Source organism: Notolepis coatsorum (assembly GCF_963971535.1).
Source record: "Notolepis coatsorum genome assembly, chromosome: 3".
Classification (NCBI taxonomy): domain Eukaryota; kingdom Metazoa; phylum Chordata; class Actinopteri; order Aulopiformes; family Paralepididae; genus Notolepis; species Notolepis coatsorum.
The window spans coordinates 175,187-245,149 of NC_140167.1; the positions used below are offsets into that span (position 1 = coordinate 175,187).

The following is a 69,963-nucleotide window of genomic DNA, read 5'->3' on the forward strand; positions in this document are numbered from 1 at the left end:
TAACGTTAGCTTGCTGAGCCTACTAGTACATCGACATGATGCTAGTGGAGCTAGCTAACGTTAGCTTGCTGAGGCTACTAGTACATCGACATGATGCTAGTGGAGCCAGCTAACGTTAGCTTGCTGAGGCTACTAGTACATCGACATGATCCTAGTGGAGCCAGCTAACGTTAGCTTGCTGAGGCTACTAGTACATCGACATGCTGCTAGTGGAGCCAGCTAACGTTAGCTTGCTGAGGCTACTAGTACATCGACATGATGCTAGTGGAGCTAGCTAACGTTAGCTTGCTGAGGCTACTAGTACATCGACATGATGCTAGTGGAGCTAGCTAACGTTAGCTTGCTGAGGCTACTAGTACATCGACAGTTAACATTACATAAGGTTTTAGCACGATGTGGGCATTCCAGAATGGCGAGGATGCAAAGCATGTTAGACCATTGGACTCGTCGCAGAGTTTACATTACACATAGAAACTGAGCGACTCGCAAGAGAAGTTGTCATTTTTCATCTGACATTACAAAAAATAAAAATAAAATAGTTATGATCAGAGCTGAAGTTGAATAAAAGACGTATGACTGTTTAGACTGCATTACTCTGTCACAGTGACCTCCTGGTTGTTCCCCACTTAGGTTATCTAACTATCGCGCCGCCGCAACTAGAAACACTGGCCTGGCCTGCTTCTAAGTGCAGTGACCTGACTGAATTTTTTTTTTAATTAATTTAAAATAAATTAAACTTAATTTTTTCAAGTACCACTAGTGGTACGCATACCACAGTTTGAGAACCACTGATGTAGTGTATCTTGTAGACAAGGCCCAATGCAAGTTGCTGTACTCTGTCGGGGGGGGGGGGGAGGGTGAAGTTGGTTTGGTTTGCTTTCACACTGTAATTAGTCAAGTTTCAAGTTCAAGTTTCTTTAATAGTTGTCATACAGAAGTACAGAATACTTTTATACAAAATGCTTCTTACTGTTACGCTCCAGAGACTGTGCAAGACAAGATATGTATGAAATAAAATGGTATAGCATGTTAAAAATAGAAGTCAAAATAGAAGTCAGTGTTCAGTATAGACATATGTACAATGTTCGATGCAGAATAGAAGTAACTGAGTTACCATACAATACAATATACTATGCAATGTACTAGGGCTGGGCGATATGGCCTAAATATGATATCACGATATTTTCTGACCTTTCGGCGATACACGATACGCATCACGATGTTTTTCTTTTTTTCCCCAAACAATTCATTATGAGGCTTACCAAGACAGTATTTGAGTTTGCAAGCTAACATTAAAGACAAAATAAAATACCCATGCATTTAGCATTTTTATATTATATATTAGATTTAGATTATTGGATTATTAGATTATATATTGCATATATTTAGCAATGAGATATTATATGATTTAGATATGAAATATGATGAATTGAAAATGGGGGACCCTGATGTAAACAAGACGAAAGTCTTTCGCTGGTCTGCATCCCCTTAACAAGTGTATGTATTGAGCTGTACTGTACCCATTCTGCAATATGTTAATAAAGTTTTAAATCAATCAATAGGATTTTAGCATTTTTATGAAACTACTGTATATTTGTATGTCTCTAAATGTTTTGATGAATTGAAAATGGAGGACCCTTATGTAAAAAAGCCGAAAGTCTTTTTCTGGTCTTCATCCTCCAGTCAGTCCACTGTTGTTGTATTGAGCTGTACTGTATTGTACCCATTCTGCAATCGTTAATAACGTTCATTCATTCAATCATTCAGCCGGCAACAGAATAATTTTGATTGACAGTCGAGTCTGCCAATTACGTCACACCGCTTGTACCCGCCCTGCTGTTCTTAGCACCAATCGGCAAGCAGCGCTATTCTTTTTTTACTTCCTGAATGCCCTCCTTGATTTTAACGAGAGCTCAGCTCAACGACAACAACAACAGCTCACCGCAGCCGACGAGTGATTACTAGCGCACCGCAGCATGACAACGAGGCATAATGATTTTACTGCAACAAATGTTATAATAAAAGCCTTTCCATACATCTGTCTGATTGAAAACTTTATTAACAGACCGCAGAATGGGCACGCACAACTCGGCACGGACTGAGATATGAACAGTAACGCTTGCTATCTATGTCGTCATCGGACGTTGCTATGTTCGGGTAAATACGCTGATGTGTAACTATAACGTGTAACTATATAATGTTGATGCCACAAAACGAATGCCTTTGTTAATCATAAGTACTAACTAACTTTGATGCAGTAGTGTGTGTGTGGGAGCGGCGTTGTTCAAAAGTTTGAACGGGGTGGACCAGATTGACGCGACACAATCCTCTTGGGCAAAACATCACGATATCCACGATACGTTAAAAAAGTGTATCGTTAATGAACTGTACCCGATATTTATATAATATCGTCATATCGCCCAGCCCTACAATGTACTAATATACAATACTATATAGTGCAAAGCAGGAATGGGATGAGGTACAAGTGCACCAAACTTTCTGAACAATGTCATGCGATCGAAAAGGGCGCTCGTTTATTGGATATATGTTAGAATACCAAAAACAGGCTTTGGGGACGGCTCTACAGCGCACATACACACACACCACATTATTCTCAGGAGCAGCCCAGCACACACACATACACAACACACACCACATTATTATCAGGAGCAGCCCAGCGTACACACATACACCACATTATTATCATATATTGCTGACGCAGTTTTTAAACTTTGTTGTGACGTTGATCGATTGTTCGATTGAAGCTCATTGCCATCATTCTCTCGCTAAACAACTTGCACACCTTGTTGTTTTTGTGAGTGGCCACAGCAGCTGTGTAATTTGCTCGTCTGACCATATTTCAATCAGGGCTTTCACCTCCTCATTCGCTCACGTCTGTCCACGAGCCATTTTTAACTCATGCTTCCAATTAGCAGTGCGCACCGCTGTGTTTTTGTTTCCTTCTACCATCATGGGTGCACCGATATATCTGTCGGGTATCGGTATCGGCCGATAAGCTCAAATTTGCCGATGGCAGTGGCCGATAAATATCCGTCAATTTGTGTCGCGTCAAAACGTTGAAAAAAGTTTCAGTCAAGCGACCTGCACAACGCCGCCCCCACACACACACACACACGCTACTGCATTTCCCACAGGATTTTCAGAGACTATGGGGGGTGAACCTCCTCCGACCCTCTATAAATAAAGGCCAGCTCAGTGTTCTGTCTCTCTCTGCAATGAGCATGGCTATTTAGCTAGCTAGCGGCTAACGTTACTTTACCATGTAAATGAATGACTAGGATGCAAAGCACAAAACGGTCGCAATATCGAGCCCTTTAGGTTTTCCTAGTCAACAGGGCTGTACGCTAAGCTTTTTCACTAGGGGCACACTTGCCCCTAAATGAGAAATTTAGGGGCAAAGAATATTTTTTAGGGGCACATTTTTAAATAACTATTTTACCATTACAGTAGGGCTGGGCGATATGGCCTCTAAATGATATCGCGATATTTTTTGGCCATATCACGATACACTATATATATCGTGATATTTTTACATTTCCTCTAAAGCACTTACAAATGCTTGATTTAACCCTTTGATGCATACAGTCACGCAAATATGATGATTATAATAAGTCCCTGCAACATATGTTTGCATTATTAAACCATGAAGATGCTTTAAAAAATAATTTATAAGTACTGTGTTTTCTATCCACTTTAGCCAAACACATACACATATATATATATATATATACACACTACTGTGAGAAAATAATAATCACACACAAAGGGATAATGGCTTATAGCAGACTTAATGATTTTTGAATATTTCAGATAATGAAATTAAATGTTTATCATCAACTATCCAGTTAGTATTTATACTGTAACGTTTGGCTACTTTAAATCATTTAATGTAGAGAGAGAGCGAGAGAGAGGGGGCGAGAACGAACGAGAGAGCCCCCCCCCCTCAGGTTTTGTTCTAGGTTTGCGTTTTGATCGTGTAAGCTGCCGTATGTGATGACGTCGCACTCTAATGTAAACGGGAAGAGTTTAACACACGGAGATGGAAACTGGATGATATACAGAAACGAATAACCAATAAATATGAAGTTAACTTTAAACTTCTGTTGTCGAGCGTTGTCAACAGGGCTTGACATTGGCACCTGCCCACCCGCCAGATGTGGGTAGAATCCCCCTGGGGCGTGTACCTCTGTCATTCTACCCGCCCCAGTGGCGGGTGACTTTTTCTATGAAAGGTCTGTATGTATGTGTGTGTGTTTAGGTATTTTCCCCCGTGGCCATGTGCTTTCTAAAAAAAAAATCTCTGCCTTTGATTGGCTATAACACGTTCATTATGCAAAGACCAGCCCTGATCTGCCTCTGATTGGCTCTGATCATCACTCTGATATTAGCTGAATGACGAGCTAAACAAAAAAGCCATGTGGTACTGTGAAACCTGACACCGTGCCCACTTCCTCATTGAGCGACACCACAAGTTTGCTTTCGGAGCATAATAGTTTCAAGACATTGCGTCGGTCTGAGAGAAGAATCAAGCATCGGAAATACATTTAGACTGCAGTATTCTGTTGTGGATGGTTAAAACCTTTGTTTACATACTGGTGTACTGTGGATTAAAACATTCGTTTATGGACCAAGCTGGCGGGTGCAGCTGCCTACAAGTCTCTGTAAATATAAGCTAGCTAATGGCTAATGCATCCTTACACAGTGGTAAGTATTTTCATATCTTAACCAGCGTTGCAACTTGCAAGATGCTTATAATGAAACGTTCCAATTCATTCAACCTAGAACCTACAGTAAGCGCGCGCTCTCTCTCGCTCGCTCACTCGCTCTCACTCTCTCTCTCTCTCGCTATCTCTCAATTTCAATTAAATTCAAATGGGCTTTATTGACATGGGAAACATACATTTAGATTGCCAAAGCCAAACAAAACAAAAACAATCAAACAGAGAAAACAAAAGAAATCAGTACATTACAGAAGGAATTTCTTGTATGGTTGACAGTCTTTATGGTGGTTGTATTCTATTCTGTTGGATGTCCTTTTCTTGTCAAAGCAGCTCACAAATCTTGCTGCTGTGTTTGCACATTCTTGTATTTCTCCCAGTAGGTATGGGAGTTTTGAGTTATTGTCCATGTTTTCAAAGTCTCTTTGGGTGTTTGCAATTTGTGGGAAGTATATGTCTCTGATGTCTTGGTATAGTGGGCAGGTTGAAGTATATGTCTCTGATGTCTTGGTATGGTGGGCAGGTTAAAGTATATGTCTCTGATGTCTTGGTATAGTGGGCAGGTTGAAGTATATGTCTCTGATGTCTTGGTATAGTGGGCAGGTTGAAGTATATGTCTCTGATGTCTTGGTATAGTGGGCAGGTTAAAGTATGTCTCTGATGTCTTGGTATAGTGGGCAGGTTGAAGTATATGTCTCTGATGTCTTGGTATAGTGGGCAGGTTGAAGTATATGTCTCCGGTGTCTTGGTATAGTGGGCAGGTTGAAGTATATGTCTCTGATGTCTTGGTATAGTGGGCAGGTTGAAGTATATGTCTGATGTCTTGGTATAGTGGGCAGGTTGAAGTGTGTCTCTGATGTCTTGGTATAGTGGGCAGGTTGAAGTATATGTCTCTGATGTCTTGGTATAGTGGGCAGGTTGAAGTATATGTCTCTGATGTCTTGGTATAGTGGGCAGGTTGAAATATATGTCTCTGATGTCTTGGTATAGTGGGCAGTAGGGCTGGGCGATATGACTATATTATATAAATATCGGGTACAGTTCATTAACGATACACTTTTTTAACGTATCGTGGATATCGTGATGTTTTGCCCAAGAGGATTGTGTCGCGTCAATCTGGTCCACCCCGTTCAAACTTTTGAACAACGCCGCTCCCACACACACACTACTGCATCAAAGTTAGTTAGTACTTATGATTAACAAAGGCATTCGTTTTGTGGCATCAACATTATATAGTTACACGTTATAGTTACACATCAGCGTATTTACCCGAACATAGCAACGTCCGATGACGACATAGATAGCAAGCGTTACTGTTCATATCTCAGTCCGTGCCGAGTTGTGCGTGCCCATTCTGCGGTCTGTTAATAAAGTTTTCAATCAGACAGATGTATGGAAAGGCTTTTATTATAACATTTGTTGCAGTAAAATCATTATGCCTCGTTGTCATGCTGCGGTGCGCTAGTAATCACTCGTCGGCTGCGGTGAGCTGTTGTTGTTGTCGTTGAGCTGAGCTCTCGTTAAAATCAAGGAGGGCATTCAGGAAGTAAAAAAAGAATAGCGCTGCTTGCCGATTGGTGCTAAGAACAGCAGGGCGGGTACAAGCGGTGTGACGTAATTGGCAGACTCGACTGTCAATCAAAATTATTCTGTTGCCGGCTGAATGATTGAATGAATGAACGTTATTAACGATTGCAGAATGGGTACAATACAGTACAGCTCAATACAACAACAGTGGACTGACTGGAGGATGAAGACCAGAAAAAGACTTTCGGCTTTTTTACATAAGGGTCCTCCATTTTCAATTCATCAAAACATTTAGAGACATACAAATATACAGTAGTTTCATAAAAATGCTAAAATCCTATTGATTTAAAACTTTATTAACATATTGCAGAATGGGTACAGTACAGCTCAATACATACACTTGTTAAGGGGATGCAGACCAGCGAAAGACTTTCGTCTTGTTTACATCAGGGTCCCCCATTTTCAATTCATCATATTTCATATCTAAATCATATAATATCTCATTGCTAAATATATGCAATATATAATCTAATAATCCAATAATCTAAATCTAATATATAATATAAAAATGCTAAATGCATGGGTATTTTATTTTGTCTTTAATGTTAGCTTGCAAACTCAAATACTGTCTTGGTAAGCCTCATAATGAATTGTTTGGGGAAAAAAAGAAAAACATCGTGATGCGTATCGTGTATCGCCGAAAGGTCAGAAAATATCGTGATATCATATTTAGGCCATATCGCCCAGCCCTAGTGGGCAGGTTGAAGTATATGTCTCTGATGTCTTGGTATAGTGGGCAGGTTGAAGTATATGTCTCTGATGTCTTGGTATAGTGGGCAGGTTGAAGTATATGTCTCTGATGTCTTGGTATAGTGTGCAGGTTGTTAAGAAGTGTAGCTCGGTTTCCACCTCCTTTTTTTTTTTTTTTTTTAAACTTCATTTTTTAGCGTTTATCGCTTTTCTGGTCAAGCATGACCGACAGTTGTAGGGTGAAACGGGAGAGAGAGCAGGGGAAGACATTCGGCAAATGATGGCGCGTCCGGGAATCGAACTCGGAGTCAACCCGATCCGTGACGCAGCACGGTATTCCGCGACGCAGCGCGGTACATGGTGTGCTACTGGAGCACCCCTTTCCACCTCTTCTTGTGTGCAGTGGGTGCACAGTCTTCTCTTGGGAGCCAGGTCTGCCTATGGCGACCTCTCAATGGCTAGGCTGTGCTCGCTGAGTCTGTACCTAGTCAAGGATCTTCTTAGTTTCTTCTTAGTCTCTCTATCTCTATATATCTCTATCTCTATCTCTATCAGCGTTTCCGTTAGCCGGTAATTACCGGTATTTGACCGGCAAAATCTGTTGAAGTCCGACATATTTACTCTCTCCGGTCTTAATGTCCGGTGAAAATAATTCCCTGAGTCTAAGCACAATTTGATTATTTGAATTGTATTAAAATAGGCTAAAATTAAATAGCCTATGCGATGAACGAAACGATCATTACATTTGTTTCCTCGTTGCTTCTAATAATGACAACAACGTCGTCAGCGAGAGCTTAGTGCTGGGTGTGCGAACCTTTGTGAAGCTGCAGAGCCAGAGCACTATCAGCACAATGCAGTATTCCAGCAGTACTCCAATTCAGCCATTTTCAGCCAATGTTGGGTGGGGGGCGCTGCTGTGCGGTTCCCAGAAAAGAGCCAATAACACTGAATCAGCTGCTCTGCAGCGCCATACTCTTTGCAAATAAGTCGTTGCGAGGTGGAGAGAGTCGTCACGCAAACCACGATAATGTTGCCGTCTCTCTGCTTTCTCAGTTCTTCGCTTGATATAATTAATACAAATGTCCAATATAACGGAATTCGTTAGCTCATAAAAATGTGATTATAACAGACTGCTGTTTAGTGTCGGACCGACTGCCCACATACGCGGTCTATTTTATTTCAAGTCAGCAGCAGCACGGAGTATCGAGGGACTTATTTTATTTGGAATATATTAATGACTGTATACGTGAAGTTGAACATTATGATATGTGTGACGTGTCTGATACAACGAGGTGAAGCGATGTCGACTCGAGATTCATTTGGGGGTGCGTGTGACAGAGCTGCTGCAGCGGGAGCCTGCGGGGCGGGAGCTTGATGCTGGTAGCGTATCGCACTAACTTGAGAGGCGAGCGATAGTAATTTGATTCTGCAAATCAATTTCTCATTCTTCGCTTGATGTAATTAATACACATGTCCAATTATAACGGAATTCGTTAGCTCATAAAAATGTGATTATAATAGACTGCTGTTTAAAACTCTGACCGGAATATCTCGAATATGTCCGGTGATAGAAATCTTGCAGGACACCCAGACCGGCACGAATATGTTCTAACGGAAACGCTGATCTCTATCTCTATCTCTATCTCTATCTCTATCTCTATCTCTCCCTCTCCCTCTCCCTCTCCCTCTCCCTCTCCCTCTCCCTCTCCCACTCACTCACTCACTCACTCACTCACTCACTCACTCACTCACTCACTCACTCACTCACTCACACACACACTCACATATCACGGCGGTGAAAGAAAAAAATGGGTCTGGAGTAGGGATGCCCCGATCGATCGGCCACCGATCGTTATCGGCCGATAATCAGTATAAATATGCGATCGGTGATAATGCTTTATTTTCGCTGATCGTCAAAACCGATCGAAAAACGAGAGCTCACTCGCTGAGTTCTGTCTCAGACGCTCCGTCTCCTCCTCCTCCTCCCTTCCCAGTGTAAACAAGCTCGGGCAATAGTCTGCTCTAACCTAGTGCATGCGAGCTCTGTGAGCTAACGTTAGCTACCGTTACTGTTTAAACAGAATGACCCAGTCAACTATTCACTTTTAGTTTAATACATGAGGCATTGTTAACGGTATCTAGCCGGCTAGCTACTGATAGCTCCTGATATCAACAAATGCTCCAGTAATAGTCTAGTAGACGTGCATGATGGCTCACGTTAGCTCACTGTTCAAAACGAAACATTCCATTAAACTAAATAGTTCACTGAGGCATTGTCTTAACGTTATATAGCCGGCTAGCAGTAGCTACAGATGGCTCCTGATATCAATGTCTTATAACAGTGATTCGATGCGTATTCGAGCCCCGGCTTGCATCGCAGTCACTAACGGGGCTAGCTGAGGGAGTAGGGTATATCTGCAGAGCCTAGGGTATATCTGCAGAGCCGCAGATATACCCTGCTGAGGGCATGCTGAATGTGATTTGATCAAAGCAGAGTATACACACAGACAGTGGAGATAGCGAGCATTTTGACTTGTTGCGTGGTGGCAATGTCTCAGAGATAATACAACTACAAGTATAATATATATATTTTATAAAAAATATATATATATTTATATAAAATAATTTTATTTATTTTAAATCAAAAACGATCGATAGCGGCCGATATGGCTCAAGACGATCGGTGATCGGTATCGGTGGCAAAAAACATGATCGGGGCATCCCTAGTCTGGAGCCCATTTTCACATGATCATTTTAAGATCTCACAATGTTGGGTTATGATCGGCGTGTGTTGGGATTTTTGGCTGGTGAAAATGCTGAGTGGCTAGTGACTTTGGAAAACCACTAGCCACAGTGGCTAGTGAGCCAAAAGGTTAATGTCAAGCCCTGGTTGTCAATATAACCCACCCCCTTTCCTCACGAATGGAACTAGTGTTGTGGAGTCCGCTATGAGCATTTTCCAGGGTTAGCAGATAACGCTAGCTAGTTAGCTTAGCATAGTCCTAATGGATAACTTGGTTAGCAGCTAACGTTAGCCCATTGCTCGTGTCAATTAAATTGCATGTTATTAAAGGTCCGCGCTGGTCTGTCTAATAACCGCAACATTATGTCTCACTGACTGTACAGCCCTGGTTGTAGGCTAATGTTTTACCATTTTTTTTATCCAATTTGTATGGATTAATTTAGGAGTGAAATGCGAATGAAGGGTTGAAATCACTACTCGCAACCTTGCCCCCAAATATTATTTTCCACTCGCACGGGCCAAATTAAGGGGCAATTTGCGATCATCTCGTCGCAGTGTACAGCCCTGGTCAAGGAATCAAACAGTCTGCTATGGCTGCATGCGTGGCGCTAACGTTATTCTTTTTAAATGCACAACTGTCGGAAAAACATGGCATCGATAAGAGGAATCGATAGTCACGGAGGCATGCGATTCCAGGAATCTGACAATTAGGAACCGGTTCCCAATAGATTCCGATTCTTGATTCCCATCCCTATTCATATCTCTCACTTCCTTCCTTTGCTCAGAGAGCCCGTACTGAATTGTACCCATTCTGTAATCTGTTAATAAAGTTGTCCGAATGCCGAAAGGCAGAATATGATTAATATAAATATATATATATATAATGTATTTCTTTTTTGTTCAGCTACCTGATTATGGCAAAACTTTACTTAAATAATATTAATAATTAGGGATGCCCCGATCACGTTTTTTGCCACCGATACCGATCACCGATCGTCTTGAGCCATATCGACCGATACCGATCCGATATCGATAGTTTTTGATTAAAAATAAAAATATTTTATATAATTTTTTTTTAAATAAAATATATATATTATATAATCACACTTGTAGTTGTATTATCTGCAAGACATCGCCACCACGCAACAAGTCAAAATGCTCGCTATCTGCAAACGGCTCCACTGTTTGTGTGTACTTGAGTAGCCTCCAGCTACGGCCAGGATTCTCCGGAGCTGCAGCTGGACCCTATTGATCACATTCAACATGCCCTCAGCTCATATACGCATCAAATCAGTGTTATAAGTAGGGCTGACCTTCGAATTTCTTTTTTGTCAATCGAAGCTTCGGGGCCGAGCTTCGATTTTAATTCGAAGCTTCGAATTAAATTTTTTTTTTTTTTATCTTATGTTGTGGGACTTGTACAGCACTTGGGTAAACTTTGTTGTTTTTAAATGTGCTCTATAAATAAAGTGGATTGGATTAATGAATTAAGTAGCCCCTTTCGTGACTGTGACACAGCCAACACGGCTGTGATTTAATTCAAGGTGGATCGCTGTTGTCATTTGAACAACTTCAGATTTCATGGGAACTACCAATCCCCCAAATCAAGAATGTTTAAGATGAATGAAGTAAGATTTTGATTATTTGAAATATGGCCTGTGTAGACTAAACTATGCACAGAATTATGTCAGTCTACAAGGTCCGGCAATGTAGACCTTGTAGACTCCACTACAGACCAATTATCAGTGAATGTTCATGCATTTTTAAGAAGGGCTACTTCCACAAAAAAACAAAGAACTCACCAAAACATCTCAGTAGCACCTTATCTAAATGTTCTATTTCATATATGGAGATTCATATTTATTTATGTATTGCATGCATTTCTACATTTTATTTCCTATTTTGTTTATTCTACAAGGCATTTACATTCACATTTACATTTAGTCATTTAGCTGACGCTTTTATCCAAAGCGACTTACAAGTTCTGTACGACAGGTCATCAGGAAGGATACAACTCTATCAGCTGAGTAACAATATTCATCAAAGTGTTGCGTGTTACAGTGTAGGTTAGTTTATTAGGACAAGTGCATGACAGTAAGGTTAGTTAGGGTTAGATTCTTTTTATTTTATTTTCTTTAATTTTATTTCAGATAATGGTTGAAGAAGTGCGTCTTTAGTCGACGGCGAAATATTGGACGGGATTCGGCTGTCCTAACTGGGGTGGGTAGTTCATTCCACCATTGTGGGGCAAGGACTGAGAATAGGCGTGTAGGTGGTGTATATGTGTTTGAGGATGATATCCTTCAAACAGGCAATAGTGATGATATAATTTGGGCAGTGCTGAGCTGAGTTACTTTCCTCCAGTGTATTTGTCCCCCGGCCCCACCCAATGGCCCCATGCACACACACACACACACACACACACACACACACACACACACACCGAAGTAAAAAAAAAAAAAAAAACAGCCCTAGTTATAAGACATTGATATCAGGAGCTATCTGTAGCTACTGCTAGATAACGTTAAGACAACGCCTCAGTGAACTATTTAGTTTAATGGGACGTTTCGTTTTGAACAGTGAGCTAACGTGAGCTATCATGCACTACTAGACTTGCTGGAGCATTTGTTCATATCAGGAGCTATCAGTAGCTAGCCGGCTAGATATTGTTAACAATGCCTCTCATGTATTAAACTAAAAGTGAATAGTTGACTGGGTCATTCTGTTTAAACAGTAACGGTAGCTAACGTTAGCTCACGGAGGTCGTCTAGGTTAGAGCAGACTATTGCCCGAGCTTGTTTACATGGGAGGGGCTGGAGGAGGAGGAGCAGACACCGCAGCTCTCAGACAGAACTCAGCGAGTGAGAACTCCACTAATAATTGGATCATGTTTTTCTATCGGTTTTGACGATCGGCGAAAATAAAGCATTATCACCGATCACTTTATACTGATTATCGGCCGATAACGATCGGTGGCCGATCGATCGGGGCATCCCTATTAATAATCACTATTAGGGCCCGTGTCGACCGGGGACGTTTTATGAGTTGTCAGCTCCTTTCTGTCATTCATTTCTATGCTACAGACGCGACAGGCGCGCTCCTTTTCCCAGCACCGTGCCTCGCATTTTAGTGCTCTCGGCGGTAGCGTTTTTGGGCGGAGCGCTCCCAGCGCCTAAAGTTGAAAATAGTTCAACTTTTGGAGAGGAGCGCGCTCATCAAGGTAACTTTTTCCGACCGACCAATCAACATCGAGCAAGTGGGGGAGTCGCGAGACTCAGGAAAACGCTCTGAGCTTTTTTTTTTTTGCTTTTCAAAGCCGTCCGTCTTGAAAAAAACGTTCCCGGTGGACACAAAGCCTTATGGGTCCATAAAACATTTATTCAGCACTTTTGAATGCATACATTAATTCCAGACTGATTTTCTCTTTGCATACAACAAAATGTGCATTAAAGTCAAGTGCATTTTCTTTTCTCTGTAGGATAACTACAGCAAAGTGCATTCAGAACAAAGCCAAGGTGCTTTAAAACTGCATAAAGATCTGTATATCTGATGTTTTGAAAGCGCTCCTGTCCTTACCGAGCGGTGTAGAGGTGAGAAGGGTCTGACGGTGATCCGGGCTTGTTCAGTAGTGGTAGAAATCTGTTATCCAACTGATATTGGATTATCTGTGGTGACCATCCATGGCTGTTCTTTTATATTATTATTAGTGTTATTATTATTAGCTGCGGCAGCCTAATAATAACATATTATATATCGGGTGCTCAGGCAGATCAGCTCCAGCCATTTGGTGTGGTCCTTTACTTCCAACCTTTTCCCTCTGTCCCTTGATGTAGGCAATATCTTTCACAGGAATCTTTTTGTCTTTGCTGCAGCAACAGTTAATGTGGGCTTGCATCACACAACCCTCACAACCTGCCCCCTCACAACTAGTAATCTGGCACTCAGGGAGCGAAATTAACTTTTTGACTCACCGGCCAGTGGCGGGTAGATGGGAAGAGTCTACCCGCCAAGCATATTTCTTACCTGCCAATATATATTTTATATATAAAAAATTTTTTTAATATATATATATAATCATACTTGTAGTTGTATTATCTGCGAGACATCGCCACCACGCAATAAGTCAAAATGCTTGCTATCTGCAAACAGCTCCACTGTCTGTTTTGGCTGTGTTGCTCTTCTAGAAAAATAATCCTTTCAGGGTTGCCTATTGAAATACTGTACACTTTCCTACTGTACACTTTCCTGATTCATTGAAATGGGGGACCCTGATGTAAACAAGACGAAAGTCTTTCTCTGGTCTGCATCCCCTTAACAATTGTGTGTATTGAGCTGTACTGTATTGTACCCATTCTGCAATCTGTTAATAAAGTTTTCAATCAATCAATCAATCACACCTCCAGTACAGAAACATTGTTTGAGTTTGCGTGTCAGGTAGACCATTGATTGACAGTCGAGTCTGCCAATTACATCACATCGCTTGCACTCCGGTGCTGCAGCTGGACCCATTGCCCACCTCTGCTGTTGATAACGCTAGCCAAGTTATTATACACACAGATACACAGTGGGCCAGTGACTTTGGTGTAGGGGTGTAACAATGCATCGATCCTAAGGGGGAAATTCAACTGCATCGATTTGAAAATGTTAGAATAGATTATCGCAATTTTAATGTGTACACGTTATGTTATTGTCATGTCCGTTACAGCCAACACACCGACATACGCTACTGCATCAACGTTATGATTAACAAAGCAAGGCATTCGTTTTGTTGCATTAACGTTATATTACTATTGCTATCGATAAATCTAGGTGTTCTAAAATCTATTGCTATTGGTAAGAGAGACTATAATAAGTTGGTGTCTCGGAAAACGAGAGCCCTGATCGCGGAGTTTCAGGAAGTAAACAAGAAAAATGAGAGCTTCCGATTGGTCATTTGCTTTATTTCCCATGAAACCAGTCACTTCACTCTACTGTGATTGGACCGTTGGCTTGAGTGCAATGTGGGACTTGTAGTTTTTTAACGATCTCGCAGCGGAGGAAAAAAAAGACGAGAGAGGCTATAATCTGTATTCGCACAGCGTGCGCGTAATTGATTTTTACCGTTCGCATACAAATATTTTTAGGGGCCTGCTTATGAACTACACGTCTACACGCCACACAGCGGGCAGCCCTCTAAGTGTCATGCGCCAAAGGTAAAAACAGACCGCCCCTGGCGGGTGGCGGGCTTTAGTTTCGGTCCCTGCTGGCACTTGCAAGTTAAAATATCAAATAACTTGTCCAACTTGACAATTAAACTCAAGTTTGCTTCTCCCAAGATAAAAGCTCACTGCCTGCTTCCACATCTCCTTGAGCTTGGTCATGATGGTCACCTTTTTATTGACAACAGGTGACTTGAAAAGAGCATTAGCTTTCTTCCACTGACAGAGGGGTTGGCAGAGGGGAGGGGGCAGGAGCTGACCTGGTAAAAGGGTATGGTAAAATCGACCATTTTGAAATCCAAAATGATGTTCCAAATGATTTCCCATATATTTTTTTTATCTTTGAAGGGGATGGGTAAATTTGGCAATTTTGTAATGCAATACCAATGGGTTCAAATGGTAAAATCGGCCATTTTTAAATCCAAAATTATGTAGGTTAGATTTATCCTATCCCAAAAATGAACTCATATTTGAATTCCCCATTAAGAAACATCATTTAGACACCTTGCATGATAGGATTTCCTTCAGATTCATGTTGGCATCCATGTATGGCCAAGGGGTGAAAAATGGTAAAATCGGCCATTTTGAAATCCAAAATGATGTAAGTTAAGAGTTATCTGATCCGAAAAATGTACTTATATTTGAATTCCCCACAAAAAAACACATATTTTAGACACGCCACTCGATTGATTTTCCAAAAAAAATATATATATGGCCGGCCCTACCAGGGGGTGTAGACTGTTGTAGTTTGGTCAAATCAAGCTAATTTACATCATGCTCCAAAAAAATTTAATCTGCCGAGCGAGCTGTGGAGCGATGTGGAGCGGAGAGCGCTTGATTCGTAAATGAAGGTGAGCGAGCGGAGAGCGACTTGGGGGCGATTAGTGGAGCGGAACAAGCCGTCTAGAGCGAAGAGCGGATTTCTTGCCCGCACCGATCCTCTCACATGGTCTGATATACACCCATGTGTTTTTCAGTTCTTCCTGTCAGGATTGTCCTTCCTTTCCAATTTTTTTGCCTAGGAAAAGAGAGCTACCTGTATAGCTGGTTAAGGACTGATGGTTCTTGCTTTCTGTGTTCCTGATGAATGATTTTTTTTATCCACTTTTTCTCCTTATTTTTCTATTTTTCTCCCATCCCAATTTCGCCTCGCCAATTCTCCCTCCAATTCTCCCCTCCCCTGTCTTGAACGTTGCTAGACTATGCCTCCCACTGGTCGGCTGCAGTGAGGACCAAGCCTTGCATCACGTGTCCCTTCCGGTACACGAGGAGGCAGCTGTCGCATCTTTTCACCTGTACAGCGCGATCTCTCAGTGGCGAGGAGTAACGCGTGGGAGGCTCACGCTGCCCCCGTCACTTCCTGATTTTGCTGTACAGGCGCACCAACCGACCTGTAGGAGTTGCTGTCCACAACGTCCAATCCCCACCCACCAGCTTTCCCACCCCTAATACTGCCAATTGTGTTAGTATGAACGACCAGCCAAGCTGGTAGCAACGCCGAGAGCTGGGCTCAAACCCAGCATCTCCTGCGTTAGTGGCGAGCGTCTTTCCCACTTAGCCGCCCCTGTTCCTGATTTCAACTGAAAAGTTAGACCTTTGTTTGTTAGGATGAATGTACAATGTACTGATATTTCTTTACTTACTTTCCCCCAAGATTGGTCTGAATATGACCACCCCTAGCCTCTCACACCTTGGTTTGAGAGAAATGGCTGTCTGTTTGGTGGACTACACGAAACCGCCACAGCTGGACCACGAGCAGAGCTGTTTGGACTGCATGGAAACAGGTATGTAAATGTTGACTTTAATCTGTAAACATTATGACATTATGAAAGTGTTGACTTTAACCTCTTAAGCCAGACTCTCTAAATGTGCCTAAAAGTACATACCCAAGTAAAAGGAAGATTGCTCCACTTCTACAAGGGACATTTGCATGGTCTTGGTCAATGTTCCCTCTAATGTGCGCGCATGGCAAAATGCTCCCGCGCACATCTGGAATCTGTCGCGCACAGAAACATTTGTGTAAAATGCATGTAGTTAAATTGACTGGCGCATTGCACCGAATACTACGGTACCCTGTTGCGTGTGACGTTACCAAGAGAAGCCCCGCTTTCAGTGCCTTGTGGCCGTCGCTACTGCGCTCACAGACACACACACAACAGAGCAGGAAGCGGACAGAACCGACCAGCATTGCTGGCTCACAATGCCAACGCGAAAATTTACATTACAGATGAACTGCAGAGAAAATTCCCAATTTATCTTCCCGGGTCGAGACTAATTGGAAGCGGAGTGCAACGCGTGCAAAGCTTGACCATATGTTTGTGTCTAATAAAGGTGCTGGCGATCTCAAAGCTCACATGGACACAGAAAAACATTACAAACAAAGCAGTGCGAGGCGAGAGTTTGATGGCAAAGTTGACCGAATTGATTGAAGAATGCAGCTATACAGAGAGAGAAAGAAAATAATTTAAAACAATTTTGATGCTTCAAAATGATGTTTTGGTTTGATAAGGTGCTTATGATCATAGTTTAGTACACTAATTGCAACAAATCTGAAACTTTTAAATTAGTATCTTTCAGGGTTTCCGTTAGAAAAAATTGTTGCCGGCCTCAGTGTCCGGTAGATTTCAATCTACCGGTCAAATGAGAGAAATTCCGGTCAGAGTTTATTGAGCTTAAAAACAATTGATAGGCAAAAGAATGACAACAAAACAAAAGAATGACATCATCAAGGCATGTAGATTTATAAAATGTTTACTTAAAACTAGGCTACTTTTGCGTATATACAGTCAGTATATTCCAAATAAAATAAGTCCAGAGACTCTGTGCTGCTGCCGACTTTAAATCAAATAGGTGTCTGTGGGCAGTCGCCCGACATTAATAAACAGCAGTCTGTTATAATCACATTTTTATGAGCTAACGAATTCCGTTATATTGGAATCGATTAATAGGGGTCAGCCCTACAGTTTACTAATGATATATATATGGAGACATTATTAATGTCATTAACATTATGTTATCAAACATAGTATAAAAATGTATAGATTGTAGTGGGGATTAGATTAATTGAGTTGTATTTTTTAAATGATATAAATAATAACCGTTTATCATAAAAATTCAGTGTCCCCGAAATACAAAAAAAGACCCCGAAAATCAATTAAGGGGGGCAAAAAAAGCCCTTGAATTTTTTTTAAATTTCTAACCCTGCCGTGAGTGGTGAGTCCTGCGTGCGCTCCGTGGTCAGAACCCCTCTCTGTTGGTTGGTGTTGGGGACTTCAAAGCGGGCGTTGAGTCTAGAACTGTAGATGACTCTGGACTACACTGTGTTCTTAAACTATAAAACCCAGCTACATACCATTATAAACCTCACCTAAATAAAATCACCAAATATCTCTTTCCTCTGACACTCCTCTCCATCACTATCTCCGTCCAGATAGCTGTCCTGTCAGGCCTGGGAAGAAACCAAGAGGCTTGGATGGAAGAAAAGGTCTCTGCTGTGACCAGTGTGGGAAAAGCTTCAGTTCAAAGATGAATCTCAATAAACACCAACGCATTCACACAGGAGAGAAGCCCTATTCCTGTGACCAGTGTGGAAAGAGCTTTCGTCAACCACGTTATCTGAAAATGCACCAGAGAATTCACACAGGAGAGAAGCCCCACTGCTGTGACCAGTGTGGGGAGAGCTTTACTCGACGGGCTACTCTGAAAGCACACCAGAGAATTCACACAGGAGAGAAGCCCTACTTCTGTGACCAGTGTGAGAAGAGCTTTACTCAACAGAGTCATCTGCAAGCACACCAGAGAAATCACACAGGAGAGAAGCCCTACTTCTGTGACCAGTGTGAGAAGAGCTTTAGTCAACTGAGTCATCTGCAAAAACACCAGAGAATTCACACAGGAGAGATGCCCTACTCTTGTGACCAGTGTGAGAAGAGCTTTAGTCTACGGTCTACTCTGAAAAGGCACCAGATAAATCACACAGGAAAGAAGCCCGACTCCTTTGACCAGTGAGTGTGAGAAGAGCTTTAGTCGAGGCGATCATCTGAAAACACACCAGCGAAATCACACAGCAGAAAAGCCCTACTTCGGTCACCAGTGTGAGAAGAGCTTTAGTCAACTGTCTAATCTGATGACACCAGATAATTCACACAGGAGAGAAGCCCTACTTCTGTCACCAGTGTGAGAAGAGCTTTAGTCAACTGTCTAATCTGATGACACACCAGAGAATTCACACAGGAGAAAAACCCTACTTCTGTACTCATAACGTTATTTCGCGTTAGCATCGTGGCTAGCGATAACATGTAAAACTCCATTCACGATGCTAACAACATTGACAACACAGCCCAGCTGTCAGACGCTCTGTGCAGATGTTGGCATTAGCTACAGAGACCCTTGTATGTATAACTCAATACTGTGAATAATCCAGCTAATATGTTTGACTTTCTCCTAGATCAGCAAATCTTAAAAGACGCGTCAGCAATGCTGAGCGTTTTCCCTGTACTGCGCCATGTCAATCAAATCTGGACGCGTACCCTGAACTTGTGGTAGGCCTATGTGCTTCTAAGTTTCTATGCTTTTTTTGTCAGTATTTACTGGCTTTAAAAAAAAATGACATCTTGTTGCTTGTGTGTTGAAGGACTTTTTACCGAAGGGTTACACATATCATGTCTGCGCGTACAGACGTGTGGTGAGCCCATCCTGCGTTGACCAGACCTCTTTTGAGGCCACTGTGCGAATGACTCTACGGTCTGAGGAGGAGATCCTGGTGTGGGCAAAGTCGATGCCGGTCACCTGGAGAGTGGCCCATACAAGACCCAAGAAGATCATGTTCAGAGTATGTTGTTCTTTTAGAGTTGGTATGCTCAACATTCCCTGAGAAGTGATTTTCCACTTTCAGTATGTTCAGCTGAAAGGTCATTTATGGCTGATGCATATAATATTTGTCTCCAAAAAATATGACGGCTCTGGATCATTTGACTCTTATTTACCATTTCAACCACATTTGCATAAATACAGTGGATGTCATTACTTGGGTTCATGACAAAGCAACATCTTGGGAGGATCTTTCTGGTCAAATAAATATCTTATAATTTTAATACAGAGAGACTACAGGTGCCAGCACAACACCAGATACACACCAACCAGTGCCACACAAACACGTCGCAGGTTGTCTAAAGACACAGGTTGCCCGGCTGGAATGAAGATCTGCCTTGTGCGCACTGTGGACGGTCGTGGACAACCGAGCAGGTCTAACACACAAACCCATTTACATTTCAAATGGAATTTTCAAATTTTATATTTTTAGTTTTTTTATGATAGTATTTATCTGTTTAACAATATCTTTTACCACACCAGGAGCACTGATCCCCACATTCCCGGCTATCCCATGAGCGTGCATATCCGCAATATCCACAATCATATGGCTGATGCTGTGCGTCACAAGGACGTGGGCAGCGAAGCCGCGGAGAAGCTCACCGAGCTGTTGGAGTCTGGACACTCGCCGTCCTCTGCACTGGACGTCACGCCAGAGAACATTTCTCAGGTAAATTACAATCAAACTGGCACAAAAAGGCACACACACCTAATTTATACAGCATGCAATGACGGAGTCTGTTGTGTTTTTGACCTATGTTGATTTGACATTTCTTGCAACAAAATAAGTACAAGTAATTGTCTAATACGATGGTAGCACAATAGAACACCTAAAATTCAAGGTATGGTATGGTGGCAATGTTTTCATAAATTCCTAAATCTTTTCCACTGCCTCAATGAGCTAAAGGACTGCACCCTACTGAAGGAGCTAGAATACATAGACAGTGATAAAGAGCTAAAGGACTGCACCCTACTGAAGGAGCTAGAATACATAGACAGTGATATAGAGCTAAAGGACTGCACCCTACTGAAGGAGCTAGAATACATAGACAGTGATATAGAGCTAAAGGACTGCACCCTACTGAAGGAGCTAGAATACATAGACAGTGATATAGAGCTAAAGGACCGCACCCTACTGAAGGAGCTAGAATACATAGACAGTGATATAGAGCCCACACCTGAGCAGTGGTCCGCTTTAGCCTATATAATGCTCCCCCAAATGCTCCCTCAAAGATCTCCTCACCACAGAACCCTCCACCCGTAACCTTCGCTCCACCAACACAAACCGCCTCCTTCCCCCCAGGACCAAGCTCCGCACCATGGGGGCGACCAGGCCTTCTGCTCGGCTGCTCCTCGCCTGTGGAACGCCCTCCCTGACTACCTCAGAGCACTGCTTCCTTTAAAAGAGAACTTAAAACATACCTCTTCATGAAAGCCTTTTATGCTTTATGTCTTGTTTCTTTAATTGCCTAATGTTTTTAAAGTTTGTTTTTACTCTGTAGCACTCTGAGACTTGGTTTCCAGAGTGCATTATAAATCGAATGTATTATTATTATTTAGGTATTGGTCTAGCAAAGCAGGGCTGCTCACTGGCGTTCGACTTCAAAATCCTGGTCTCACCAGAGCCGAGTTTGCTCAGATTAGAAAATATGAAATAAATGTGTAAAAAAAACGTTCCTTATGACTTACCTTACTTGTGGCATATCTCTTATGACTTCCCTTTTCTATCTGTCATTATTAGATTGATGGGTCAACGTTCGAGGTGAAGAGTGAAGCTGGTGTTATGAAGGTGTTCCCTGGGACAGTTACCCCCAGCAGCACGAAGGCACAACTGTTTCATATTTCCACAGAAAGTAAGTAAGAGAAGGAATACAATGACTCTAGTCTGTAGAGTGTACCGGTATACTGTGTATGTACGTATACGGATATTAACATATGGGCCGGTTACAGACATGGTCTAAGCCATGACAGTACTATCTAGAGTTGGTCCATTAAATTAACTATCTGATCCCGGACTTAGTCTAATCCATGGCTACGAAACAAACCCTAAATATTATCAATGAATTATTACAAACAGACGAGGTACTAGACATACAAAATAACAGTAGAGGCGACAAAGAACTGTATTCACACAAGAATGGACAAGGAGCAACAAGAGGAGGGGGACATGCAAATCATGGTTTGATCAAGTGAAGAGTTTTATTTGTCACGGCATACAAGTATACAATGAAATGCGGGTGGTCTTGCCTGCAACAATGTGCAAATAACATATAATGGAAACAACATTGTGCAATAAACAAGTAACATTGTGCAATAAACAAGTAACATGTTAGGGCATATTGGTATATCTACATAAGTTATTTACAGAGCATGGAGGACATGCTAGGTCCTTTGGTAGTGTCTTTCTGTACATGCTAATTTATACAATCTCCGGTTATACTATACTATTTTTAAAGTGACCTTTCCTTAGTGGCCATAATAATAATAATAATAATAATAATAATAGATCAAATTTATATAGCGCCTTTCATAGAACCCAAGGTCGCTTTACAATCAGGACAAAAAATAGGGCAAGGAAAATAGGGGGGGGAGGGGGAAAGAGGGGATGAGGGAAGGTAGGGGATTTAATCTAAACTAACTGATGGGGAAAGCATTGGTGAAGAGGTGTGTTTTTAGAGCGGAAGGTGTCCAGGGTTGGGGCGTTGCGGATTTCGGGGGGGAGAGAGTTCCAGAGGGTAGGGGACGCCACGTGTGGGCGTGTGCAGCATGAGTGTGTGCTTGCTCATGTTAAAGTGGCTGCTAGTGTGTGAGCGTGTACAGTGTGTGTGTTGTGTGTGTGCTCATGTGTGCTTGTGTGTGGAGAGTTCAGTGTTCAGGGCTCTGATGGCCTGGGGGAAGAAGCTGAGCCGAAATCTCTCTGTCCTAGTAGCTGGTGTTCGCAGGCGTCTGCCTGACTTCAGCAGCATGAACAGGCTGTTGTTGCGGTGGTGAGGGTCTTTCATTATTCTGCAGGCTCTGGATTTGCACCTCTTGTTGTATAGAACCTGCAGGGGTGGAAGTGCAATACCCGTGGTACGCTCGGCTGAGTGCACAACTCTCTGTAGGGCCTTCTTGTCCTGTGCCGTGCTGTTTCCATACCAGGCAGTGATGTTTCCAGTCAAGATGCTCTCTACAGCTCCGGAGTAGAAGGACTGGAGTATCTTCCCAGATACTCTGAACTTCCTTAACTGTCTCCGGTGGTAGAGGCGCTGCTTCGCCTTCTTTACTACTGTGTCTATGTGTGTTGTCCATGTCAGATCCTCTGAGATGTGGACCCCCAGGTACTTAAAGCTGCTCACCCTGTCCACGGTAGCCCCATTTATCCTCAGTGGTGTGTGTGTCTCCTGCTGTCCTCTCCTATAATCCACGATCAGCTCCTTGGTTTTACCAATGTTCAGGAGCAGGCTGTTGTCCTGGCACCAGCGTTCCAGTACCTCAACCTCCTCCCGGTAGGCCTTCTCGTCGTTGTCCGAGATCAGCCCCACCACCACTGTCGTCCGCAAACTTCACTATGGAGTTGGAGCTGAACTTGGCCACACAGTCATGTGTGTATAGTGAGTACAGCAGGGGGCTCAGAACACAGCCCTGGGGGGACCCGATGCTCAGGGTGATGGTGTTGGAGGTCTGACCCCCCACCCTGACCGCCTGGGGCCTTTCACTCAGAAAGTCCAGTATCCAGGCGCTCAGAGCGGAGCTCAGACCTAGCTCGATCAGCTTGTCCACCAGTCTGGTGGGGACTATGGTGTTGAACGCTGAGCTGTAGTCAATGAACAACAGTCTCGCATAGCCCCCCTTCTGACGGTCCAGGTGAGAGAGGGTGCTGTGCAGTACTTGGGAGACCGCATCGTCAGTGGACCTGTTTGGCCTGTATGCAAATTGCATAGGGTCCATATCACTGGGGAGGGAGGCACAAATGTGATCCTTGACCAGCCTCTCGAAACATTTCATGGCCACAGAGGTGAGTGCCACCGGTCTGTAGTGGTTTCCGTTAGAATTTTCTTTTGCAGGTCTGAGTGTCCGGTAGATTTCAATCTACCGGACAAATGGGATAAATTCCGGTCAGAGTTTATTGAGCTTAAAAACAATTGATAGGCCTATATAAAGAATGACATCATCAAGGCATTTATAATATTTTAACTTAAAACTAGGCTACTTTTGCGTATATAGTCATTAATATATTCCAAATAAAATAAGTCCCTCGAGACTTCGTGCTGCTGCCGACTTGAGGTGTCGGTGGGCTGTCTGCCCGACCTTAATAAACAGCAGTCTGTTATAATCACATTTTTATGAGCTAACGAATTCCGTTATATTGGACATTTGTATTAATTATATCAAGCGAAGAACTGAGAAATTTGGCAGAGAGAGACGGCAACATTATCGTGGGTTTGCGCCGTGATGTATATCTCCACCTCCCAATGACTTGGTGCTGCTCATAATGTCCGGTGAAAATAAGTCCCTCTAAGCACAATTTGATTATTTGAATTGTATTCAAATAGGCTAAAATTAAATAGCCTATGCGATGAACGAAACAATCATTACATTTGTCGTTGCTTCACCAAGCAGCCGGTCTAATAATGACATCTGGCTGTTGTCAGCGCGAGCTGGCTGCTGATATATTTACGTGAAGCATGGAGCAGGCAGAGTGGTGTTTTTAGGTCCGGTCTGGAAACCGCTCAACAGCGCCCCCACCCAACAGCTGAATTGCCAATGGCTGAATTGGAGTACTGCACCCTGCCAAGCCATGCTTCACGTAAATATATCAGCAGCCAGCTCGCGCTGACAACAGCCAGATGTCATTATTAGACCGGCTGCTTGGTGAAGCAACGACAAATGTAATGATTGTTTCGTTCATCGCATAGGCTATTTAATTTTAGCCTATTTTAATACAATTCAAATAATCGAATTGTGTTTAGAGGGAATTATTTTCACCGGACATTATGACCGGAGAGATTAAATATGTCGGACTTCAACAGATTTTGCCGGTCAAATACCGGTAATTACCGGCTAACGGAAACGCTGAGTCAGAGACCAGCTGGGGAGGGTTTCTTTGGTACCAGGATAATGGTGGACATCTTGAAGCAGGCAGGGACCACTGACTCCTTCAGGGATCGATTAAATATGGCGGTGAACACAGGGGCTAGCTGATTAGCACAGGACTTAAGTATGCGTCCTGTTATTCCATCTGGGCCAGCAGCCTTTCTGGTGTTCACCTGCATAAATGCTCTTCTCACACTGTGTACCGTCAATGAGAGAGCGTCCCCGCCCCCCCGCGGATGCCCCCCCTCCACAACAGCCGGCGCGCCAGTGACGTCACTAGCCGTTGAGCTAGCGGCACCGCTGTTTGCACCAAACCGCGCGTAGAAGTTTCAAGTTTCTTTAATAGTTGTCATACAGAAGTACAGAATACTTTCATACAAAATGCTTCTTACTGTTACGCTCCAGAAGGTGTTGAGCTTGTCCGCGAGGGAGGCGTCGTCGCTCCCCATTGAGGGGGCGCTGACTTTGTAGTCAGTTATCGTCCTCAGTCCCTGCCATAAGCCTCTTGTGTCATTCTGTGCCATTTGTGCCTCCATCTTGTCAGCATATGTCTTTTTCGCAAGTTTAACAGCCTTGCGCAGAGTGTAGACTGTTGTCTTGTACTCTTCCATGTTTCCTGACTCTCTGCCAAGGTTATAAGCAGTGGTGCGAGAGTTCAGAGCTGCTCTGATAGTACTGTCCACCCATGGTTTCTGGTTCGGGAACACCCTCGCCTTCTTTGTGGGGACAATACTCTCAGCGAGTGTTGTTATGAAGCTCACAACGGTGTCTGTGAACTTGCTGACGTCACTGGCGCTTCCCTCAAACATTCCCCAGTCGACGTCATCGAGTGCGTCCTGAAGCATGGCCTCTGATTGGTCGGTCCATCTTTTTACCTCACGTGACACGACGGCGTCACGTGATCTTTGTTTGTATTTTTTAATAATGCAGGACCTGTTGCAGAGGTTATTGCGGCATGATCCGACGTGTTCGTTGCTCCCGCTAATGGTGGAGCCGGTACAGCCTTGTATCCGGCTCTGAACGGGGTGTAGCAGTGATCAAGTGTATTCCCTCCCCTGGTGGAGCAGACGATGTGTTGAAAGAAAGACGGCATGACTTTTTTCAAATTCGCCTGATTGAAATCCCCGGCTACGATCATGGCCGCGTCTGGATGTTTGATCTGATGTGTGTTTAGATGTTCGTGTAGCTCCGCCAGCGCCCTGGCGACGTTCGCTTGGGGAGGGATGTATACTGCAGTCATGATTACTGCAGTGAACTCACGTGGAAGATGGAAGGGGCGACATTGGATCGAGAGGTGTTCCATGTCCGGGGAGCATGAACGGGAGAGTACCTGTACCTCCTTAGGGCTAGTCCAGCCGTTGTTGGTCATGAGACAGACACCCCCGCCGATGCTCTTCCCGGAGGCCTCTGTACGGTCCGCTCTGAAGACTGTAAAGGAGGGAGAGACGCTGTGGTCCGGAGTCGCTGGTTTCAACCAGGTCTCTGTGAAACACAGGATATTGCAGTCCTTCATCTCTCGCTGGAATCGGACCCGTGCTCGTAAATCATCCATCTTACTCTCTAGCGAACGTGCATTCGCCAGGAAGATGGATGGAATAGCCGGATGGTAAGCAGATCTTCTTAGTCTTAATCTGATCCCGCTCCTCTTTCCTCTGTGTTTCTTCTTTGTCCTGCCGCCTTTGTCCCCCTCGTTGTCTTTGTCCCGCCTGATCTCCGTTGGCCAGTCTTGGCATGATAAAGTGTCTCTAAACTCCTCTTTGAGTCCGGAGTTTAGGTCAATAAGTGACTGGCGGTCGTATGGCGTCCCCGCCAGTGATGTTTCGATAAAAAAAGTAGTAAAAACAAACATAATAACTAAAAATTTGCACATTCGTTGCTGAGCAAAACCCACAGCGACTGACTCGGGTCGCGCCATGTTATGTGAAACAGTGGGTTTTTAGTAATTTTTTTAAGCTTGAGAGATAAGATAAGATAAGATAAGATATTCCTTTATTGATCCCCTTGGGGAAATTCAGGCATCATAGCAGCATGGGGGGGGAGGGGGGGGGGGAGGGGTACAGGTAGTAAAACAACACAGTATACAGGTAGTAAAAGACAACACAGGCAGTGTAAACAAATTGATCAATATGGTCAATATAATTTACTATCTGACTAGCTGAGGAATATTCACATTATTCACAGTGTCACATAAGGTGCAGTATGCATGAGGTAGTGTTATAATTTACTATCTACTGAGTATACATTAATCAAAGTACCAGGGTAGTCTACGTTGTCCCCCTTGGGTTCCTATAAGTCCCAGGTCAATGTCTGGTAGCAGTCGCTGTCGCTGCCCCCTGTTGTGGGGCCTGGAGGCTGCTAGTCGCTGCCCACTGTTGTGGAGCCTGATGGCCGCTGGTATGAAGGACTGTCCGAGGCGGTTAGTTGAGTGTCGGGGGGGGGGGGAATGAGTCTGTGGCTGAACGAGCTTCTCATCTTGACTAGCTCGTCGTAGAGGGGGTGGTAGGGGTTCTCCATGATGGCATCCAGCTTCCTTATCATCCCCCTCTCTACCATCACCTCAAGTCTAGGTAGCTCGACTCCCACCACGGAGCTAGCCTTCCTCACCAGCTTGTTGAGCTTGTTGGTGTCCCTTGAGTTGATGTAGCCTCCCCAGCATGCCACAGCATAGAAGAGGATGCTGGCCACAACAGACTGGTAAAAAGACTGCAGCAGTTTGTTGCACACATTGAAGGACCTGAGTCTCCTCAGGAAGAACAGCCTGCTCTGTCCCTACCTGTAGAGGGCCTCTGTGTTGTCCGACCAGTCCAGTTTATTGTTCAGGTGTACCCCAAGGAACTTGTATGAGTCCACCATCTCCACATCCACCCCTCGGATGGAGATGGGAATCGGGGGGGGCCTCTTCTTGCCCCTCCGGAAGTCCACCACCAGCTCCTTGGTCTTACTGGTGTTGAGTTGGAGGTGGTTGCTGTCGCTCCACCCCACGAAGCTCTCCACCAGGGCTCTGTACTCCTCCTCATCATCGTCGGTGATGTGATCAGGGTCCCATCTGATGTCCATTGGCAAGGCGTACCTCTAGGCCCTGACGCCTCAAAGGCTCGATCTCTGCTGACCATTTTTGAAAGATGGGTGTTAAGGTGTATTGTAGGACTTCTGTGATATATTCCGGAGTGAGACCATTTAGTGTTTGTAGACGAAACATTTTTTAACTGAACTCTGTATTGTATTTGAAGCGTCAGGTCAGTATGGCCCTGTTCTGGATAATTTATATAAATGTTTACAGTACAGTTCCAATACAATATCATCTATTGCTCCATCTTTTTTCAGCTGTTTTAGCCAGAGAGAGGTATCGGTCCCAATTGAAGGAGTTCCAAGAAATGCTGCTGACCAATGAGGAACTTCAAGTGGGAGGGTCAGCCATGATGAAGACCTTCGATCAGCTGAAGGGGAATCCCTCCGAGCTGCTGTCAGCTCTACACACCTTCGGCCGCTCTGTATCGTCCTCTGTAGGAACAACTGAGAAACGTCCTGTTTGGATCCGTTCAAAAGAGAAACACTGATCTGTTCTCGAAATGTGAAGGAGAAATCTTTTGTTGGCTTTTCGAAAATGATATTTTTGTCCTGGCAAAATACATGAGCAGTCCTAGTTATTTATCCTGTATGAAATGTCATCCTGGATACAAATGTATGTCAGATTATGATACATGTTTTTGACTTGTATGATGCCCATGTGGGCTGGGCACCAATTGAGTTGTTGGACGCGAAATAACGTTATGAGTGAATCTGCGGTAGTGATATGATGTATTCTAGGAGGATATACATAGGCGGCGCGTGAACCGGACATTAGGGTAGGCTATATTGCCCGGAGCGCGCACTTTTTTCCTTTTTTGTCAATACACACACCCACTAGGCTATGCGAGGCGAGCCCCACTCATTTAATATATAGTGCAAATTAAGTGTTCAAATGAAGGCATCCAATAATAGATTAACCATTGTCTTACCTTAATGCAGCAAAATGCGACGTTTCGTCTTGGCATCAGTGATCTTTTCTGCTTTAACTTTGTCTGTGAGATCACTTTCAATGTGAAGCAGACTCTCCTGGCGCATTGTTGTTCTTAGCCAGTTTTGGATGTGATGTGCCTCATTGCTGAGAAAGTCCGTTCACAACTTGAATCACAAGTTGCAGTGCTGACAGCAATGAAGGGAACGTTTTTCGTAAATTTAGATAATCTCATGCTTTGAAAACAATGTACATACAGTAGCTCTAAAGTTTCCACGATTTGATGAACTCTGACTCTCATGTCCTCTTAGAGCAAGCCCTTGTATGCCAAGATAAAACAACATACAGCCTCAGGTGATCCGTAGTTATGCCCAGGGCCAGCCCGGTGCAGCTTCTAAATTACTTTGTTTATATGCCTTGGAAAAATACCGTATATCCATTTAGCTTTTTGAAATTTGACTCAAAATAGTGCGCTGGTGTTCGCTACAAAGCAATCGGCGGGCGGATATTCGGAACGCAGATGTTTGCTTTACTGCGGGATCATCGATGATCATGTGAATGATGTGATTGGCTACTGCCTGTACCTGGAATGTTAAACACTGCCACCGATTGACACCTTCGTCGTTGACACCTCGGCCAGCGGGCTGCAGCACAAGACGCACACAATAGCCAGCAGCCTGCGTATATATATTATATATACATTTCAAAATTCCCAGCATAATATTTTGGGTAGGCATAGCCCCCCCTGGCCTTATATACCCGCCGCCTATGAGGATGTATATGTAATTGTGCGAACAATCTTGTGTGTACAAGGCGGACATTTCTATCCCAGAGCCCGTCGGAGTTAAACCAATCAGAGAGGGTCTTCGCAAACTACGGTTACGGAAAAGAAAATCACGCCTCTGGGATAGAAATGTCTGCCTTGTACATATATATTCTCTGCTTCGAAGTGGTTATGCTTTGGCCCTCTTTCGAAGTGGGTTATGCTTAGAGTTTGGAATCAGGGCTGGTGGTCCATCGCCCTGCTCTAAATATAAACTCCAAGCATAACCCACTTCGAAAGAGGGCCAAAGCATAACCAGTTCGAAGCAGAGAATATATATGTACAAGGCGGAAGAGCCCTTAGGAGCTAAACCAATCAAAGAGGGTCTTTGCTGTACGCGGGCTAGCCAATCAGAGAGCGTCTTCGCAAACTACGGCTACGAAAAAATTCACGCGAGAGAGTAGGGTATATCTGCAGAGCCGCAAGCCCAACGTCTGGGCGGGTCTTCGGGGCTTGTACTCTGTTTGACTGCGCGTGGGCGGGCGTCTGGGCTTGTACCTTGTGTTGTTGGGCGGGGCTTCATAGTGTGCGTGCGTTTACTGGAGCACGTGAGAGTATAAGAGTGTTTTTTTTCGCCCTCAAATCTGTGTTAATTTTTTATTTTGCATACTCATGTTCTGTGTCTTGAGTCGTACTGTGTTGTATTCTACATCTGTTAATAAAGTTTCAATCTGTAAGAGCCTCAAATTTCCATGTACATTTAATAAGTTGTCAGCCAGTTTCTAACCTGTAACATTCCTAAAGTAAAGGCACAAGGGTAGATCAATGTCGTTGAAGTTGTGTACAATCTTTCCATTCCTGGTAACTGTAATGCATTCTACATTGTTGGCAGTATTTATAGTATGTGGAATCTAGAGATGGAAATATGCAGCATTGCACTTGATATACAGTACTTTCTCACATGGTTGATTATCAATACAATCGCTTATCAAACCCATTGTGTTTACTGATATATACCATATAAACCATTAAGAGTGGGTGTCAGACAAGAGGGAAGACTCAGGTTTTAAACTGTGGATACCAACAGAAGGTAAACATTATTTTGAACTGTACAGTAATCCAGAACTATTTCATTGCACTGTAAATAAACTCCCATCATTCATGTCTTTCACATTCTACTAAAACGGAATCAAACCATAAACAAGGTGGCCTGTTGGGATGTTAGATCCTAATGTGAAAAACTGATTGTATATGTCTGAGTAGGAGACCGGTACTCATCATCAGGTCCACAGACGGGCCTCCCATCTTCATCTCCACAAAGTACTGGGGGTCTATGTGAGACATATTTCCTTTAGAGTGAAATAAAAATGATATGTGAACAAGTATGTTGTGTGCCAGGTTTATGTGCAGTCATGGTAAAGTGAGAGGTGACGGGTGGACCACCACTGATGTCATGTGTCCAGGCAGGCCTCAGGTACAAGTCATTTTAACTCCAGCAGCCCATTACGTACCAACCCGTTTATTTTCCCATAAATCCCTGCACAGCCACTAAACCGAAAGAAGCTTTAGCTGTCATGACATGAAGATGCCAGACATCCATACATCTGCTTATAGATCTGTTTGATAATGTCTAGCTCAGGAAAGGCTAAAGTAATCTTGTGTGTCTCTTCTCCCTCTACACTAAATCACTGGGTAACATTATCACGTCTCATGGCTTCTCCTATCATTGTTATGCCGACGATACTCAACTCTTTCTCTCCTTCCCTCCCTCAGATATCCACGTCTCTGAGCGGATCTCGGCCTGTCTGTCCGACATCTCCGCCTGGATGACGACCAACCACCTCAAACTGAACCGAAGCAAAACAGAATTGCTTCACCTGCCGGCCAAATCCTCCCCCCTGACCGACCTTTCCATCATAGTCGAGAATGCAGCTGTGACCCCGTCCCCGACCGCCAAGAACCTTGGTGTTGTCCTCGACGACCTGTTGAACTTCTCTGCTCACATCGCAGCGACAACCAGAACCTGCAGATTCCTCCTGAGCAACGTCAGAAGGATCCGCCCCTTCCTGACAAAAGAAGCCACCCAACTCCTCGTCCAATCAACAGTCATCTCCCGCCTCGACTACTGCAACGCACTGCTCGCTGGCCTCCCGGCCACTGCCACTAAGCCTCTTCAACTCATTCAGAACGCAGCGGCCCGCCTGATCTCAAACCTACCGAAGTCTGCCCATGTCACCCCACTTCTTAGGGACCTGCACTGGCTCCCCATTGCTGCACGAATCCGCTTCAAGGCCCTCGACCTGGCATACCTTGCGGCAAAGGGAACCGCTCCCGCCTACCTCCGGTCAATGGTCTCTAACTACACACCCTCAAGACCCCTATGCTCTGCATCTTCTGGGCGCCTCAGACCTACTCCTATCCAAGCTCCGGGAGGGTCATCAAAGAGAAGTCGCCTATTCTAATAAATGTTGCTTTTGTTGCTGGTCGATTCTCCTCAGCTTCTCTCTGGTACTATAAGAGAAGATAAATATAACACTTTTAAAACCCTTTGTTTATCTTTAGATCAGACATTTAAAAATAACTAAATGATCTAATCTTAGAAATTAAGTAAAGTTAATAGTACTGCATGTTAAGCCGTTCCTGTTCCTAATTTATGCAAATGACATGTCGTCAGCTTGTGACTGCAACTTGTTCCTGTTTGCGGACGACTCAGCCCTGCTGGTCTCTGACAAGAACAAGTTACAGGTTGAAAAAACCCTCGGCTCAGAACTAGGCAAAATCTGCATATGGCTCGCTGATAACAAACTATCATTACACATGGGCAAAACAGAGTCCATTCTCTTCGGTTCAAATAACAAACTCAGCAAGACCGACGGCTTCTCAGTTACAGTGGGTGACAATATTGTCACAAGGAAAGATGATATTACCTACCTGGGTTCCATCCTAGAGGCAAATCTGACAAAATGGCATCCAATGTAATAAAGAAAGTCAACCAACAAACTCGATTCTTGTACCGGATCTCCTCACTGGTAAACAAGAATACCCTGAAGACTCTAGTAAGAGCACTCATTCAAGGGTACTACGACTATGCTTGCACCTCATGGTACCAAAGCACCTAAAAGGCGCTAAAAACAAAATTACAAACATCTCAAAACAAACTGGTCAGACTACTGCTTGACCTTACTCCTAGAACCCACCTCACCCCTGCCCACTTTGACAACCTAGGATGGCTTAGAGTAGACGACAGAGTACAGCAACTTGCAATGGGCCTGGTCTACAAGATACACTACACGACCAAGGTACCCATGTACATGTCAAAATACTTCTTAAAGGTCAGTGAATACCACGATCACAACACCAGAGGGAGCTCCACAAATCATGTTAAACCCAGATTCGGCTCAAATAAGGGACTAAACACGTTTCGCAATTATGCCACATCAATGTGGAACGCCCTACCCAAAGCTGTAAAGGAATGTGAATCACTACCCACTTTCAAAAACACTCAAACACCTAAGGGAGACTGCAACTCGAAACTGGCCCCTGTAAATGTCCAAACACAACCCCCTCCAATGTACAGTAAATTACCAAGTATGGTCTTGTCAATAATCCAATGTACAGTCCCCCCCCACCTACCCAATCCAATGTACAGTTTCTACGTCAAATGTATATACTCTTTTTTTCTGGACTCTTTTTGTATCACAAACAGTACTGTAATTGCAAATCTGGTATGTCATAAATGTATAGATGTAGCAGTACTGTATCTGTATGTCATGTATGTCATATATGTTACGATGAATTGAAAATGGGGGACCCTGGTGTAAACAAGACGAAAGTCTTTCTCTGGTCTGCATCCCCTTAACAATTGTATGTATTGAGCTGTACTGTACCCATTCTGCCATCTGTTAATAAAGTTTTCAATCAATCAAGCATGAATGAATGAATGAAAACTTTATTTAACAGATTGCAGAATGGGTACAATACAGTACGGCTCAATACACACAATTGTTAAGGGGATGCAGACCAGAGAAAGAAATTTGTCTTGTTTACATCAGGGTCCCCCATTTTAAATTCTTATCGACATTTATGACATACTCAACATACATGACATTTATGGCATATGGACATACAGGTATTTAGTACTGTTACATTTGTGACATATACGATATTCAAATATACAGTACTGTTACCCATAGATCCTGACAGAGTATATACATATGGGGAGGGGACTGTACATTTGGAGGCGGTGGGTGGGTGGGAGAGAAATATACATGCGGCGGGGAGGAGACTGTCTATTTGGAGGGGGTGGGGTTGGGGGGTTTGGACATTTACGGTGGCCAGTTTCGAATTGCAGCCTCCCGTAGGTGCTCTTTAAGAGCGGTTTTGAATGTGGGTAGGGATTCACATTCCTTTACAGCTTTGGGTAGGGTGTTCCACATTGATGTGGCATAATTGCGAAACGTGTTTAGTCCCTTGTTTGAGCTGAATCTGGGTTTAACATGATTTGTTTTGATTGATTGAAAACTTTATTAACAGATTGCAGAATGGGTACAGTACAGTACAGCTCAATACATACAATTGTTAAGGGGATGCAGACCAGAGAAAGACTTTCGTCTTGTTTACATCAGGGTCCCCCATTTTCAATTCATCGTAACATATGACATACATGACATACAGATAGACATTACTGCTACATCTATACATTTATGACATACCAGATTTGCAAATACAGTACTGTTTGTGATACAAAAAGAGTCCAGAAAAAAAGAGTATATACATTTGACGTAGAAACTGTACATTGGATTGGGTAGGTGGGGGGGGGGACTGTACACTGGAGGTGGTTGGGTAGGGGGGGGGGGGGGGTTGGGTAGGAGTGGGGGGGGGAGGTTGGGTAGGAGGGGTGGGTGGGGGACACTGTACAACTGTACAAACAAAACTGTACATTGGAATATTGACAAGACCATACTTGGTAATTGACTGTACATTGGAGGGGGTTGTGTTAGGACATTTACAGGGCCAGTTTCGAATTGCAGTCTCCCGTAGGTGTTTTTTGAGAGTGTTTTTGAAAGTGGGTAGTGATTCACATTCCTTTACAGCTTTGGGTAGGGCGTTCCACATTGATGTGGCATAATTGCGAAACTTGTTTAGTCCCTTGTTTGAGCCGAATCTGGGTTTAACATGATTTGTGGAGCTCCCTCTGGTGTTGTGATCGTGGTATTCACTGACCTTTGGGAAGTATTTTGACATGTACATGGGTACCTTGGTCGTGTAGTGTATCTTGTAGACCAGGCCCATTGCAAGTTGCTGTACTCTGTCGTCTACTCTAAGCCATCCTAGGTTGTCAAAGTGGGCAGGGGTGAGGTGGGTTCTAGGTGTAAGGTCAAGCAGTAGTCTGACCAGTTTGTTTTGAGATGTTTGTAATTTTGTTTTTAGCGCCTTTGAGGTGCTTTGGTACCATGAGGTGCAAGCATAGTCGTAGTACCCTTGAATGAGTGCTCCTGCTAGAGTCTTCAGGGTATTCTTGTTTACCAGTGAGGAGATCCGGTACAAGAATCGAGTTCGTTGGTTGACTTTTTTTATTACATTGGATGCCATTTTGTCACAGGAAAGATTTGCCTCTAGGATGGAACCCAGGTAGGTAATATCTTCTTTCCTTGTGACAATATTGTCACCCACTGTAACTGAGAAGCCGTCGGTCTTGCTGAGTTTGTTATTTGAACCGAAGAGAATGGACTCTGTTTTGCCCATGTGTAATGATAGTTTGTTATCAGCGAGCCATATGCAGATTTTGCCTAGTTCTGAGCTGAGGGTTTTTTCAACCTGTAACTTGTTCTTGTCAGAGACCAGCAGGGCTGAGTCGTCCGCAAACAGGAACAAGTTGCAGTCACAAGCTGACGACATGTCATTTGCATAAATTAGGAACAGTAGCGGACCTAGTATGCTTCCTTGTGGAACACCACAGCTTACTGTGAGGGGGGGGGAATAGGGTACCGTTTACCTCCACCATCTGCTCTCTCCCCTCCAGGTAGGATTGCATCCAGCTCACTGATAACTATCAAAACCAATTGCTTTTAGCTTGTCAATCAGAATGGTGTGATTGACAGTGTCGAAGGCCTTTTGTAGGTCTAGCATGACCATGCCGCAGTATTTGCCCGTGTCCACCTCTTGTTTGATGTGGTCCTTTAAATAGAGAAGGCATGTGTCAGTGGAGTGGGATGTTCTGAAGCCAGATTGGAATACGTAGATTAGATTTTTTTCCGCGAGGTATTTTTCGACCTGTTCGTATACAATTTTTTCCATGACTTTTCCATGTTGAGCTTGATGAGGTAATATCTAGAGGGTGTTATGTAGCAGGTATATTATATAATATACGTTATGCATTCCACAAATAATCCTTCATGTTTTATTTCATTGCTCTGTTATTGCCCCCCAACCACCTCCAATGTAAATTACCCAGTATGGTTGTCAATATCCCAATGTACCCAACCCCCCCCACCCAACCTCCTCCAATGTACAGTTTCTACGTCAAATGTATATACTCCCTTTTCTTGACTCCTTCTGTATCACAAACAGTACTGTATTTGCAAATCTGGTATGTCATAAATGTATAGATGTAGCAGTACTGACTATCTGTATGTCATGTATGTCATATATGTCTATATGAATTGAAAATGGGGGACCCTGATGGAAACAATACAAACGTCTTTCTCAGGTCTGCATCCCCTTAACAATTGTATGTATTGAGCCGTACTGTATTGTACCCATTCTGCAATCTGTTAAATAAAGTTTTCATTCATTCATTCATTCATTTTTGTATTCTCAAAGTTGTAGCAGAGGATCGTTTTTGGGAGCTGGGTCCTTTGTTTTGGAATCGTCACTTCTTTGCTTCTTCTCGCGCGAGCGACGTATCTGACGTCATCACGTCCCGTTTCTACCTCAATCTCTCGGTGGAGGACAGAAGGTAAGCAGCTCTCCAGTCCGCGGTACCTTGATATATATTTCTGGTCTTAAGAGTCGATAATGTTGTAAATAAGTTTCCAAATAATGAACCGGGTTTGTACAGTAATTCGATGTTAATGATGTGCAGTTGTTTATTTAAGAGATTTGGCCGTTTTCGCGGACTTTTCTGTGAGTTTTCTCCTACCGCAGATGTGTGCGCTACCGACGCCATTAACCCTTATGTGGTGTAAGGGTCTAATGCTTCTGAAGGGGTAAACACTGGTATGGCCGCTGTTATTCTGTTACAGCTGCTGAGCTATACTATAGCTAATGTCCATCAATATCTTCATTTTTAATTAAATAGGTTCAAGAATCGAATCAGGATTGTTAGCAGAGAGAGAGGGAGGAGGCTGCTAGTGGAGCCAGCTAACGTTAGCTTGCTGAGGCTACTAGTACATCGACATGATGCCAGTGGAGCCAGCTAACGTTAGCTTGCTGAGGCTACTAGTACATCGACATGATGCCAGTGGAGCCAGCTAACGTTAGCTTGCTGAGGCTACTAGTACATCGACATGATGCTAGTGGAGCCAGCTAACGTTAGCTTGCTGAGGCTACTAGTACATCGACATGATGCTAGTGGAGCCAGCTAACGTTAGCTTGCTGAGGCTACTAGTACATCGACATGATGCTAGTGGAGCCAGCTAACGTTAGCTTGCTGAGGCTACTAGTACATCACATGATGCTAGTGGAGCCAGCTAACGTTAGCTTGCTGAGGCTACTAGTACATCGACATGATGCTAGTGGAGCCAGCTAACGTTAGCTTGCTGAGGCTACTAGTACATCGACATGCTGCTAGTGGAGCCAGCTAACGTTAGCTTGCTGAGGCTACTAGTACATCGACATGAATGAATGAAAACTTTATTTAACAGATTGCAGAATGGGTACAATACAGTACGGCTCAATACATACAATTGTTAAGGGGATGCAGACCTGAGAAAGACGTTTGTCTTGTTTCCATCAGGGTCCCCCATTTTCAATTCATATAGACATATGACATACATGACATACAGATAGTCAGTACTGCTACATCTATACATTTATGACATACCAGATTTGCAAATACAGTACTGTTTGTGATACAGAAGGAGTCAAGAAAAGGGAGTATATACATTTGACGTAGAAACTGTACATTGGAGGAGGTTGGGTGGGGGGGGTTGGGTACATTGGGATATTGACAACCATACTGGGTAATTTACATTGGAGGTGGTTGGGGGGGGCGGGGGGCACACAGATACACAGTGGGCCAGTGACTTTGGTGTAGGGGTGTAACATAGGGCTGGGCGATATGACGATATTATATAAATATCGGGTACAGTTCATTAACGATACACCTTTTAAACGTATCGTGGATATCGTGATGTTTTGACCAAGAGGCTTGTGTCGCGTCAATCTGGTCCACACGTTGACACTTTTGAACAGCGCCGCCCCACACACACACTACTGCATCAAAAGTTACTACTTATGATAACAAAGGCATTCGTTTTGTGGCATTAACGTTATATAGTTACACTTTCAATAACATCAGCGTATTTACATAGCAACGACCGAGGTCGACCTAGATATAGCAAGCATTAGTCGTTCATATCTCAGCCCGTGCTGACTCAGTTGTGCCCATTCTGCGGTCTGTTAATAAAGTTTTCAATCAGACAGATGTATGGAAAGGCTTTTATTATAACATCCGTTGCAGTAAAATCATTATGCCTCCAGTCGTTTAGTCCTTCTGCGGAGCTAAAAGCTAAACGTCGGCCGCGGCGAGCTACCGCTGCCATTGTCATTGAGCTCTCCAATGGCGGAAGTAAAAAATGAATACGCGCTTGCCGATTGGTGCTAAGAACAGCAGGGCGGGTGCAAGCGATGTGACGTAATTGGCAGACGCGACTGTCAATCAAAATGATTCTGTTTGCCGACTGAATGAATGAGAACGTTATTAACACTTTGACTGCCATGAAACGTCTTTAGACGTCTTTGCTGGCCATGCTAAAGTTGCCGGAGGACGCTTTACGTCGTCCTTATATCAATATTTCAAAAATCTGCGATCGGATTCATATGTCCCCTCCGCTGGCCTGAGATCCACCAGCAGGACCCACTGAGCTCTCTGGCGGTTCAGGAGCGCCATCTGGTGGCCGATCGGCGCAATCGCTTAAACAGGATGTGCCATAGAGGTTGTGCTAGACGTCCGTATTGCTTCCGGCCACTCGGTACATGTCCCGGGACTCTGGCTCGTCACGCTACATAGCGATCGATTGCCAATAACTCGATAAACAACATGATTTGGACGTATATACCATTATACAAGCTGGAGATGGACCGGGTAAATCGCCATCCCATAATGATAGAATTTCTACTCTACGATGATCGCCCAACGGCGCGCGGAGACTGGGGTGAGTTTGAGCGTGTAACGTTACCGTCTTCGATACTAACTGAACTGCTATTATCAACATTTGACCCACATTAGATGATTGGTATAACGCTGCCCACGGAATTATAAACGCCCCCTCGCCCATCCGGTCAACATCAGATGACGTGTAGTAACTTCTAGAAGTACGTCTAGTTGGAATTTTTTATATCGCGCTGATTGCCATCAAACTGTATTTCATCATCAATATAATGCATTTGGGGCTATATATCACGTTCTGGAGAAAGCTGCAGAAGGAGATGAAAACATACTTATACATTAGACCAGGGGTGGGCAACTTTGTATATGGTGAGGGCCACAAAATGTCCACAATCAATCTGGGGGGCCGCATTGTTTATCGGCAGTCCCGCCAGTAGTACCCCATCACTCAAATAGCCCTAATAGTCACAAGGTATATAAACAATTATAATTTGTTGTAACTTTGTTTTTATTCCATTTCAAATGCATTTAGTAATGCAATTTCAACTTTATGAATTTATAAACAGCTGAATTTAAAAGTATTGCTGTGTAACCCCAAATATATACAAAAATTATCAATTATAATTAAGGCTTCTAATAAAATAAATGTATGAACTTAAAGCCCACTGCTCAACAAACACAAAGCAGCATTCCTGCTGCATTTCACTACAACAGTAAATCAAAAGTGCAATAATAAATGATTTTGTTAAATGTATAAACTTTTATCCTGCTACTAAACAAAACATAACACTGAAATGCATGTTATGGATATGAAGCACTCAGGAATGTTTTGTTTAGTAGCAGGATAAAAGTGTATACATTTAACAAAATCATTTATTATTGCACTTTTGATTTACTGTTGTAGTGAAATGCAGCAGGAATGCTGCTTTGTGTTTGTGTTATTAGTGTTATCTGAACACTACAAAAGTAAACAAGTAAAGTGCAAGTAAAGTAAAGTGCAATACTACATGCCTCCCATTGACCCTTTATCAAACTGGCATGACATTCACCCTCGCCCCACAGTGGGTCAATAATGGTAATAATAATAATAATAATAATAATAATAATAATAATAATAATAATAATAATAATGGTCCCCTCTCTACACCTCTCCATCATCTCCCCCCTCTCTACACCTATTCATCATCTCTTCCCCCCTCTCTACACCTCTTCATCATCTCCTTCCCCCCCCCCCCCCTCTACACCTCTTCATCATCTCCTCCCCCCCTGTCTTTAATGAGACACTTGTGGTCTCTCTTGTTGGCGCACAATAGCAGGAATGTCAACTTCAATGTTTGTGCATGCAATCTGCATCAGATGAAATAATGTTTCATCCGACAGCCTGTTTCTCTCCTTTGACTTGATGTGCTTCATGTTTGAGAAATTGCTCTCACATATGTATGTGCTCCCAAACATACTGGCCATAGAGAGGGCAAAGTCCCTGAGGAGTGGGAAGCGGGGCTCAGGTAGCAGTTTCCAAAACGAAATTCCCCTCTCATTTCTCTTTGCTTGAAAAAAAGGATCTGACTGTAGCTCGCACAGTTCAAGCTGCAACGGTGGGGGCTGCTCTGACACCGTAGCGGTGAGGGGGCCGGCAAACAGCGCTATCTGTGACTGCATGCCGTTGAAATCTTCAAACCGATCATTGAATTGCATTTGCAGTGTTTCAATGTCGCTCCTGTACTTTCCGACGGCTCAGCCATCGGATTTCTGTGTGTAGCTGCAAGTCGCCATAATCAGTGTCCATCTCTTCCAAAAAAGAGACAAACTTTCTATGGTTTAGTGACCTGTTGCCTCCACGAATTAGATTGGTAACCTTGGTAACCAAATCCATAACATGGCTGTAGTAGTCAAGCTTCTTGGCACAGAGAGCCTCCTATATCAGATAAAAAAAAAGAAAAACGATTTAACGACTCTCGCATATAATTTTACTACACTCGACTCGCATTGGTCATTATTAGTGACCCACAATAGATGGAAATTATGTTAGCGAACTTACCTGATGTATAATGCAGTGCAGCATTGGACACTCAACGCCACTCTGCCTTAGAAGCCCGGCGAATCCTGTGCGTTTTCCTTTCATTGCCGGTGCTCCATCGGTAACAACAGCCGACAGTTTATCAAAACCCCCATATTGCTGCACGGCACTTTCAACAGCGTTTCATATGTCCACACTAGGGCTGACCCCTATTAGTCAAATAGTCGACTAATCGATCGAAAGGAGCCATAGTCGACTGCCAACTCTTCTTAGTCGAATACAATACAAATTTTTTTTTTTTTTTTTTTTTTTTTATATAAATATTGGCCTGGGGCCGCATGGAACGTCGGTGAGGGCCGCATGCTGCCCCTCCCTGCATTAGACCATACTTTACTATGAATATGTGAATGAAAAAGTTTAACGTTGCTACACAATGAACAATACATATAGGACTTTGAATGGGCCCTAATAATTGCAATGTAGCAATAGAATTTAAAAAGTTATAGCCCTGCAAAGAAGGGGACTTTCTCCATAGACAAATAGCGCTGGCAATCTATGGTATATCATGAATTTAACCTTAGGCAGCCAAAGTGTTAACAGATTGCAGCATGGGTACAATACAGTACAGCTCAATACAACAACAGTCAACAGCGGACTGGAGGATGCAGACCAGAGAAAGACTTTCGTCTTGTTTACATCAGGGTCCTCCATTTTCAATTCATCATATTTCATATCTAAATCATATAATATCTCATTGCTAAATATATGCAATATATAATCTAATAATCCAATAATCTAAATCTAATATATAATATAAAAATGCTAAATGCATGGGTATTTTATTTTGTCTTTAATGTTAGCTTGCAAACTCAAATACTGTCTTGGTAAGCCTCATAATGAATTTTGGGGAAAAAAAGAAAAACATCGTGATGCGTATCGTGTATCGCCGAAAGGTCAGAAAATATCGTGATATCATATTTAGGCCATATCGCCCAGCCCTAGTTTAACAATGCATCGATCCTAAGGGGGAAATTCAACTGCATCGATTTGAAAATGTTAGAATAGATTATCGCAATTTTAATGTGTACACGTTATGTTATTGTCATGTCCGTTACAGCCAACACACCGACATACGCTACTGCATCACCGTTATGATTAACAAAGCAAGGCATTCGTTTAGTTGCATTAACGTTATATTACTATTGCTATCGATAAATCTAGGTGTTCTAAAATCTATTGCTATTGGTAAGAGAGAGACTATAATAAGTTGGTGTCTCGGAAAACGAGAGCCCTGATCGCGGAGTTTCAGGAAGTAAACAAGCCAAATGAGAGCTTCCGATTGGTCATTTGCTTTATTTCCCATGAAACCAGTCACTTCACTCTACTGTGATTGGACCGTTGGCTTGAGTGCAATGTGGGACTTGTAGTTTTTTATCGATCTCGCAGCGGAGGAAAAAAAAGACGAGAGAGGCTATAATCTGTATTCGCACAGCGTGCGCGTAATTGATTTTTACGGTTCGCATACAAATATTTTTAGGGGCATATGCGAGCAATTTGGTCGCACTGTAGAGCCCTGTGCTATTTTAGAGCTGCTCTACCGGTTACAAGGTATAGTCAAAATCCATACCGTTTATACCGTCCACCCATTATGTAATAACTACCATGTAGTTGATTTTATTAGAACAAGGCTTTATGATATCCTCCACAACACATATAAGCACAGCAATACTATGTTTCACTATTTTGAAAATTCTGAAGGTATCTGCAGAAAAAAAGGTACAACTGTGGTGTTAGGGTCATTCTTGACCCGGCAAGGTAAAACTATACTATAAAAATACTAAATATAAATAAATAAAATAATAAATATACTAAACTTTTATATTCTAATATTGTTCTATTATAGTCAGAAAACATTATCTATGGGGTTCACATTGAGTATATTATGATTGAACAACCTCATTTTCATCTTAAAAATAAGGGACATGATGTGTCTCGGGGGCCATAAAATCAAATTACAATATGGTTATGAATGCATATAATGTTAGTTAGGATGTAGTATTAACTATATTGAGTGATGCTCCTTTCTTTTTAGTGGTCAGGACTGAGTTAGACCCCGGGTCAACATTGACCCGCTAACAACGGTCAGTGGTGCCAATTCCTAACACAACATGAGGGTTAAGTGCTTAATGCTGACGCATTGTATATTATTAAGATAAGATAAGATAAGATATTCCTTTATTGATCCCCTTGGGGAAATTCAGGCATCATAGCAGCATGGGGGGAGGGGGGGAGGGGTACAGGTAGTAAAACAAAACAGTATACAGGTAGTAAAAGACAACACAGGCAGTGTAAACAATTTGATCAATATGGTCAATATAATTTACTAACTGACTAGCTGAGGAATATTCACATTATTCACAGTGTCACATGAGGTGCAGTATGCAAGAGGTGGTGTTATAATAATTTACTATCTACTGAGTATACATTAATCAAAGTACCAGGGTAGTCTACTTTGTCCCCCTTGGGTTCCTATAAGTCCCAGGTCAATGTCTGGTAGCAGTCGCTGTCGCTGCCCCCTGTTGTGGGGCCTGGAGGCTGCTAGTCGCTGCCCACTGTTGTGGAGCCTGATGGCCGCTGGTATGAAGGACTGTCCGAGGCGGTTAGTTGAGTGTCGGGGGGGGATGAGTCTGTGGCTGAACGAGCTTCTCATCTTGACTAGCTCGTCGTAGAGGGGGTGGTAGGGGTTCTCCATGATGGCATCCAGCTTCCTTATCATCCCCCTCTCTACCATCACCTCAAGTCTAGGTAGCTCGACTCCCACCACGGAGCTAGCCTTCCTCACCAGCTTGTTGAGCTTGTTGGTGTCCCTTGAGTTGATGTAGCCTCCCCAGCATGCCACAGCATAGAAGAGGATGCTGGCCACAACAGACTGGTAAAAAGACTGCAGCAGTTTGTTGCACACATTGAAGGACCTGAGTCTCCTCAGGAAGAACAGCCTGCTCTGTCCCTTCCTGTAGAGGGCCTCTGTGTTGTCCGACCAGTCCAGTTTATTGTTCAGGTGTACCCCAAGGAACTTGTATGAGTCCACCATCTCCACATCCACCCCTCGGATGGAGATGGGAATCGGGGGGGGCCTCTTCTTGCCCCTCCGGAAGTCCACCACCAGCTCCTTGGTCTTACTGGTGTTGAGTTGGAGGTGGTTGCTGTCGCTCCACCCCACGAAGCTCTCCACCAGGGCTCTGTACTCCTCCTCATCATCGTCGGTGATGTAGCTTACGATGGAGGAGTCGTCTGAGAACTTCTGCAGGTGGCACCCGCTGGAGTTGCGGCAGAAGTCTGAGGTGTAGAGGGTGAAGAGGAAGGGTGACAGCACAGTTCCCTGGGGGGCGCCGGTGTTGCTCACCAGTACGTCAGACTGACTGTCCTTTAGTCTGACGTACTGTGGCCTCTCAGTGAGGTAGTCCTTGATCCAGGCCACCAAGCCGTGCTCCAGCTGCATCGCAGAGAGCTTCTCCGCTAGCAGTGACGGCTGGATGGTGTTGAAGGCGCTGGAGAAATCAAAGAACATGATCCTCACTGAGCTGCGCGGCTTTTCCAGGTGCGTGTACGCTCTGTGGAGCATGTAGATGATGGCATCCTCCACCCCGATGTTTGCCTGGTATGCAAACTGCAGGGGGTCGAGGGAGTCACGCACCAGGGGCTTGAGGTGTTGCAGGACCAGTCTCTCAAACGTCTTCATGACGTGTGACGTCAGAGCGACTGGCCTGTAGTCGTTGGGGGTGCTGGGACGTCCCTTCTTGGGCACCGGGACAATGCAGGAGGTCTTCCAGAGCTGGGGCACCCTCTCCAGCCTCAGGGAGAGGTTGAAAAGATGCTGGAGCGGTGCTGCCAGCTGCTCTGCACATACCTTGAGCACCCTGGGATTGGTGTTGTCCGGTCCTCTGGCCTTGTTTACATTAATTTTGGAGAGCTGCCTACTGACCTGACTGGTTGTGATCGTCAGGGTTGGGGGTGGTGGGCAGTCTGCTGGTGTTGGGGGTGGGGTGCCGTTGCTGATGGGTGTGGGGGGGTGGGGGGTGGGTGGGCTGCTTTGTAGGTGTGATCTGGTGCTGGCGTCGATGGGTGGGGGGAGGGGTGTGGGGAGGCCACTCTGGTCAAAGCGGTTGAAAAACGTGTTGAACTCGTTTGCACGCTCTGGAGGGCCCTCCACAGCTGTGCCCTGCTGTTTGAAACCAGTGATCTTCCTAACCCCCGCCCACACCTCCCTGGTGTTGTTGGCCTGTAGTCTGCCCTCCAGCCTGTCCTTGTAGCTGACCTTGGCTGCCCTTAGCTCTTTTTTGAGCTCCCTTTGGACAGCCCTGGCCTGCTCAGTGTCCCCTGCCATGAAGGCCCTCTTTTTCCTGTTTAGCAGGTGTTTAATGTCCTTGCTAATCCAGGGTTTATTGTTTGAGAAGCAGCGTACCCTCTTTGTGGGTACGATGCTCTCCTCACAGAACCTGATGTAGTCTGTGATGCAGTGGGATAGTCCATCAATGTCATCACCGTAAGCCCTCTCAAACATATCCCAGTCTGTCGACCTGAAACACTCCTGTAGCTCCTCCTCGACGTCGTCAGACCACTGTGGGACAGACATGGTGGTCGGGGGCTGTCTCTTAATGAGAGGCGTGTATGTGGATACAAGCCTCACAAGGTTGTGGTCTGACTGGCCGAGGGGGGGCAGGGAAGTCGCACTGAAAGCCTCCTTCACGTTAGCATACAGGAGGTCCAGAGTTTTGTCTCCCCTGGTTTTGCAGGTGACATACTGGGTGAAGTTTGTCAGGGTCTTGTTCAGTCTGACATGGTTGAAGTCCCCATTGATAAAAATAAATGCATCCGGGTGTTTTGTCTGAAGCGCCGCGACGGTGGAGTGTATGACGTCACTCGCCTGCGCCGCCGCCGCGCTGGGAGGGATGTAAACAGTGAGAGCCAGGACGTGTGTTATTTCTCGCGGTAAATAGTATGGCCGCAGACTCAGTGCCAATAGTTCAATGTCGGGGGAACAGATACGTTCCTTGATGGTGATGTGCCCCGGGTGGCACCATTTGGAGTTCCCAAAGACAACAAGCCCTCCGCCTCTCCGCTTGCCGCTCTGTTTACTCCGGTCGGCGCGCACCACCGTGAAACCCTCCTGTTCTATTGCACTGTCCGGGATGTTCTCGTTCAGCCAGGATTCGGTGAAGCACAGTAGGCTTGCCTCCTTGTACTCACGCTGGTTGATCATCAGGGCTGAGAGCTCGTCGGTCTTGTTGACCAGCGATCGCACGTTCCCCATGACGACAGCGGGCAGGTAAGGCTTGAATCTCCTTCTGTCCTCTCTCCTGTCCTTCACGCTCGTGCCAGCTCGATTTCCCCGTCTGCGAATCCTTATTTCGGCTGGTAGATTCCTCGGTGGTTCTGCAACTCTGTTTCGAAAGCAGAGGAGAGCCTCCCTCGGGTAAACCAGCCCGCCGTTGTTGCTGTTGTTGTTGTTGTTGTGCTGCCGCGGGTAAACCAGCCCGCCGCCGGTGTTGTTGTTGTCCATTGTTCAGAGCTGTGCTCGACCGAACTTTCCTAACTCAGCTAACTTCACAGAAGTTGTTACAAATGCCTTAACTTGGTCTAAAGCAACGCACAGTCACTTATACACCTATTATGTAAGTATAATCACAAAAAGAATAATTAAGAAAGTAGTAAACGCGATAAAAAGTAGAGGGGGTGGGAGCTGCTATGAAAAGGCTGCCACTCTCCTCGGCGCCAACTACATTATACTATATGTATTTATTTTACCTGACAGACTGTGGACAATACATCAAATAAATACGGCACAGTTTCTGTTAAAGACAACTAGGGCTGCAACGATTAGTCGACATAATCGACGACGTCGATTATAAAAAATCGTCGACGAGAAATTGTTGCGTCGATTAGTAATTTTTTTTTTTTTTTTGTGCACTACCTATCTTTGTGAGAGTGGCTTCTCAGGGTTCCAGACAACATCATAACATGATGATCCCATAGCAAATTTTGGACATTGAAAACATTGTTCCCCTGCAGGAGATGATGATCAGACTAGACACACAATACATTACACACACACTCCTCTCACTCACACACAGCGATCAGAGTAAGACACACACATACACACTCCTCTCACTCACACACAGCGATCAGAGTAAGACACACACACATTCACACTCCTCTCTCTCACACACAGCGATCAGAGTAAGACACACACACATTCACACTCCTCTCACTCACACACAGCGATCAGAGTAAGACACACACACATACACAAATTACACAGTACACACCTCTCACTCACACAGTGATCAGAGTAAGACACACACACAAATTACACAGTACACACACTCCTCTCACTCACACAGCGATCAGAGTAAGACACACACACATACACACACACAGACTCCTCTCACACACAGCAAACAAAAGTTATTTAAAGTACACTTCCACTTTAATTTGTATTATTTAATTTATTTATCTTGTTATGAGTGATTGCTGTATTGTTCTTCAAATACATTTTCATTTAAAGTGGCTTAAAGATCCAAATTCAAATGTTTCATGAGTAATTATTTTAATTTGCTATGGGATCATCATGTTATGATGTTGTTGTTTGGTCCTGACAAGAGTCTCAAAGTCTGGGGTGATGGTAGAAAAGCAACTCTGAGGTCATGCTCAATGTCCAATCTGTTCCTCTGCTCTGTCTTCAGCTGGACCAGAGCTGAGAAGCCACTTTCACAAAGATAGGTAATATAAAAAAAAAAAAAAAAAAAAAAATTGTTGTTTACATTGGTTTTCGATTAGTCGACTACCAAATTAGTCATTAGTTGCAGCCCTAGTGCACTCACTGTCGAGTGTCGATCTGTGAATGGAGAAATAACTTAATAAGACAGTCACATTATCTTTCTTTGCCTTGCTCACCTGGCAGCGATTTATTTGAATGTAAATATTAATTAACAGTGTCGTCGTCAGCACTGGCAGCCAGTAACAGTAAGTAACAACATTCAACATTAACTAACAGTATACTGTCGTAAACAAACACACAGTAGTACAGTAGTTGAACTTGAGTAGATAATAGTATAATAGTAGTTAGAGCTGCCGCGATTACCGCATTACCGCGGTATCGCTGTTACATCACGGCCACCGCAGAGTAGGCTGAATACCGCGTCACCGCTGTTTTTTATAATAATAATAAATTACCCTCCTCTCGTTGGGCTTGCGGCTCTGCAGATATACCCTACTTCTCTATCGAGGTTCCAAGCGACCCTATTGGGTACCAGAAAAGTCACGTGAAACATTGCAGACCACTGATTGGTCAGAAGAGAGACTCGTCACACGTTTTTTACGTCCTGAATGTCAGCTCATCACAACACGGCTAATAACGTTAGCTTTAACTCTCCGCCGGAGTGGACTACCATCGCTCTTCAGGAGTACTAAACGAGACATAATGATTTTACTGTCTGCAACGAATGTTATAATAAAAGCCCTTCGTTCTATACACTTGTCTGATTGAAAACTTTATTAACAGACCGCAGAATGGGACAACTCGGCACTCTCTGAGCAAAGAAAGGAACTGAGATATGAATAGAGTATTGCTTGCCTTGCTATGGTCGGGTAAATACGCTGATGTTATTGAACGTATAACTATATAATGTTAATGCCACAAAACGAATGCCTTTATTATAAAGTAGTAACTTTATAGTAATAATAATAAGAAAGGGTCGGGGGGGTTAGGGGTAACCACCCCTGCCCGCGACACCGAGTGAACTGCGCACGACCAGAGGGGAAACTTCGAATCCGTGTTTCACTTTCAATAACTAATGCGTGCTTGCCGAATCCCAAACAATATTCATGCTGCAAAGTCATCCTCTAAAGATAGACATTTAGACTAGAGGCAGGCTATATGCTATAAAGAGTAGACTACTACAAAAAAAAAATGCATTCAAACTTTTTTTTAAATTTTTTTGTGTGCGTGCGGTAATAACCGCGGCGGTCTAGGCATGGTTAGGGTAACTTAGGGGTTAGAGTTAGAGGTGGTCTAGGTCTGGTTAGGGGTTAGAGTAGAGGTGGTCTAGGTCTGGTTATGGCCTCTATTAACCAGATCTAGACCACCTGACTAACCCCTAACCAGACCTAGACCACCTCCACCTCTAACCCCTAAGTTAGGGTTGGTGATGGTCAGTGCTGCTGCCTGCATAAAAACATTATATAAAATCACATTCTGAGGTCAGTGTTAAAGTGCCACATGGAAGAGGTCTGGTTAGTGGTTAGAGCGAGGTGGTCTAGGCATGGTTAGGGTAACTTAGGGGTTAGAGTTAGAGGTGGTCTAGGTCTGGTTAGGGGTTAGAGTAGAGGTGGTCTAGGTCTGGTTAGGGTAACTTAGGGGTTAGAGTTAGAGGTGGTCTAGGTCTGGTTAGGGGTTAGAGTAGAGGTGGTCTAGGTCTGGTTATGGCCTCTATTAACCAGACCTAGACCACCTGACTCTAACCCCTAACCAGACCTAGACCACCTCTAACTCTAACCCCTAAGTTAGGGTTGGTGATGGTCAGTGCTGCTGCCTGCATTCACAATTGACTATTTAGACTTGTTCTTGTTCATCTTGAGAAAAGCACTTCTTTCCAATATGTCTCTTGCTCTGTTGCGGCGGCCATTTGAGAGGTAACCAGTTACACTGAAGACACGTTCGGCAAAGGCTTGGGATGCTGGCATCGCCAGGAGATCCAAGGCCAGAGGTTTCAGATGTGGAAACACCATAGGACTCTGAGAAATCCAGAACTCGATAGCAGATTCCTCAACGTCTGTGTTAGCACGAGCAGCCTGGTGGTTGGACAGCCCTTCTTTGTATTTCAGAATCTCCTGTCTAATGTTAGTGGTCTTGGGCGTCTTTGGCCTTGCTGGACGACTGGCACTGAAAAACTTGAACCTAGGCCGCTTTGCCGAGGAGGGTGTCTCTCCTGCTGAAGCCATGTTTTCCAGTTCCTCATCATCGGTCACCTGCTCCACTCGCACTTCCACTCTTCGGGACATGCTGTGAGCAATGTAGTCTTCTGCCTTTCGTAGAAGATCCTGCATTCCCTCGTCTTCATTCTCAATAAGGGTCTCAGCTGATACATGGGGGTCAACAAAACATGCTGCTGCAGCAAGAGGAGAGAACTTGACGGCTGTGACGTCAAGGAAAACGCTGAAACGATGGTGCATGTTTAAAAGCATCTTCTGTGCCAGTGAAGCTGCCTCTCTGTAGGTTCTAGCATGAGCTACATTGAATTCAGACAGATGGCTTCTGAGATCCAAAAGAGCAGCACAACGAGGGAAAGGGATTGGGTGTCACTTTGCAGCATCTTTGTGTGCTCAGCAAATGGCAGTAGAAGGTCTCGCAGCATGCCAATCTTCTGCCACTCACTGGGCTGCAGGCTGTCCCCGCTCATGGATTCCGCTACTGCTGTGACGTGGTCCTTGAGTTGAAGACAACGCACCATCATGGCGTGACAACTGGACCATCTGGTGGGACAGTCTTTGAGGAGGATGAGACCAGACCTCTGCAGCAAGCGCTCTGTGGCCACAGATGATTTGCTGAACTGGTTGACCAGGTGTCTTGTTTTGTCCAGCAGTCTTCGGATTGAGGGTTCCTTGTTCAGCAGCATGTTTACTACAAGCTGGAGGGTGTGCACAACGCATGGGCTCCTCTCCATTGCTCCATAGGCAGAGTCGTCCCTACATGATGGATATACGAATAAATACAAATGCATAGTTTAATGATCCATTAATTCTTTTTAAACTTATTTATTCAATTCACAATGTTTAACCTTTTAACATATTAACTTATTTATTAATATGTATATGAAATTAAATTATAACCAGGCAGTTACCTATTTATTATTATTCGAATGAATATAGAATTATTTCAACTTCAAGCACAGACTGACCCGTCAATGTCGTCCTCTCCTTCCTGCTGCAGCACATCGTTGTTGTTCTCGTCAATGGCATCCTCATTGTGCTCAGAGTCCGACTCCTCAGAAGTCGTGGCCTCTTCTCCTGCAGTACGGAACGGGAACGCAGCCACCATGTTGCTGCCATTGTCAGTGTTCCTCGTGAGGATTTTCTCTTTTGGGATCCCCCAGGCTTCTATGCACTCCTCCACAAGCGCACTTATAGCTTGAGCAGTGTGGGGGTGAACCATTTCCTTCAGGTTCAGGAGAATATGTTCAGACTTATTATCTTCTGGGTTGAAATAACAAGCACTGATTGCAATGAAGGATGCAGTGAGACCCTTTTTGGACCATATGTCTAAACCTAAGGTTACTTTGCGTGCCATAGACAACCTGTGCCTGCATTTCTCTTGTTGTTCCACATACACTTTGTCCACCAGGTTGGATACTTTAGTCTTTTTTGGCACTCTGAACCTTTTATCAAATGTTCGCAACATCATTATGAAATCCTCATCTTCCACTGTACGTGCAGGGAGTGCTGTGCGGCCGATCCAGGCGGCGACGGCGTCCTCTCTGCTTAGTTGCTCGAGGGAGTTCTGTTTGTACAAGGCCCCAAAGAAATCACCTGTGGATGGAGGCTTTGGCTGTAGTGTCTTGGGTTTCTTCACATCTGCAATCTAAGACAGGAATAAAGGAATAAATAAAGTCAGAACAGAATATGCAACTTCTGAAAAGTCTAACTCTTTCCACTATAGGTCAGAGGTTACGTAGGTAGTAGTACCTGGGCTGGGAGGAGGGACTGTATATTCTAGGGTGACCAATGACCATATTGTGATTTCCAAAAAAGAGGACGGTGCCCACAGCCTCAACTCAAGATACTTAAAGTTGACTCAAAGATGCCTTATAATTTTAATATATTTAAACTTTTAAAGTATGCCTGCTCAGTCCTGAGTCCTCTATGGATATAACATTATTATTTATTTATATAACAATTATATCTCTATAACCAAAGTTACTCAACATGCTTTATTATGCCTAGTAATCTGACAAATCTCAAGAAAATAACTTAAAAAGCAACCTATAAATAACAATAGCTCTTTTCTTTCAAGCCTTACTAAATATGAATTCATGTTCTAAATAATACCTCTTTCTGTATAAAAAAAATGCACCTTAAAAAATATAGCTTTGTATCTTTTCAATGTAATGTAAATTATAACAGTAACCTCAGTCACAAAGATACAAATTAATAAAGTACAGTCACCAGGGTTAGAAAAAAAAAAAAAATCAAGGGCTTTTTTGCCCCCTTAATAAATTTTCGGGGGCTTTTTTTGTATTTCGGGGGCACTGAATTTTTATGATAAACGGTAGGGGTGGGACGGTTCACAAAATGGACGGTTCGGTTCGTATCACGGTTTTGGGGTCACGGTTTTCGGTTCGATATACGTACATTTTTATAAAAAAAAATGTAACACTCAAATCTAAACATGCTTCTCATTTATTAAAAAAAAATTAAAAAGTTTACAGTGTTAGTGTTTACAGCCTTAAATAATGTTTGGCACACAAAGACCGAACTGACTGAAAAATATAGGCTACATTTGTAGTATTAACTTAGTGCAAACAAACAATATGCTCAGCCAGCACTAGACTTTCCTTTCTTTAATATAAACACAAAAAAACAATGTCAACCATGTTTAAATTCCCTGATTGTCAGTTCTTAATGGAAAGATTTGTGTTCTGCTTGAAATTATTATGTATCCGTCTACATTTATTTAGACTAACATTATTTAAATATTGAGTGCAACTGTGGTGGATTACGTAATTCGGTGAGTTGGAACTATCTATGGGTTGGCGCCGGGTCCCCACGGACATTTTAGTGTCACGCACCTTCAGCTCAGGCAATGTTATTATCAGCTCCGGTAGCTCCGGTAACGTTAGGAGGTGATGGCATGCAGCAGGGTTCGAAATTAACGGGGGCTCGGGGCAAAATGCCCTTGAAAATGGACAAAATGCCCCCGAATATCAGTTATGGGGGGCAGAAAATGCCCCCGACAGTTTACTAATTATATATATAATTATATATATATGATCTACAGTGCGAGCATTTCCCTTGTATTTGGCCCTAATAATGTGTGTGCGCGCCACCCGGAAAAATAATTTACTCGAGACGAGTGACGATTACAAAACAGCTCCGCTGTTATAATAGTCCCACATTACACAAGGCGCATAAACGTCCAATCACAGTAGCGCCCGAAAACAAAGTCACGTTACCGGCTTAGGCAAGTTATACATTCAGAATCAGACAACGCAAAAAAATCAGCCAGCCATGAAGCCCATTCATTTTTATTTTGAGCAAAAGAGAGACGAGGAGAAAGAGAGGAATCCGGCTGACATGGCTTTTGAAGTGATATTCGCACGTGTTTTTGCGGGTCCAGTCCCCACGGTATGTTGACAGAATTCGCAAAACACCTTATCGACTGAAGCATAAAAGTCATTAGGATACTGCTCTGCTCTGAATTTAGGGCTTAGTGGGGAATTTCTTCCGACGTTAACGTTAACGACGCACCGAAGCAGCTAGACCATTTCTCCGTGTTGTGTGTAAAAAAAAAAATGCGTTTCGACAATGTTGACTGCAAACAAGTCATTGATAAGCGACGGGCAGATTAGACACATAGCCATAATTTAAAACATCGATTATGCGGTTTTTTTAACGCTAACATTGAAGTGGATGAAGGCATTCAAGGGGGTAAACGAGGCCGGCACTGATAGCAGGCATTAAAGCGTTCCGTCTCCAGACGGATTTCCGTCAGTTTGATTGGGGAGATCCGTCAATTTGATTCGCAGTCTGATGGAATTGGCTACCTCGTATAATATGAAAAAGGGCATTTTCTTTCTATCGCGCCAAGCAGAGTCATCACTCAGCGACTCGAGAGACGCAAGTCGCCTTTTTTGCAGCCTCGCGCGTCAACTCTGCTTGTTTACCGACGTCACAGCCACGACGCTGCTTGCACTCGCTGCTATATACCGATTAGCTAATGTTAGCTTAATAGCGTCCGTTAAATGGAAGGAGTAAACCGGCCACTAAAAAGAAAACCCACCGCGGGTTTCTCAGATGAAAAGGATCAGCGGCACCACCTAGAGCTGCCGCGGTATTGATGTTTTCCTTACCGCACACATTTGCAAAATATTTCCTACCGCCGCGGTATTACCACACACACACACACAAAAAAAAGTTTGAATGCATTTTTTTTGTAGTCTACTCTTTATATAGCATATAGCCTGCCTCTAGTCTAAATATCTATCTTTAGAGGATGACTTTGCAGCATGAATATTGTTTGGGATTCGGCATGCACGCATTCGTTATTAAAAGTGAAACACGGATTCGAAGTCTCCCCTCGGTGTCGCGCCCGCCGGTTACCCCCCCGACTCCGGTGGGAGCTAACGTACTATTAGCCGTGTTGTGATGGCTGAGATTCAGGAAGTAAACGCACTGCAAGATGCTCCAAGCATGTGACGCGTATCTCTTCTGACCAATCAGTGGTCTGCAGTGTTTCATGTGACTTTTCTGGTACCCAATAGGGTCGCTTGGAATCTCGACAGAGAAGTAGGGTATATCTGCAGAGCCGCAAGCCCACGAGAGCGTAATAATAATAATAATATAATAAAAAACAGCGGTGATGCCGGTATTCAGCCCAACGCTGCGGTGGGCATGATGTAACAGCGATACCGCGGTAATACCGATACCGCGGCAGCTCTAGCACCACCTAACAAAAGAGAGTTTCGAGAGGAGAGGACGTTTGAAGAGACTGGCTAGGCAGCGCTACTGGGGGCTGTAGTGGTGAGTTGTTAACTTGTTCCGTGTGCCGCAACTATGTCAAAAAGAAAAACAGAAACAACACGTTTGTCATTGTCGTGTTACTTCACAGTACAATACGTGAGTCCCCTGCTGTGGTTGTGAGTATCCTTTATTAGCTTAACTCCGTAGCAACATCACACAGGTGTATCTGTAGACAGTCTCCTCCCCACCGTATATTCTCTCCCCACCGTATGTATATTTTTTCTACCATCACCCCCTCCTAATGTACAGTCTCCTCCCCATCATATGTATATAATCTCTGTTAGGATCTATGCGTAACAGTACTGTGTATTTCTCTCCCACCCACCCCCTCCTAATGTACAGTCTCCTCCCCATCATATGTATAAAATCTGTTAGGATCTATGGGTAACAGTACTGTATATTTTCTCCCACCCACCCCCTCCTAATGTACAGTCTCCTCCCCATCATATGTATAATCTCTGTCAGGATCTATGGGTAACATTACTGTATATTTGCATATCATATATGTCACAAATGTAACAGTACTATATACCTGTATGTCCCTATGCCATAAATGTCATGTCAATGTCATGTATGTCATAAATGTCACTATGAATTGAAAATGGGGCACCCTGATGATGTAAACAAGACCAACGTCTTTCTCTGGTCTGCATCCCCATAACAATTGTGTGTATTGAGCCGTACTGTATTGTACCCATTCTGCAATCTGTTAAATATTGATTGATTGAACATTTTATTAACAGATTGCAGAATGGGTACAATACAGTACGGCTCAATACACACAATTGTTAAGGCGATGCAGACCAGAGAAATACTTTCGTCTTGTTTACATCAGGGTCCCCCATTTTCAATTCATCATAACATATATGACATTAGGGATGCACCGAAAATTCGGCTACCGAAAATTATCGGCCGAAAATGGTTAAAACGGCTCTTTCGGCTTTTGGCCAAAAGGGTTTTAGCACCGAAAATATATGACCGAAAGTCAAATAACGTGTTGTTGTGATGACGTCATCAAAACGCGACTACTACAGACATACCGGTAGCATGCGCAACATGTAACGTGAGCAGCTTGGCAGCTCTTCCTGCATTCTACAGCCTGTGATAACTAACTCCTCTTGGGAGTAGGGATGCCCCCCGAAACCCGGTTCTAAACTAAATTAGAAAAAAACGGAGTATTGATCAGCTCCGACGTTAACGGTACTGCTATCAGTAGTCTAGGAGCGGATTAGCTACGGAGCTAACAGTGTACCATCCATCTGCGACGCAACGGTGGCAGCAACAGTGGACACTGAGTAATGTTAACGTTATGACGAGTTCATACTACACTACACGTATGAACTCGACATAACGTTAACGTTACTCCCAGGGAGCGAAATTTACTTTTTGACTCACCGGCCAGTGGCGGGTAGATGGGAAGAGTCTACCCGCCAAGCATATTTCTTACCTGCCAAAATTTTTTTGATTAAAAAATATATATATATATTTTATCTAAAAAAAAAATTGAAATAAAATATATATTATATAATCATACTTGTAGTTGTATTATCTGCGAGACATCGCCACCACGCAATAAGTCAAAATGCTTGCTATCTGCAAACGGCTCCACTGTGTGTGTATACTTGAGTAGCCTCCAGCTCCAGCAAGGATTCTCCGGCCCTGCAGCTAGACCCTATATTCAGCTAGACCCTACATTCAGCATGCAAGGATTCTCCGGCGATGCAGCTGGACCCTATTTATAACGTTACCGTTCTTTTGTCAAATCACATTCAACATGCCCTCAGCTAGAATACGCATTCAATCAATGTTATAAGACATTGATATCAGGAGCTATCTGTAGCTACTGCTAGCCCGGTAGATAACGTTAAGACAATTTAGTTTACTGGGACAGATAAGATCTAACGTGAGCTAGCTAAGCTAGCTAACGAGGGAACGGAGGTATTATGCACTCAAGTCGACTATTGCTGGAGCATTTGTTGATATCAGCAGCTATCAGTAGCTAGCCAGCTAGATACCGTTAGACAATGCCTCGTCATGTATTAAACTAAAAGTGAATAGTTGACTGGGTCATTGTTTAAACAGTAACGGTAGCTCAGCCCGCATATCGCAATGGTGGCGTTTCAGGAAGTAAACAAGCCAAATGAGAGCTTCCGATTGGTCATTTGCTTTCTTTCTCATGAAACCAGTCACGTCACTCTACTGTGATTGGACCGTTGACTTGAGTGCAATGTGGGACTTGTAGTTTTTTAACGATCTCGCGGCGGAGAAAAAAAAGACGAGCGGCTATAATCTGTACTCGCACAATCAAAATAAGAGTATCGTTATGAACTACACGTCTACACGCCACACGGCGGGCAGCCCTCTAAGTGTCAAGCGCCAAAGGTAAAAACTGACCGCCCCTGGCGGGCGGCGGGCTTTAGTTTCGGTCCCTGGTTACTCCGTTTAAATGAAGTGTTTAATTAGCAGCAATCTGTTGTTGAAAATGTATCGTTAAACCGCAAATGGAAATGCGAGGACAGGAAGTCGTCATCAATCGTTGTAGTCTCTCGTAAGCTACGTCATCCCCCGCTAAGAGTCATGGGAGATGTAGTAAATACAACAGGCCTGTGTGTGTGTCTTTATGCAATCGTTATGCAGTTTTAAAGCACCTTGGCTTTGTTCTGAATGCACTTTGTTGTAATTATCCTACAGAGAAAAGAAAATGCACTTGACTTTAATGCACATTTTGTTGTATGCAAAGAGAAAATGTTTAAATTGTACAATCTTTCAGCAGTCAGTCTGGAATTAATGTATGCATTCAAAAGTGCTGAATAAATGTTTTATGGGCCCATAATAGTGATTATTAATATTATTTAAGTTAAGTTTAGCCATAATCATGTCTTTTGCCATAATCAGGTAGCTAAAAAAAAAACATATATATATTTATATTAATGATTTTCGGCCTTTCGGTTTTCGGCCAACTGTTTCCTATTTTCGGTATCGTTTTCGGCCAAGAATTTCCCATTCGGTGCATCCCTATATGACATACATGACATACAGATAGACAATACTGCTACATCTATACATTTATGACATACCAGATTTACAAATACAGTATTGTTTGTGACACAAATAGTCTAAAAAAGAGTATATACATTTGATGAAGAAACTGTACATTGGAGGAGGTTGGGTAGGTGGGGTGGGGGGGGACTGTACATTGGATTATCGACGAAACCTTACTTGGTCCCAAGAAGAGGGTCTCGTGTATTAAATAAAGTTTTCATTCATTCATTCACTCTGGTAAATCCAGTAGCAATACACACAATTGTTAAGGGGATGCAGACCAGAGAAAGACGTTTGTCTTGTTTACATCAGGGTCCCCCATTTTCAATTCATAGTGACATTTATGACATACACAACATGCATGACATCATGACATTTATGACATGGGGACATATATGACTTACAGGTATAGTACTGTTAAATTTGTCACATACGATATGCAAATATACAGTACTGTTACCCATAGATCCTAACAGTAAATATATACATTGATGAGGAGGAGATTACATTAGGAGGGGGTGGGTGGGTGGGAGAGAAATATATACAAACGGTGGGGAGGAGACTGTCCATTGTTGTTGTGGCATAATTGCGAAACGTATTTAGTCCCTTGTTTGTATGATAACAAGCCGTTTAGTTCATGGTTCAAAGTAATGGGAAAATGGTGCTAGCTCGCCATCAATCAGAAGCTAGCCACATGACTTGCATTCACGCTCTCCAGCACACAGCCTCCCTGCCTGGCACAACAACCACAACAGTAGGGTCTATAGTCAGTCAGGACAGTAGGCTCTACAAGTAGGCTCCCTTAACACATTGATGGCCATTGGGGCCCGTCTAATATAATGGTAGAGGGCCAGCAAATGTAAACAGACGTGGGGCTGTTTGTAGAGCTAAATCTATACTTTACAGTATTGCTATCTGTCCATTCTCATTGTCAATTGGGACCATAAACCGTCCTTTCAAAATGGATTAAAGAAATAATTTTTTCATCAATACGTTCTCATTTTATAGCGCCGTGAATATAAGCGTTATACGGGATTTGGTCTAGTATATTTTCTGGGAGGCGAGATAAATGGCTAATGTTATCCAATGGCATTTCCGTTATACAAATGCTACAGTTAAAACTCAAACTGCATATGATCTGCACGATCCTCAAGCATGTATGCATGAAAGGGGGGGGGGTGGGGCAGGGGACGTCGTTTCTTATTATTGATTACCAATAACCGTGTTCGTCTAACTAGCCACATAGCCCGATCGGGATGTACTTTACGTGAAAAAGATCTTACCGTGGTCCGGTGGGACCCCCCCGAGGATTTCCCCGTTATCGATCGCCATCTGGTAGATCGATATGTCCATTGGCTGATGATAAATCCCCTTATTGCATGGTGAAATCTGCGATGCAAAACGTAATCCACGGTACAGGCTACACATATAGAATCCAGCTACTGGAAACTCCAAAAAAAATGCTCCCTTCAGCCACAGTGCACACTGCATTATCGTGATAGCGCCCCTAAGAGGATCTGGCCGGTATTGCACATTCTCTGATTCAAAGAGTAGGGTACATCTGCAGTGCCGCTCTGCGACCTTGAATAGGTTATTAAAATGGAATAAAAGCAATAACAACTTCCCACGGAGATATCCGTGCTTCTGTCCACAACGGGTGGAATCGAAACACGGAGATATCCGTTGTTCTTCCCCATTGTGTTAAAACGCTAACGCTATTAAAAAAAAAATACAGTGGCGGTTAAAATAAGAATATGACTTGGCCTGAAAAAAAGTCAAGTCAGGAGAATTTTAGCTTTAATCGCTGTGATAGTGTTAAGAACGAAAATAGAACACTTTCTAAGCATTGTTGATAAATGAGGGCCCAGGAACATGCAAATGGTCATTGTAGAAGTGGAGCAATCTTCCTTTTACTTGGGTATGTACTTTTAGGCAGCTTTTCTGAAAATATGGCTACGGCTTACGAGGTTAATTCATACAGATTGTATTAATTGGAAATTAATGTATATTGAATATCATATTAATAATCTGAAATAAATGTTGTACTGGACCGCTCAGGCTCTTAACCTGCAATGGCCATTTTAGTTTTCGTTTTTGAGGACTGCATACTTTTTTTCCAAACCAAAACAACATACTTTATACTTATAGCACATGCATGAGCCTGGTCTCTTTTGAAAGATGACATTCTGAAGTTTCTGATTCCAGAAAAAATATTCACTTTTAGTGCTAACATAATAGAGTAACATAGGTCTGAACTTGAGTTGTAGAAAAACTTGTTACTCAAGTTTTTCTGTAGTAGTTAGTTAGTGGACTCCAGAGGTAGTATTTCCCCAGAAGGTGGTATGGCTTACAAATCCAGACGGAGCCATAGCCTGAAGCCTTATGTAGTACATATCCAAAGATAAAGATCCATTCAGAAATGAGTGATTAGGAGTGATTTTGGTAAACTGTACAAAGAAAAACTCAGTTTTCTCATAGACTTCAATTCATTGGCTTCCTGTTAAAGAATTTAGTTTTTCACCTAGATCCCTGATTCATACATCCCCACATGGGGTATCATTGGAAGCCACACTCATTGGATACAACGATCCACAATCATTTTCGAGATCAGATCTAGATTGACGGAACTACTGCAGCCTGAGTTCGGGAGTGGTATTTTGCGCAATACCGTATACTTTGCACAAGCCTCAAATACCGGCATGTAACTCGAGAACCGCTCAATGGATTTTGTCAGCTGAAAGGGCTATCCACAAGCACCAAATGGGGCTTTAATACAATATATATATTCTATTACAAAATATGCACACCCGAGCCACTAGGGGTTGCCAAAGTGCCGGTCTCTCTCTGTCTCTCTCTGTCTCTCTCTCTCTCGACCAGATGACATCAGAGGAGTTTGATAGTATCTACTGAGGATTGCCAGATAATTTTGATATCTAAACATAAAAAAAATTATAATACAAAATAAATGTACATGATCATGCAACATAAAAAAAATTGTTGTAGGAACGGTTTGGGAGAGGGAGGTTCTGGCGGTACGCAAACTGCAGAGTGCAATGGGACGATAGTCATTCAGACAGGAGGTTACATTGTTTTTCTTTGGCAGGGGCACGAGGGTGGTGGTCTTCCATGATGCCAGTTACCCAGGTGGGGTATCTCCCAGGCCTTTCTGTGTGGAGTTTGCATGTTCTCCCCGTGCTCGCAAGGGTTTCCCCCCCCGATAAGATAAACCCAATGGAAAAACATGCACAACAACAAGATCGCTAACGCTGTGGCGTCCTTGACGAAGACGGACAGGAGCACTTGGATTGGTCCCCTGGCGCGGCTCACGTGGCGCCTGTCTGCTCCCGGCTGCCCTTGGGGGGGAAGGACGACGGGATGGGTTAATCGCAGATACGCATTGTATGCATGGTTCGCATGTGTGCCAAATGGTGACCTCGGAGCAGGTCCTAAATTATTATTATTATTATTGAAGCAGGTGGGCACAATAGCTTGTGCTAGTGACGAGTTGTATATGTCAGAAAGTACGTCAGCTAGCTCTGAGGAACAGACCCTGAGGGCACGGCCGGGGATGTTGTCTGGGCCGGCTGCCTTCCGTGGGTTTGTTCTGCTCAGAACCGTACGTACCTCTGCCGCTGTCACCGTGAGTGGTGAGTCCTGCGTGCCCTCCGTGGTCAGAACCCCTCTCTGTTGGTTGGTGTTGGGGACTTCAAGATGGGCGTTGAGTCTAGAACTGTAGACGACTCTGGACTACACTGTGTTCTTAAACTATAAAACCCAGCTACATACCATTATAAATCTCTTACATGAAAATTAAGCTGAATAAAATCACCAAATATCTCCTTCCTCTAACACTCTTCTCCATCACTATCTCCGTCCAGATAGCTGTCCTGTCAGGCCTGGGAAGAAACCAAGAGGCTTGGCTGGAAGAAAAGGTCTCTGCTGTGACCAGTGTGGGAAAAGCTTCAGTTCAAAGATGAATCTCAATAAACACCAGCGCATTCACACAGGAGAGAAGCCCTATTCCTGTGACCAGTGTGGGGAGAGCTTTACTCGACGGTCTACTCTGAAAAGCCACCAGAGAATTCACACAGGAGAGAAGCCCCACTGCTGTGACCAGTGTGGGGAGAGCTTTACTCGACGGTCTACTCTGAAAAGACACCAGAGAATTCACACAGGAGAGAAGCCCTATTCCTGTGACCAGTGTGGGGAGAGCTTTACTCGACGGTTTACTCTGAAAACACACCAGAGAATTCACACAGGAGAGAAGCCCTATTCCTGTGACCAGTGTGGGAAGAGCTTTAGTCATCTGAATCATCTGCAATCACACCAGAGAATGCACAGAGGAGAGAAGCCCTACTTCTGTGACCAGTGTGGGGAGAGCTTTAGTCAACTGCATAGTCTGAAAACACACCAGAGAATTCACACAGGAGAGAAGCCCTACTCCTGTGACCAGTGTGGGAAGAGCTTTAGTCAACTGCATAGTCTGAAAACACACCAGAGAATTCACAGAGGAGAGAAGCCCTACTTCTGTGACCAGTGTGGGAAGAGCTTTAGGTGTCTGGGTAATCTGCAATCACACCAGAGAATTCACAGAGGAGAGAAGCCCTACTCCTGTGACCAGTGTGGGAAGAGCTTTCGTCGACTGGGTCATCTGAAAACACACCAGATGATTCACACAGGAGAGAAGCCCTACTTCTGTGACCAGTGTGGGAAGAGCTTTAGGTGTCTGGGTAATCTGCAATTACACCAGATGATTCACACAGGAGAGAAGCCCTACTCCTGTGACCAGTGTGAGAAGAGCTTTAGTCGACTGGATAGTCTGAAAACACACCAGAGAATTCACAGAGGAGAGAAGCCCTACTCCTGTGACCAGTGTGAGAAGAGCTTTCGTCGACTGGGTAATCTGAAAACACACCAGAGTATTCACACAGGAGAGAAGCCACATCATTGTAGTTTGTGTGATAAGAGATTCAGAACATTAGCATATTTGAGTAAACATGAGAAAATTCACTTGGGAGAGAAGATTCAGGGAAATGTCAAACCTGTCAATTCACCTGCACAGTCTTAGGAGATAACCCCCACTGCTGTGACCAATATTAGAAGAGTTACACTCATAGTGATGCTCCTGAAATGATATCAACGTCATTCACACAGGAGAGAAACTATACCACTGTGGGGAAAACTTCACATGAAAAATAGGTACCATTTTAACTAATGTAGCAGGAATTAAAAACCATCCAAACTGATAATACACAACACACAGGGAACAAGGTCTACCATTGTGACCAGTGTGGGAAACGCTTCAGTACGTCATTACAGCTGTCAGTCCATCAACACTCATAACAATAATAGTGGTAGTAATATTTGGTCGTTCTTTTGAAATGAAAAACTATTACCAAGAGCGTTTGACAGAAGCCTCTGTGAGAGAGATGCAGTACTAGCATAGACACGGTTTTCATTGACGACAACAGTTGTGTTTCTGTCGCTCTGAGGAGTGAGACCGACGGTGTGGCTGTTCCTGGGACAATGTGTCATGGTATAAGAGTGAACACACATTTATTTAACCTTTATTTGACCAGGTAGTCACTTGAGATCAATGATCTCTTTTTCGAGCAAGACCAGGCCAAATGGCAGCAAAACTAAAACAAACAAACACACAATACACAAACACAGACGGAGACATAAAAGGCAAAGTGGGGCAAGGGGATACATTTGAGCTGCAGCAAACAAGATTGAATGGGATTGGGGGGAGATTGGAGGGCAGGGTAAAAATGCAATGCAGACAAACAGCTGCATACAGTGCGACCATTTCACTCACATTTGCCCATTCATTGTTGGACACATCACACACCATCGGTGTGTGTACTGTACGTGTGCTGTCATAGCTCCACCTACAGGCCTAATGGAGAACACCAGGAGAACACCAGGATGTGAATGGAGAGTGAATGTGAGGTATATCGTGTAAATAAGTTTTGATTGATCGCAAGACTACACTGTAAAAAGAAAATAATAATAATAAGTTACCAGAACTTAAAAATATTGAGTTCAGTTACTGTGCATTAAGGTTTTCAGTTTTCAATCCATAATAAGTTAACAGAAAAATAAGTACACAACCACATTATTTCAACCTAATAAAACTGTGTTTATTGTCATTGTTTTAAGAACACAAGTTGGCATGGCTTTTAACATGTGCAATGTTCAATGAAATAGAAAAATAAATAATACAAATTGTTGATTAATCCCACTGGTCACAATGGTGACAGTAATAATGTTTTTGTTATAAGGCTCTGCAAATGTTACTGAATGATGTAGCAATGTATTTCCATCTAAATTGAAATAATAAAACAAATAAAGGGTCTCAATTAAATATGTGGTAGTAAAAAGAACCTGTGGGGGAAGATAAATGCGACAATAGTTCAAAATATTTCACTATAATATTTCAAAGCAAAATATATATATATATTTTTTTAATGCTGCCCCCTGTGCCTATGAAAATGCCCCCGTGTGCCTATGCAGGCACGCGTGCCTAGGGTTGCCTACCCCTGTTTTAGAGTAATGTTTCATGTATTGTCGTCTTTGGTATTCTATTAAAGGAATGGATGTTCCTTTATATGAATTGATATTTTGTCATTGTGTGTATTGACAGAGTAATGGTTGCACTATTGATGAAACTATCAAAACGTTATAGGGTTGGAATCAATTCACTTTAAATTCAATCAATTAAAAATCAAAACAAGTTTACAGGGCGGTTAGGTGGCGTAGCGGAGATTGCGTTCGTCACCAACCCCGGAGCTGTGAGCTGGATTCGCCTGTTCGAATCCAGCTCACAGCTCCAGGGTTGTCACCAGCTTGGCTGGCCGTTCACACTAATACAATTGGCTGTATTAGAGGGTGGGAGAAGCTGGCGGGGTGGGTCCGGGTCGTTGTAAACAGCGACTCCTACAGTTCGGTCGGGGCACCTGCTAAGCGCCGATAGGACCTGAGTGGGATAGTGTGATCCTTCCACACGCTACGCCCTCTCAGGGAGGATTCGCGCTGCCAGGTGAAAAGAAGCGGTTGATTGGCTGGACGTGTGTCGGAGGAAGCACGTGATAGCCTCCACTCTCCCAGATGATCTGACTGGGGGGGGGGTAAGTGCGCAGCGACCAGGAAGGGATTGGGAATTGGCATACGACTAACATTGGGATGGGAGAAAATCGGAGGAAAATGGAGGGGGAAAAAGATCCCAAAAAAAAATTTTTTTTACTTTATGATGATAGAACATCCATTCACATTTACTTGTCATTAGGTTGGATAGTAAAACCTTTTCATGATGGAACTTGTACAATATTTTAAATAAAATCTACATCTTGAATAAAAAAGTGAATTCATCCAAACTTTGAAACATTCTCATTAGAATGTATGATATGAGTGAATAGGGGACCATTTTGTTTTGTTTTTTATGTTGTATACTCTTTGACAAATGCCTCAAGCTCATATACTATAGAAGATAGATCTATGTTGTACATACGAAATACAATGACATTATGACGAGCCTTAAATGTATTAGTTACAATATAAATGGTCTTAACAACCCAATAAAGAGGAAAAAACTTTTTGGACAACTTAAGAAAATGCAGTGCTCTATAGCATTCATTCAAGAAACGCACTTATCAATGAACGAACACCAGAAACTGAAGAGAGAATGGGTGGGCCAGGTGTTTAGTGCGTCCTGTCAAACAGGGAAAAAGAGAGGAGTGGCTATTCTATTTAACAAATCAGTATACTTCACCAAAGAAAAGGAAATTGCAGATGACCAGGGCAGATATGTTATGGTCCTGGGGTCAATAGGAGGATCAATCATAACTTTTCTAAATATATATGCACCAAATGAAGACTGCCCCAATTTCTTTAAAGGTATAGCCTCACTTTTGGCTGGTAATGCCAAAGGAATTATCCTTATGGCCGGTGATTTCAACTGTGTACTAAATCCAAAAGTAGACAAACTGCCTGTAGATTGTGGACCCATTTCAAAAAAAATCTAGATCACTGAATGCAATGATAAAAGAATTTGGACTTATAGTTGCATGGCGTTTCCACCATCCTAGGCAGAAAGACTTTACCTTTAGGTCTGGGGTCCATGGTAGCTACTCTCGGATAGATTACTTCTGTATTTCCAAGCAAGATATTGACAAAGTTGAATCATGTATCATTGAACCAGCGACCATCTCAGATCATGGACCTCTAACTCTTCAACTTAACCTCAGTACCAATAAAATCTTTAAATATTGGAGGCTCAATGTATCCATGCTGTCTGACTCACACACGGGAGAGGATAAGTGAAGAACTGAAGAGTTATTTTGATCTCAACAATAAGGGGGATGTCTCACCATCAATTTTATAGGACGCGGCAAAGGCTGTAATGAGGTAAAATTATCTCAATTTCAAGTGCACTAAAGAAACAGCGAAATGAAAAACAGCAGAACCTAGAAAATGAGTTAAAAATACTAGAAAGGAAACATAAACTGAACAGAGATGAAGAAGATTTAAAAGCTCTACTAACCTGCAAACAAAAACTAGATGACCTGTTGACATACAAAGCGGAAGGAGCCCTTAGATTTGCTGGTAGGAATTACTGTGAGATGGGAAATAGGGCAAGCAAGCTACTGTCATTCCAGCTCCACAAAATACAGTCAAGTCGGATAGTTCCAAAGATTAAACACCCCAGCACACACATGGAAGTAATGCAAACGCAAGAAATTGCTAATGCATTTGCAGATTACTATACCGACCTCTACAAAGCACAGCAATTGGAAAACAAGAAAGAAAAAATCAACAACTTCTTAGATAACCTTAAACTTTCTAAACTATCCCCAGATGAGGCGGATGAGCTAACCTCCCCTATTACGGAGAAGGAGATAGGGGAAACTATTCAGATGCTTAAGAACAATAAATCACCAGGTACAGATGGGTTTTCAAATGAATTTTATAAACATTTCACTGAACAATTAACACCAGTATTAAGTGTAGTTTATAACTATGCCCTATCTGAGAGAGATCCACCAGGAAGCTGGTCAGAAGCTATTGTCTCGGTAATACATAAAGAAGGTAAAGACCCCACAAGATGTAGTTCCTATAGGCCCATAAGTCTCCTTTGCAACGATTTCAAGATATTGACATCTATACTTAAAAAAAGAATACAGAAACATATAACAAAACTGATACACCCAGACCAGACTGGCTTTATCACTGGTCGACAGGGTGCTAACAACATCAGAAGAACTTTAAATCTGCAAACAGTGGCTGGATCTCGAAAAGAACCATCAATGCTTCTCGGCTTAGATGCCGAGAAGGCATTTGATAGAGTTGATTGGCTGTACCTTGAACTAACATTGAAAGGTATGGGATTCAATAACACATTTATAGAATGGATAAAATGTTTATATAAAAATCCTAAGTCTAGAGTAAGGGTGAATGGTCACTGCTCTCACTTCTTTGACATACAGAGAGGGACACGCCAAGGAGACGTTTTGTCTCCGTTACTATTCGCTATTGGCATAGAGCCACTAGCGGAGATGATTAGATCAAACCCTCAGATACAGGGAATAGATGACCAAAAAGACATTACACACAAGATCTCGCTATTTGCTGATGACATTTTACTTTATATCAAAAACCCTTTAGAATCAATTCCAAACATAATGATGGATTTAAGAAATTACGGCGAACTGTCGGGTTATAAGATAAATGAGACCAAATCAGAAGCCATGATGATAGTGGGAACATGGCCAACACATCTGAATAGTATAGCACCCTTCCATTGGGCTAGAGACGGATTCAGGTATTTAGGAATCATTCTGACTCCCAGCAGCAATCGGTTATATCAAGCAAACTACGAAAAGTTGATTGTACAAATCAAATCAGACATGGCCAGATGGGACATTTTACCTCTCTCCCTAGTGGGAAGAATAGAATCAATTCGAATGAATGTGCTACCTAGACTTATTTTTCTCTTCCAGTCTCACTCTCTACCTATACCAATACCTGCCACTACCTTTAAAAGGTTAGATAAACTCCTATCCAAATTTATCTGGCAGAGGAAAAAACCTAGAGTAAGGCTTAAAACACTATGTTTGCCAAAGAACAAGGGTGGTCTTGGTCTACCAAACCTAAGAAACTACTACTGGGCAGCTCAATTACGCATACTTGTGCATTGGATACAAAAGGACCTAGATTCAGGATGGGTACAGATTGAGCAAAACTCAATTCCAAAGACCCCTCTCAGATCCATAATATTCCTGGGGAAAGCATACTGGAAAAAAATTAAGATTGGTAACAAATGGATTACAAATACATTAAAGGTATGGGAAAGTGTAAGGAAAAAGGGGGGAGGTCCACGATCAATATCTAGGGCCATGCCAATAGCAGACAATACAGAATTCCGGCCAGCTATGGAGGATGGGGGTTTTAAAAAATGGGCGGATTTGGGCCTGGTTACTATCCATCAATTAATGGAAGGAGTCTGTTTTAAATCGTTTGCACAGCTACAGCAATGTTTTGATCTACCTTCGAAAGACATGTTTAGATACTTTCAAATAAGACACTATGTAATGACTCACAGTGAGTGGGAAGCAATTAAGAGACCACCAACAAATGTGGAGCGGTACTTTATTAACACAATAGAAAAAAACTTGATGGAAAGAAAGCAGATATCCAATATTTACAACATGTTACAACTAGACGATCCAGGAGACACCACCTATATTAAAGAAAAATGGGAGTTGGAAGCTAATGTGATCATAGAAAATGAAGAATGGGAGGACAGCCATTCAAGCAATCATAAAATCACAAATAGCCCAATGTGGAAGGAGTTTGACTGGAAGGTCAAGGTCAGGTACTTTAGGACTCATCAAGTTCTCTCCGGATTTGCTGGTGGGTCCTCACCACTATGTTGGAGAGGATGTGGAATGATCAGAGATCATACACATATTTTCTGGGACTGTCCAAGGGTGCAGACATTTTGGGTGAATATCAAAAATGAGATTAAAACCATTCTAGATCTTGACTTACCTTGACTATATCTTGGGATGTATACCGAAAGGCACATATTATGGAGATACGTTATACATCTTGAGAGTGATACTGTTAATAGCAAGGAAAATGATAACTATGGCATGGCTACAAAATCAACCACCGACAATCAAACAATGGACCAAGAGACTGAGACAGATGTATACAATGGAAGAAATGACTGCACAATTGCAACTGAAAAAAGATATGTTTATGCAGAGATGGTCACTTGTAACCTTGTACCTGGAGATACACTAGCATGAGTCTGACCCTCCTGACGCCCTCTCTCTCTTTTTTTCTTTTTTTGTTCTTTTTTTTCTCTTAAAGTATTTTTTTTCCTTTTGCTAAATTTATTTTTCTATTTATTTTTTCGTTTCTTATCCTACAAAAAATCATAAAAAAAAATATTGTAAAAATCCCTCCCCACTGGGTTGTTTAAGAGGCGTACTCGGATTATACAGCTTATTTTGATTACGCTGAATACCTTGAAAACAAAGAGGGAAGAGTCTGAGTAACAAATGTCATTGACTATGTGAATCAAGTATATTATACTGTATGATTAATGCAATGTGATGTTCATTATGACACAAAATAAAAGAAAGTTCAAAAAAAAAGAAATGTATGATATGCTAATAATATGGGGCGACAGTGGCTCGGGAGGAAGAGCAGTTGTCCTGTAATCCGAGGTTACCGGTTCGATTCCCGCTCCTCCCGGGCAGCGTGTCGAAGTGTCCTTGAGCAAGACACTTAACCCCTAATTGCTCCCGATGAGCAGGTTGGCACCTTGCATGGTCGCCTCCGCCATCGGTGTGTGAATGGGTAAAATGTGAGGAACAAATTGTAAAGTGATTTGGATAAAAGAGCTATATAAATGCAGCCATTTACCATTTAATAATATGGATATTCATTTGATTGATCACATAGTGCTGTAATTTCATTTTCTAATAAATATGCATGATCAAGGTCGCTTTTATTTTGATATTCCACGTTGAAATTACACGATACATTAAAACTCCTAAATAAAATGTGTCATCATCCCATGTAGCCCTATTCTCGGTTTCCTTGGAA

At 43.2% G+C, this 69,963-nt stretch overlaps 1 protein-coding gene across 1 annotated transcript; it reads left to right on the plus strand.

Annotated features, from left to right (window-relative positions):
* Positions 1-16,614: 16,614 nt before the first annotated feature.
* LOC311225292 (uncharacterized protein) lies at positions 16,615-29,845 on the plus strand. The gene is made up of 8 exons (XM_084310512.1): positions 16,615-16,741; positions 18,388-18,961; positions 19,405-19,498; positions 19,591-19,788; positions 20,056-20,201; positions 20,310-20,496; positions 21,568-21,679; positions 28,227-29,845. Exons 1-8 carry the CDS (start codon positions 16,624-16,626, stop codon positions 28,457-28,459), a joined length of 1,662 nt encoding a protein of 553 aa, XP_084166638.1. The 5' UTR covers positions 16,615-16,623; the 3' UTR covers positions 28,460-29,845.
* The last annotated feature ends 40,118 nt before the right edge of the window (positions 29,846-69,963 follow it).

Bases quoted from the DNA above. Each gene is read 5' to 3' on its own strand.
- LOC311225292 (XM_084310512.1), top strand. From the start codon at position 16,624: ATGACCACCCCTAGCCTCTCACACCTTGGTTTGAGAGAAATGGCTGTC. The intron at 20,202-20,309 runs GTCTAACACACA...TTACCACACCAG, and splicing joins GGTCGTGGACAACCGAGCAG to GAGCACTGATCCCCACATTC. The intron at 21,680-28,226 runs GTAAGTAAGAGA...ATCTTTTTTCAG, and splicing joins GTTTCATATTTCCACAGAAA to CTGTTTTAGCCAGAGAGAGG.